The sequence below is a fragment of the Lissotriton helveticus genome, chromosome 8 (assembly GCF_964261635.1).
Source record: "Lissotriton helveticus chromosome 8, aLisHel1.1, whole genome shotgun sequence".
In the NCBI taxonomy this organism is placed as follows: Eukaryota; Metazoa; Chordata; class Amphibia; order Caudata; family Salamandridae; genus Lissotriton; species Lissotriton helveticus.
Window position 1 is genome coordinate 1,017,105,940 of NC_136069.1, and position 72,089 is coordinate 1,017,178,028.

At 45.5% G+C, this 72,089-nt stretch overlaps 1 long non-coding RNA gene across 1 annotated transcript; it reads right to left on the reverse strand.

Annotated features, from left to right (window-relative positions):
- Window positions 1-1,817: 1,817 nt before the first annotated feature.
- Window positions 1,818-34,517, reverse strand: LOC144771857 (uncharacterized). Its single transcript, XR_013599520.1, has 3 exons — window positions 34,391-34,517; window positions 23,875-24,167; window positions 1,818-1,932 (listed from the first exon to the last, which is right to left on the reverse strand). It is a non-coding gene; the product is annotated as an uncharacterized LOC144771857 (long non-coding RNA).
- Between the last annotated feature and the right edge of the window lie 37,572 nt (window positions 34,518-72,089).

Genomic DNA, 72,089 nt, shown 5'->3' on the forward strand with positions numbered 1-72,089 from the left:
TACAAGATAACAGCAAAAAGTACAATTGATGGATGAAACCCAGATCTGTGATTGCCGGTGAGTATTCTACTCTGTCCATCATTTAATTCTGTGATGTCGCTATATGCACCCTAAGTGATTAAGGGTATGCCCAGGCGTGGATTCCTTGCTCGCTGTGCCACTGGATTCAGCTAGCCTGGCTAATGAGGGGTGATATCCCAAAGCTGGTTCCAGGATGCTTGTTTCTGGTCCAGAGAGGACCTGACATGGTAGTTTGGGCTGGACTGTTCCCATGGAGAGCAGGGTTAAAACTGATTTGCATACGGCTATGTTCAAACTGGGTGACGTGGCAAGCAAAATACCAATGGATAAAACCCAGATCTGTAACTGGGGTGAGTGTTTGAAAAGTTTCAACAGTCTGTCCATCATTTTATTTTTTTGGTTTTGCTAAATGCGCCCCAAGTGCCTAAGGGTATGCCCAGATGTAGGTCCCTTGCTCTCTGCACCACTGGATTCAAGCTAGCCTGGCTGATGAGGGGTGTTACACAGAAACTGGTCCCAGGGTGCTTGCTTTGGGTCCAGGGAGGACCTGACTTAGCAGTTTGGGCTGGACTGTTCTCATGGTATACTATTTTCTGTATACTCTGTGAATAGACCGAGAGGTATACAGGTTAATAGCATGCTCCAGGGCAATGACCAGCATCAACTTGCTTTTGAACTTTCTTTCTTTCAAAGGTGGAGGGAGTTTTGCATTTGTGTTTTCTTTCTTGTGCGTCCATTGCTGTGCAGCTTGGTGAGTTGTCTGCTTATTGACAGGCAAAAGGCTAGATTTCTCTAATGTATGATCTTGTAATGAGGTTAATTATTGACTAATGTTTTCTCTATAAATCTATACTTGATTTTTAAACGGCCTAACAACGTTTACCCAGTGTTTTTTTTCTGAACCGTGCATGTGATTACTAAATCGAAACACCTGTGTTCATTATAGGTAGGTCATGGAGGGTGTTTGCTGAGATCAGATCAGATGATATTTCAAAGAAAGCAGCTCCTTGCAGTAGATTATAACGTCTCTGTCATCTCTAAATATAAATCACTCAAAGATCCCAGTATTCATTACCTGAACTTGTTTCCCATTCCATCTTTGTACGTGAAAGAGCACTGTGGGAGTCCAGGTTTTATTATTATATCCAAAAGATGCCAGGAGAAAGTTCACTTCAGTAGTCTATGTCTTGCCCACATGGTTTCTCTTTGAACAGGTGCAGTGTGTAGAGACACATGATGCTCAGTACTTGCCACACAGACGATATGCATAGGGCATTATTACACATTGCTCGTAATGATACCCGTTATTTCCCTATCCCTAGAATTACTATTACAGGGCTCTAAGTAATTGCAGGGTTAAGGATAGTACATGGATTAAAATCTTTAGGGGATAACATGGGAGCCTGTATTTCTGAACCAGTTTCCCTCGTTTTTCCTTGCTGTTCACAGGGATATGTATGTTGCTTTAAGCAGAATATTCTCTGAGAGAAACACCACAATTTGTAATCCTGATGGAGCAGATAACTCCTGTATCTGTCCCCATCAGGATTGCCTTAGGCGCTTGTGATGAAGTCCATTAGCAGATTAGGAAAACTTCCTGCGAGCCAAAGTCACTTGCCTATCCTTTTCAAAATCAAACTAATGTATGTAGCTTCCCCAGGGCAACTAGTTGTTCCAATCAGGAGGGAACCATGCAAACACAACATAATGAAGATTGCAGGAATGACTTTGAATTAGATCGTGCGTTTTTTATGTCACAAGCAAGCACACAGATAACATAACAAGAAACAGTTGGATGAAATCACCAAATTTAATTCACAGATAAGCATGTTTTGATTAAAAACAGGTGGACTCTCAACTTAGTAAATTTGCTGTCTTCAGCTTCCACTGAGTCCTGAAAAACGTGGTTGTCTGAAAGCAAAGATACAGAACAAAGTTAATGTTATCCTCCTTTCCAGGTAGCCACAAACCATCTGTGCCTCACATAGAAACACGACTAACCCAGGATGCCGTATTGGTCGTTAGATTACTTTTCAGTCTCAAATCAAAAATGGCACAAATGATCTCCTCCTTGTAATGAGGCTCTCCTCACTTTGACTACCACCACCATGGACTAACACCATCACTCACTCAAGGGGGCTGAAATGTGGGTGTGACCTTCAGTTCCAATCAGTCACTTATGCATAAGATCACTAATGTCATTTAAAGTGTTATCTTTCACCAACATGCCCTCTGTTGAGTCATGGTTCTACTGGTCCTACTTCAACACGGTAATCAACTATACACTAGCATCTAAGGGGGTTTAATAAATTGGAATGAACAAGCTCCAACTATCGGATACCACATACATCACCTCATTCCTAACTTGAGACACCTAGGCCACAACCTTTGTGTATTTTTCTCTCCACACTGACTTTTAAAGAAGGGATTTGTTTAACTGAAGGCCCTCTGCTGGTGCACACACCATTGTGATGCCCTTTGTTGTAGTGCCTCAAGATGGTTAATCCTTGTTGACTTAAGGACATCTTGTTGACATATGACCTAAATAAAGAAGGGTCAAGTCTCATCTTAAAAATTGACAAAAATACTCAATGGCCTGTGATGGAAATCAGGGGCATGTTGATGGGGCTGGATTGATTTATTGAAAAGAACATATAATTTCCAGCATTTAAGGAATTGCTAGATACAAAAATAAGGGTTGTTGATCACAGTAGAAAGGGAATGACAAAAAGGAAAAACAGTAATAAGTCTTGTTCCACTTCTACTCTGTCCTGAGCTCTTGCTAGAAAGAGGGACAATGGAGAGGGTACATTAGACGTAATGGAGCAGATAAGGGAAGGTGTAAAGACAGGCCACCATACAGAGATTATAAAGATAGTGGAACAGATGGAAAGTAGAGAAAGAAGTAGAGGAACAACTAGAAAAAATGCTCAAAATGTGATAATGTGAGAGCGAGGGAGGGAAAGAGACAGCAGCATCTATTCAAGTGTAATGGTTAAAGGACGTGGAGACCCCCCATCAATTCCCCAGCATAGAAGTAGTAGACAAGAAGAGTAGAACAGGAACAGTGACAAGCAGAAAATGTTAAGGGTAAAGTGGAAAAGCTATTTTTTATGAAACCATTGACAAAGCCAGTGGTTCTGGGTTCTAAGTGAAAGCGCTTTATATCAAATACTAAGTTTGTATCTGTATTTGTGTAGATGAATGCATAGGTAATTGCCTATGTGGTGAAAGTGTTACTGTAAGGTTGAATGATTGCATGGCTGCATGAAAGGATGGCTGTTCCAAACAGACATGAGTGCATGGTTTCATAAATGTATGGTGCCTTGCACTAGGATCAATAAATACAGATCTTTATGAGCTGTGACCATTCAGAGTGATTTCCAATCAGAACAGGACCAAAAGAGGAGTACTCATGTGATTAATTTTTTTGCAGAGTTTTATATAGCGCGAACTAGACCCGAATCGGGTATGAGAGCGCTTTACATAGCACCAGTTACGTTACATGTGGACACATTCATTTTAGGCACGGGGAGATTAAGTGATTTGCCCAGAATCACAGGAGGTTTTGGCGTCGTTATCGAGACTCGAACCCAGATCCGCAGGTCCGAGGTCGAGCGCCCTAGTCGTTAGGCCAACTCCAATTAGGCTTGCTCTGCAGCAGACTGCCTCAGCCATTGCTAGGCTTGGATGGCTAATCCGCAAATAAACCATCTCTGAATAAAAGAGCGTCAGGGACAGGCTTCCAACTAGATAGAGTGAAGGGGCAAACAGGATTGACATTGAGGGACCAGAGGACGTTGTGAAGAAAGCTGAAGGAAGGAGACAGGGGCTAACGATAGCAGAAAGTGCGTAAGTGGACCTAGGTAGGCAGCATGTGTCAATTTGACGGTGCTGACTGAATGCATGCATCAACGAATCTTCTGAAGTGCAAAATGGCATGCATCACAAATGGGGAATTCAATGATAAATGCAGTAAATGATATGTTGATGCGGTATAAACTAACATTCTGTAACATGACTCATTTTAGCAAAACTTAAAGTAATTATTAAGTTCCATCTGTAATCTATATAAAAATCTACTTTCATTTTTTCCGGCTTTGTGCTGCAATAAATGCCATACAAATAACAAAGAATGAACACATTTAGAAAGGTAACTTACATTTGCAAATAATTTACACAAGCAATTTACTCTTGCATTGTGAGTAACTTTATTTCTTTTGGCTATTTACATAATCCAAGTGCAAAGTTATTCAAGCATGTAGATTTACACTCCTCCATCCCCTGAAAACGGGGGTGGAGACAAATTTACGAACATAAGTTACTACTGCCAACAAAGAAAAAGTAGTAAGTCAAGAACCTCTCATGGCCAACAATTGATACTTCAACACTTTACTATTGAAAATAATGGAGGTAGGGACTCAAAATAGAATCCCCTTGGAAGTAATGTTACAATAAGCTACATTATTTAAAATAGTTTAAAAAATAAATACATATAGTTTAATATTAAAAAATCTAAAAGTTATACATAGTTAGTTACAAAATATTCTAATAATCTTTCTTAATTTAAAATATGATGCAAGACACTTTTTTAATCAAAATGTAAATAAATAATGTTTAATTACATCTCTATATCTCCTTTAATAATTATTATTCCCTTTATTGTATAAAAATGTATGATCATTTGTTTTACTTTAGGTGAAAATAAATGTGAATTTTTTTAAATATTGAAATCAATTAAAGGTTTAATTAAACATTTAATTAATAACACTATGGTATTTTTATGTTTTGTTTTACATCTTAAATAAGTGTATATAAATAATTTACATTAATATTTAACATAACATTTGCTTACTAATTTATTAAAAAGTGTAATAAATTTGTAATGCGTTCCCTATATTGTACCATATGGAGATCTCCACACCCAACCATGTTGTAGTAAAGTACTAAGGAAATAAAAAAAACTAATCTAACTTGAAAGAAATGAGTCAGTATATTTTTATGGTAAATATTAAGATAAACTAATTGTGTGTGTGTGTGGGTGTATATATATATATAAATATATATTTAAATGTAGAACAACATTTTTTTTAAAATGTTACAACACTATCAACTTAATTTGGAATTAATATTTGATCAATATCAATATATTACATTAAATAAAATAAAAATTCTGAACTTTATATTAAAAAATACAATTAATTAAAATTAATTTATCTATATTTTTGTAAAAGTTAATAGATATGTTTTAACAATAAATTATGCATATTTATATGTTAACTATTTTAATTTAATTAATTGAACATGATTTCCCACAAGGTTTTATTTTAAGTCAGTCCCACCATTATTTTGTGTGTGAGGGCTGTTGTAGTACCAGTGGTCTTAAATGTATGGTGCTGGCCTTACTCCAGCTCTGAGCTTGTGTAATTGACTACTATTTTGGATACTTTCTGGCTGTAGTACATATAGAAGTACAGTGTGTTAGTGTTACATTAAATTATAAATTCAAAACAGGTTGTAAAATATTTTATAATTAAATAATCAATGTTATATTTTTAAATATGTTTTCAATTAAATTATAAGGATTTATATTTTAAATAATTTAATTTAACATTATTTCCTATAAGTCCCTCCCACCATTTTTTTGTTTGGGAGGGGCTTTGCACGACCATTGGTTGGCCATGTGTGGGGCAATGTATTACTATTTTCTGCATTAACTTTAGAAGTGCAGTGTGTGAATAGCAATATGCTTACTCTTTTGTGACTGGGTGTATGTCCCTCCCTATACACTTTACTAACCCGCAAACCCTCCTTAACCCCCAAAGCCCGCCTTTCTCCTCCCTAAACCCCTCCCATTTAGTAGTAAGAAAGATCCTTTTTCAGCCACTCCACCTGGTCCTTTCCACATTTACTACCAAGGGCCTGATTCCAATGTTGGAAGGACCGGAGTCCATCCGACATCGGTTTGGAAAAGGAACCAAAAGACCTCCTGTTGTCCGTTCCAGTCCAGTAAGTAGGATGCAACCGAACCCTGTTCAGTCGCATGCCTATTCTTTACAATGGAGCCATGAATTCCCAACTAAATGTATGCTCTCATTGCAAAGAGCAGGGGTGCACTTCATACCTGCACTCCGTGGCAGGCACCTCAAGGTGCCTGCCACTGGGTGCATGAATCAATAAGGGGGTACCATAGGTGCCCCTTATGCCTCCATTCGGTGGCCTTGCACACATGGGGGCCCTGCTTTGGGACCCCAAAGACAGATTCCCAATGTTGGAAAGGCCAACACAGAATGGTAGTGGAAAGCTGTCATCGTAATCCCGCTGCCAGAAAAAGCCGGCTGAGGGGTTACTGAGGGCTTTTCAACCAGCGGACCGGCTCTCTGAGCCCGACGGAGGCCATTCGGAAAACTGATTCAGATTCCCTTCCGACCGAGCCCATCAAAATGGCTTGGTCGGAAAGGAATCCTAAGGGGCAATTCCAATGCAGTTGGAACTGCTCTGACCGATGGTTGGAGCCGTTCCCAACCACATCGGAAACAGGCCCTAAGAAGTAAACGTACACGTATGTTGATCTCCCCATCGAAAAGATAAGAGTGGTAGCTATTTATACTTGTAGGTTTGTCAATAGCATGTTGCAGTACTTTAGTAGCACTATTGTGGTTCTACTAAACGTACTACAAAATGTACTTTACGACTAGGCCCCTATATAAATAGAAATACCTACTGTCACTACCAAATGCCTTTTCTCTTGTGCCCTATATTAAGCATGTCCATGGTCTCTGGCCATGACTGCAAGTGCCTCTACCATATAAGCCTGTATAACTCACAGAAAAGTTCCACAATGGGTTGGTGTGCAGAAGCCATGGTGATGCATGGATAGTGACTCCACTGTATTGTGGACTTATACAGTAAAATGGAAAAACACTGTATGTCATGACTGTTAGTTACCATTCCAAATAATATATGCTGATCCAAAGTTTGAACATCACTTGGAAAGCAATGGCTGCTCCATCCTCTCAGTGCATTATGCACTGATTGAATGAGGTCCCACAGATAGCAAAAGCTGTCCACGCTAGCCCTAAAAAGCATATAAACCAGGACATTATATGAACTGCACAACTATAAATGAACTGTCTGACATTATGTAATATGGAAACAAATAGTTGAAAAAAGGCCCTGTGCTTTTGTTGGAATGGAAATGTCACTGCATAGGGTACTGTTGTGTTCCTGGGCCATGACTGCTTAACTGCAAGGTTCTAGTGTTCTCTTTTCTGATTTTGGCCCCAGTCTCATAGTAATATACTGTGTGAACGAAGGCATAGGTCTGTCCCTTGACAAGTGTGAGGTCCTGGACTTGTCATCAGTGGCGTTGCTAGCCCATTGGCTGCATTGAAGAGCGGGTCTGGTGCTATTGAGATTACACCATTTCGTTTACCATCCCACGGTGGCTGATTGAAGAGCAGTGGGGATTGCTTCCCCGAGATGGAAGGTAAGAGAGGGGGGCCGCCGCCTGGAGCAGACGGCCCAGCATTCCCATTGCAATGCCACTGCCTGTCCTGTACTAAGAGCGCACAAAGCTTGCCCTCATTTGTTTGATAGCAATCTACTATCCCTTTCATGGTTTTAGCATGTAGAGCAGTGGTGGCAGCAGATGGTGTTTTGTGACTTGGTAGTTGTGACCTGAGCATTTTTTCTGTTTCACAGCAGTGGAGGCCTACTGACCCACTCATGCAAAGTTCTGTTGCTATGCGCTAATCTAGTGCATAGTACTAACATCCCAGTGCTTCATGTGTCTATGTATATGTTTGGCCTGCATTGTACATTTCATTGTATGCATGAGTGTACCAGAGTAATGGAGGTCAGTGGTTTCCATTTGGAATCTCCTGGCCTATTCATCTGCACAAGATGTGTATTGCTGACATGCGTGAAGCTGGAGAGAGGAAATCTAGAAAACAAATTGGAGAAAGATGAGAAAGGACTCACTTCATACATTCAACTAAGTGTCCATTTGTTGCAATGAGCTGCTGGTTTGTCTTCCAGAACACTTCAATTTGCTAGAAGGTGAGGGTGAAGTGTGTGGCTGCACTCTCTTGTTCAGAGTATAATGGGTCCTTTATGGAAGGACAGTCTTTTGGCTCTTTTCCTGATCAGTGTTCTAGGTGGCTGTTGTAGCCACTTGCAGACGTTCACACCAATTTGTAACTCTGTTGTGACTCCTCCTACTGAGATGACCCTGCTATGGGGAACAGCATGCCACACAAAGGCTGTGTCTGGAAGACAGCCTGAAAAGGAAACATGAAAATAGAACCAACCCAGACCTGTTCTGCGAGTACAGACAGACAATCCACATCCTTTATTTGTATGAAGTGAGATCTTCTGACCAACTTGTTGTTTCAATTCTATGTTGTCTTTGACCAAGGAGTGAGGTGGTCTGCATAGTACTATATGGACTGCAGGTAATCTAGTGGAATGCACTGCTGTGACACTGAATACCTGTTAACAAAGCAGACCCTGTAACTGCAAGTTATGAAGTGTGGCTAAAGTGGACTGCATCGCCATGATGGCTAGCTGGATTTGTTCAGCCCGAATCTCTATGACCTAGTATAAGTGGTGTTGGAACTGAATATACGCCCTGAGAACTGCCTTTTGTGGCCCATGGCCCCTGACCCAAGGCAACTCACCCTGCGTCCAGACGAGAGCCTGCGAATGACTACATACACCAGTTTTCTACAAACAATACCAGTGTTTCCACATATGGCTCAAAGTATTTTCAGCCCAATATTCTTCATACAGACTATCATGAGTCTCATAAATTGTCTTTGATCATCTTGCATATATCAATTGAAGTTATCATGCTCTCAGGTTATACCATCATGTGAATTAATATGTGGTTCTAATTTGCACTATATTATCTGTTATGTGTATTTGGTCATATATTACAATTATCTATATGTGAATTGTATTTATGAATATATATATATATATATATATATATATCTTTTTTACCACAAAATAAGCAAACAAATTGATAAATAAAATAGAATATTTTTGTATATTTTTCTTTGTCAGTTTTCATGAGTTGTACTATATTCTTGTGAGTCTAGAGTCTATTTGCTTGTCTATAAAAAATCAGTACTGTGCCCGGTACAATATATTTTTGAAAATAGTACAGACACCAGTTTTGCCACAGCTTACCGGCCAGCCACACTCTAGGTGAGGACCTCCATGAATGGGACCAGAGTGCTAATGCAGATTCAGCCAACAAGTCTTCCGCCTGGAGGAGTGAAGAGGGACTAGATACATTAGTGGAGAAGTGTGGCTCACTGGTTAGAGGAGGCAGACCTGGAAGCAGAGGTCAGCCCGGGACCAGGGTTCAATTCCCGGCTCGGCGGGGTCTTGAGTCCTAAAATGTCCATGACTCGACAATTCTCGCTGCAGTGCCTACTCGATTCACGGGTTCACACTCTGCGACTCTGGGCAATAACTCGCTTAATCTCCACAACGGCCCCTCGCGGCGGGATGCCTGGCTTTCACCTTGCGGATACCCTGCCGGGGTTATCTCACAGGGGAATACCAGGACGGGTTCCCTAAGCAAGCGCTTAGAAACCGCTTGGTGATTTGCGCTATATAAATTCCTGTACATTTACATTTACATGCTCTGAGCATTGAACGCAACTAGTGGAAGAAAAGGACTCACATTGGTGAGATTTACATACTAGGACTAAGACTGTAAAACTGAATGTACAAACTCTGAATTAGAGGGGTAGCTATTCACTGTGCCTGAAAATGGCTGTACCATATCTTACACCTAGTTGGTAGAGGGAAACATCAATTACAACGCAGTCATTACATCGCAATGCTTTTACCCTACAACTGTTACAATGTAACTGCCTTTACATCGCATGCCATTACAACGCATGCCATTACAATGCATACCATTACAACGCATGCCATTACAACGCATTATAAGGTAAGTAATGGAGATTATTTTGTTTTAGGGTGGGTATCGGTTTTGGGGTTTGCTAGGAATAGTAATTTTTTCCCCTAGGCTAACCAACACTTTCCCTACTGTGGCACTCACTAGAGTGGGAATAGTCTTTTTTACCCCTACACTATCCAACACATACCCTACTCTTGCACTCACTGGAGTGGTAATAATAATTTTTACCCCTACACTATCCAACACTTACCCTACTGTTGCCCTAAAATTATTATGCATTGTAATGGAATGCGTTGTAATGGTAGTTTTTAAAAATGCGCGGTAATGGAATGCGTTGTAAAATCATGCAATGTAATGGTAGTTGTGATGTAAAAAACCCCATTGTAAAAGCATGCGTTGTAATTGTTTGCGTTGTAACGTCATATATTAGTTCGGAGACAACGGGTTGAAGGGGACCTTTAATCCTAGGTACAGTGGACCCGCCCCAGTGAAGTTTTTAACCTGTACATTGCAGTGTGTGCATTACTTGTTTCTGAGAGTATTAAAGTATTTCCTTTTTATATAAGACCTGCACTGAGTTGGACAATCAATTATTGCACTACTGGTTAATTGTAGAGTTTTGGGCAAAATATACCTCCAAAGTACCTCCCTGAGAAGCCTATGACAGCTTGCCATCCCTGCCAAAGAGAGACAAGGACAGAAGGGGTTGTGTTTGCCCTATTGTGCAGACCCAAAGTAGACTGGACCACATGACTTCAGAAGCAAATTACCCCAGCCCCTATGGCTGAGGCCCAGTAGACAGTGTTTGCCTCATGGTCCCATGAATAATGGTCTGACAGCTTTGAATTTGAGGCACTTGAGGGGTATGGAAATTAATTAAATTGGTTACCAAATTATGTTTTCTAAATGACCCCATACCTTAGTCTGTTTCCAGCAGATCTCTTGTGTACTGTAATGTCCATAATGCCATTTAGATTATTTGTGTGAATGACCATATCACATCTGTAGCTCTAGAATGGTGTGCACTAGTGCTCCTCACTATTTCTAAATCATCACAAATAGCTATGATGATTAGCACATAAACACATCAAGAAAAGGAGCACTGGTTTCATTAGAGAAGCAAGATGGCAGTGGGTTGAGACAACTTGACATTAGACTGTAGGACTGTGGAGAGTTAAGCATGTTGTGGGGGTGAATGGCTGATGGGTTTCACATACAACCAGTCAGGACCCTAATAGGTAATGCAGATGGAGGGTAATGTCTCCGGTGGTCCTCTACCAAAGTCCACCAAAGTTATGAAACAATTGTCAGCATGTAGACAGATCCTGCTTTTATGGCAAATTTCAAGGTCTTTGGAGAAATTGGAACACAATGAGTTCTAGTACAAAGTAAAGTATGAGCAATCGAAGGCGTGACAGGCAATGCTGCAATTGTGGATTCATTATTAGAGATAACATTATTTATTTCATGGTTTGTTGCTTTAGTTCAAGAATGATGATACAACTATTCACTATGACGTGCCCAATAACCAGGAATGTGAGACTCCCATGCACAAAACTATCATACTACAAGGATATTTTAGCTAAAATGTTGACCACAACAATATTGAGGAGGTAGGTATACATAGATTTGGATAGAAGTACTATTCTTAACTCCAGATTTATGTACTTTGAATATGTAGATATGTATATATATCGTCAAGACAGAACTATATGTAAAGTATGATATTTGGGTAGAATACCCAGGCATGGGCACTAGATGGGTAGAAAAGTTGGATAATTTCAATTGAAAAACTCTGCAAGAAACACATCAATAAAATTAGTGAGTGCACTACAGCAGAATCAGATGTGTCCTGATACTTGGAAAATTCATGCACCTGGTCTTTATCTAACTTGGAACTGTCTAGTAATCTTTCAGCTCCATTACCGTGATTCGGTATTATGGGGAGACAACTGTGGTGCACAGCTCTGAAGCAGGACCTATACATGGTGTAGGCAAGGGTCAGTCTAAACTAAATAAAAGTAATTAGTGTTGGGTGAAAAGAGTGCAGACTAATGAATATGCAGTGCGCGACTTGGAGATGTGGGGAGAGATGTTGGAGTGACTGGGGGGTTGTGAAGGGAGAGGGGTACAGGGCTCGGCCTCAACCGTTGATGAGGTAGGGACCTCCTTGGGTGTGGGACAGCCTGGATGCAAGTAATGATGGCTGGGCAGCTGCGTGCTGCTATCGACTACTCCTCCTCACCAGACTTCCCTTTTTCAGATGCACTGCGCATCAGATGGGTGTTAGTTGATGCAAAGCCCTGGTGAAGCATAAATGTCAAAACGCTTAAAAGTGGCTTATAACCCCCGCCCCCCACGATGGGCCTGGAAGGGCCACCCCTGACCTCTGTGTTTTGTGATGCGATCTGAAAGACAATGCCGCAGAATTGTCATGTTGCCATGTCGTATGGCTTATTCTATTGCTTGTTCATTCAAAAATGCTAATGAAGACAAAATATAAACTACATTTTAAAATAATTATTAGAGTATTCTCTAGAATTGTTTGATAATCATTTGAGATAATAATGCAGGCAATCGTGAACTAACAAAGAAGTAAATGGATTACTAAGGACCTTAAAGCTTCACTGAAATACAGTGTGGGCTTTGTGAACCTTCTTTTGCCACAAAAAGGTCCCATGACACCATGGACAGTGTTGATGTACTTTTTGACTAACACAATTGTAGACAATTTATTTTGACTACTCAGAAATCATTTTGACATACAAATGATTAAATTCTCATTTTCCCGCATTCATTAAACCAAACAGGTCTCAGAGATTGGAGCTGAGATAATACATAAGCAGATTTACAGCAAATCAGCATTTGTATTTTTGCAACACCTATCTAAATTGAAGGTGATGATTCCAAGCTACTTACAGATCTAACACTTACCCTCTGTGATTCTTTGAAACTTTTATCAGTGTAACAGGATATCACCTAGGTTGCCTGGGATTACATATACTCTATTTTCCAAACAAGGAAACAAAGACGATAGGAAACACAAGGTTAAGGAATATGAGAATGTAGATTAAAGTAAATAAAAAAATACAAAAAGATGTGGGGAAATATAAAAAAAATGAAAACAAACAAAATAAAAGAAAATTATTAAATGAGAAACCTAGATTGATTTTGAAACTACTTGGTAACTCCTGTCCTATTGGATCTGTTCTGGTGTCCATTTTTACTGCCCCTTTCGAGACAGGTGTGCCAGTGGTGCATGGGTGCTCCGAATGTGTTCTTTACAAGTGGGAGCTTTAGTTGGGGAAGAAGTTGGAAAAGGGTTGTGGTTGGTATAGGGTAAAAAGAAATCCTCTGGCTCAGTAGGTCAGATTCAAGTTAGTAGCATACAAAAGTGGCCTGATTAAGGATGATAAAGAATGACTCAAATAGTAATTCATGGCAAATCATTTGATGCCAATTATATTGAATGCTGATGGGCATTTATATAACTGATAGAAAAGAAAGGTTACTTTCTAAGTATTAGAGGAGTCTAAAGCTGACGTTCAATAATCCACATCAACCCCCGTAAATTGTACTTTTTGGTGACATTTGTGCCTTCAAACAAGAACAAAGTTTGGGGATGACAGTATTGACTAGGAATTTGCCTGAAGTAGAACTTCTCAAAGCAGAAGCAGGTGTCTTATATAGGTGAGCCACTGCTACTTTAAAAATTGGTAATTTACAGCAGTGAGTGTTTACTGTCCTGTTCTTGGTATTCATTCATGTAACTGGAGCAGCATAATTTTGTCTCCACCCTTTCATGTATAGATACATATGCATATTTTTACACATGGCCTCCTATAATCCTGTGATGTAACATTATTAATGTGATGTAATGTGCTAATAGTACAGTAAGTGCATTTACTCTGTAATCTTGACATGTACGTGTGTATGCATAATTAATGTTTTCCCTTACAGTGACAACGAATTGCATTTTTCATGTATACCTGCATTTGAGTGGTTTGAATAATGTTTATTTTCATTAATTCATGTACTCATTTGAATAATACTATGCATTTATTTTATAACTGAAAACGCATTCCTTTGACTAGTATTCTGTATCTAAATTTTAATGTACACGTACTTATAATCACACATTTAACTGTGTATTGAGGTATTTACCACATTAAGTTGACCAGAGGACTTTAGCATTTGGATTTCTCAATGTTTAACCTCCAGTGTGAACATTTGCTTTGGGTGCAATGTTTTGCTCTCCTTTGCAATGTTTTGCTCTCCTCTGCATGTGCAGTCATGTGATCGAATTAATATAGAATGTACTTCGTGTAAAAGAGATAGTGAAGTTTAGGAGGAGTATTTTTGGCAAGGATGAGAAGTGGTAACAAGCAAGGGAGGACTACTGTCCATGTGGAATTAGGACACAGAAGGAATTCAAGGATGTCTTGAATGTGTGGACTAAAAGAAAGGACTCAGAAATGTAGTTGCCAAGATTATTATGTTTGAAGGTGGAAAATAATGAGACATGTGACCTGTGATTCTAGGAGGTTCTTTGGTGGGTATACTTATTGAGCACACTCCAGCTTATTTAGAGATTCCTTTTAGACTTTGAGAACTACAGACCTCTTTGCGACACCACTGCTGTGTGCCTTCATGCTGTACCATATTCATTCCATTTTGAGACATTCTACAGAAGGTCTGCTACCCTGACACATTTCCCTGCTTTCATAATTTAAAGAGGCTTCCCCTAATCCATACATTATTATAGAGCTTAATGGATTTTCCAAGACAACCTCGTGTATAGGCAGGAGGATCATAACCTTCAATCTAACCACCAGACTGTGTTTCTTATTCTTTGTATTGTGGCTACAAAATTTCTCATTTGCTTCCTGTTGTTGAGGACACATTTTGCACCACTCTATGTAGTCCCATTGGTGAGTCTATATTTTTATACTAAGTTTCTGTGTCTGAATTATATCTGCTTGGCTTTGAATTTGTAATAAATATATACTTAATCCCATATTCCGATTACTGTGTGGCCAAATAGGTTACACTGTAATTGTTAAATTGTAATTAATCCTAACTCCTTTTATTTGTCAGGGACCTAGGAAATTACCATTGTAGGGAGTAGGGAAAGGGGGCCCAAACTTTATGCATCTGCAAAACAATCAATGGTGATAAGTAGATTTTGGGGAGATTGGAATTCGACTTTGATTTCTCAAAATTGTGCCACTGCTATACACAGTGCCCAAATTGCTGCTTTGTGATATCACATTAACATCAGATTTATTGGGGTGCTGTTTTTTGTATGCAAAGTAATACGAATTATGTTTCTTCGCTTCCTAGGCTCTAGGGTTATAGTCCACACAGGTTTGTCCAGCTACTGTTTTTCTGTTGTTTGCTCTCATTAGTAATCATGACTTTGTACTTAGTTTATAGATATGAATATTCACTGACTTCAATAAAAAAAGATTTAAAGAGCTAAATTGTAGTAAAGAAAACGTCTGCACATTTGCAGCTTGTCTTCTGGGCTTGAGTGTTACTAGGATGTCACTTCAGGTTCTTGATCTGCATTAGTCTAAGCTAAAAGGGAAATGCTACTGCCCAGAATAAATAGTGCAGGAATTATGATTAAAGAGGCATTCCGTCTTGGAGATGGGCACTTGGGGGCAGATGTACAAGCCCCTTGCGCCACTTTTGCATCACTTTTAACATGGGGAAAGTGACGAAAAATTGGCGCAAGGGGCTTGTAAATCTGCCCCTAAGGGTGGATGACATCACAAAACTCTGCTCCCTTGTGCTCATCTGCCCCTCCTCACAGAGCTCATCAAGGTCGTCCATGGGGCCATGCAAAGGACTGGAGTGGTGGTGGGGGGAGGGGCCTGGGAGCTCTGTGGCAGCCAATGGTTGATGCTGCGTGCCTTGAAGTCAAAAGAATGTAGCATGGGAGGCTCAGACAGAGGGGCTCAACAATGAATTTTGACAGCAGATGCATTAACGTGAGGACGATTATTTGAGAAGATAACATTCAAGAGCAAAACATTGAACCATAAAATGTTCCTCCTTATCAGGGCTGGACAGGCCTTTTATTCCACCAAGCAGTTCACTGGTGGGCTGGAGCCCTTGGAGGCCAGTTTTTGAAAGCCCAGGGCCACTCCTGGTGTCTCTGTCACCTTCTTAAGCTTCTTTAGTTTAACTGCAGCAGGTACAGGAAGGCTGCAGGAGTGAAAGAGGGGGAGGGGAAGGTAAAGAGAATGCAACACAATCAGAGAGGTAAAAAACGAGAGGAGAGGAGGCAAGGGAGAAAATGGATGTATGGAAACAAAAGGACTGCGCTTTGCGCAAGGAGATGAAGGGAGCGAGTCTTGTTTCAGCATCTGTGCCAGGGCTGCTTTTATATCCGAAGTCGGCCCTGCACCTTATCAAAGTTTGCTTGTGCTGTTTACACATCTGGAAACTGACCTCATGACATTGTGACATCTTTTAAAAAGCCTGTTTTTCCAAAGACGCGTGATCTTAAACCCTTATAACTTTCAGTTGCTGAAAGACCTCTCTCAAAGGTTTTCTGCCTATTCAAAATTCTCTGTTCCTTTGCTCCCACCACAGTGCCGAGCAGTTTAAGCAGTAGGGACGAGCAGTAGGGTCCCTGGTAGTAGAATCCATGTAACAAACTGCTCCCTATTTTCACATTTACAGACTTGGGTCATGCTCTTGTGCATGAGCCCAATGTCACCGCTACATGATGTCAGCACGATGTGACACGGCTATGACATTATTACCAGTTGGTAGCAGCTGATTGTAGTAATAGTGTACAGGTCATGTGTCCCTGAATCCCAATGGGACCATACATAGAGGCTATCACATGCAAATCAATGCTCTTAGTCATAACGGAATCCCATTGTTTCCAACTACATTTTATCTGTAGCATGAATGAGATTGTGTGGGAAATACGAAAGTTGATTTACCCATGTTTGGGCACCCCTCTGTATCTACGGAACTCCAATGGTTATAGGGTGCTCCATTGGTTTAGCCATAGCCAGAGCTTGCTTCCCCCCTCTTCTTGCATAGCTCCCTCCCCTCATAACTGGGGTTTTACTGCATACCTGTATCACCTGCTCTGAGCAGGTGGTAAATGTATGCACTGTCCTATGGGTGGGGTAGAGGGTGAGGGATGGGGCAGGAGAAGTAGGGAATAAAACTTTACTCCTGCTGCAGCGAAATACTTAAGTGTTTTTTTGGATCAGTTTTACCGGATGGAACAATTAGGTTGGTTCTCCCACACCTTACAGGCAGAGCGGAATTTCATAAGCTAATTCCACTCTGCTGGACTCATAATCAGGCTGTGTGTCTTGAAACAAATTGGCTATTTAATTCAATAGTTTTTCCATCTCATTAGTCATTAACTTGGACTTTTGAAATAGACTCTCATTATGAGTGTTAGGAGGTTAAGTTATTGATCTCACCCTGTTAATTCGATCACCACAAGGGATGGAATTTATCAGATGGGATATATTTAATAAATGTGATAAAATCCAATACAGCAAGGTGTTAGAATTTCATTCTGTACAATATATAGCATGCATAACTAGGCTTTCCCTCATAATGTGGAACAACTAGATTTTGGCGCTAATTGCATGAAAAATCAGCAGGTTTCTGTATTTGCCCGGCATTTTACTCCTGTTAGATTCCTAAAGGTTTGGCCTGAAGAAATGCAAAGCAAACTTTATTGTATAGTGTAATTACTGGGTTCATTAACTTTCACTTACCTTAGAATTTCAACCCCAGTGTTAGTGGATTTGTGCAGGGATCAGACAACAATGGGTCATTCACAATAAGGGCCAAGGATATGTGTTGTATATAGGCTTCAGCCTCTATAACCTTGAATATTAGGATCTACTGCTGTAGCTCCCAGTTCTCTTGATCTGTGAACTGAACAAATCGAGCCTATTCAACAGTTTAAATACCTTGTATGGATAGGTTTGAAGATCTTATGTAAGGCTTTCTCACCACCAAATTCAATAAGAAATTGAGTAAGATTTTATGCGGACAAGTAGGATACTTCTTGGAGACCAAGGATGACTGTTGTGTGCCCATTGAGTTTCAGCATCTAGATCCACAGGATCCATTCTAGTGTCTACACTAGTAATATTTTCACACAGCAGCTTAATTACTTAGGCGTGTATCGATTTATTGGTATCAGCTTACTCTGGCACCCCAAACAGGTGTACATTATCTCCACATGATTCGCTTTCTATTCAATCGATATTATATTCAAGCCATTCATTTTTCTTGTGTCAATCTTGCATCGTGTTGAAGTGCTATGAGGTAAAACCTGTAACTACTTCAGTCTGTACTCCGATGTTATCTAACCAGGCTCCAATCACTGGTGATAGTGCGCTAAATACACATAATATAACATTGAATGTTTCCTTGATGACTCCAATGTAATCCCTTGTTCCTCAAACATGTGGCGGATATACACTAGTCGTGAGTTCTTGTTTCTGCCTTGCATACCATCTGCTCCACTGTCACTTGTATCAGAGCTAAAGCATCCATAATAATCACCAGTGTTGGAGAGGTTTTACAGTCTGTTTTTTCAAATTGTCTAAAAAATGCTTATATTTCCACCAGGGGAATTATTATAAAACTCCTGTGGTGAGCTATCAGTGAGAGGCCCTAAGGGTAATAATATCTGAGTACTTGACTATACTCCTAGGTCAACAGCGGGATCCTGAGAAATTTCTCTAGAGAGTTGGTCTGGATTCACTAAATTGAGAGGGTCCATTGTGACTGAGACCTGCTCCTAAGACATTGTTTGCAACATCACTATTCCTGCAGGAAGAGCCTGCCAAGATGATAGTTCTTTCCTAGACCTGGCAAGACGTTCTTGTGACATAATAAACTCATTCTCAGCAACCGATATTGAGAACTTTGTGGCCTTTTCTGCAGAGATAATCCATATTTTTGTCAGCTCTGCTTCTGCCATAGTGGTATAAAGACAAATGATACTTCTTCCTTGGATTAGTCCCTTGGATTGATCTTCCTTTTGGACCTTTTTAAAAGCATTGTGTGCTGGTAAAATTTCTGACACTGTGAGAGCTAACAATGTTGGGTTTGCCTCTGTAGGCCACAGCTGCATTTACCTTTTCGCCATTTGTTGTGAAGGTTTCAGGGTTAGTTCCAGGTCTAATATAGACACAGGGATTAGAGCTTCATGGGTAACCTGTAAAAACATGGGGGTTTTCTTAACAAATAGCACATTATCATGGTGTTGCAGTGAAGATCAGAAAGGGTAAGATCTTGGAACTTGATTGATTGAATACCAATAAGTCATACCTTTCCAGTGTTAGCAGCATTCACAGGCACCAAAAAGTTGCAAGCGAACAGAAAACCCCCCACTGATGAGCAAAAGACTCCAAATTAATCTAACTTGGATGCAGAACTGCTTTCTACAGATGGAAGTAGAACATCTTTAAGAATGGGTTGGATACTTGATTCAGGTGGCATGTGGCACCCAACCTTGAAGCTTAGTGTCGAACTAGGTCACCACTCTTCCATGTTTTTCATCCTGGACATTTTTTGTTTTTTGTTTATTTATAATTTGAGGCACAGGTACGTAGAGAGATTTTCCTAGCTAGGTTTTTTTTGGTTGAATGCCAAAGCTGTGAACTGAACCCAGCTAGCTGGGTTCCCGGGCCAACAATGTAGCCATTGTGTTTGCCCTTGTTTGTATTAAAGCTCTTCAAACATGTTCATGATCTGAAAATGGGGGTCCATACGTAGTTCAAAAGATAATGTTAGGATTGAATTGAATTGAATTGAATTGAAAAAGGATTTGACCAGCGCAACTTTGCCCGTAGGCGTCAAGGCGCTAATGATGGTATAGGCTGTGGGGAAAAGAGGAGGAATTACAGATAGGACTCCCTAAAGAACCAGGTTTTTAGAACCTTTCGAAAAAGAAAGTGAGCTGGCTGATCTTTAATGTCTGCTGGAAGAGTATTCCAGATCTTGGGGGCAAGGGAGTGGAAGAACCTCCCGCCCCATCTGGCTCTGTAGATTCTGGGGTTCGCAAGAAGATTTTTATTGGCAGATCGGAGGGCCCTAGTGGGGATATAAGGTGTAAGTAAAGATTTAAGATCTTCTGATCCACCGGCATGCAGGGCACGGTGAGTAAGACATACAGCCTTAAACTCTATCCTGGCCTGCACAGGGAGCCAGTGAAGGTCCCTCCTGATGGAGGTTGCTGATGAGAGTCTAGGGGCATCAGCGACAAACCGGGCAGCTGCATTCTGTACCAATTGCAGGCGTTGTACCTGCCGTTTATTGATACCCAAGTACAGTGCGTTACAGTAGTCTAACCTGGAGGAGATTAGTGCTACAGTAACAGTTTTCCGGGATTCTGGAGAGAGATAGTGCACCAGCTTCCTCAGGGTCCTGAGAGCTCCACAGCAAGTGGAGATTGTCCTGCTGACCAGTTTGTCAAAAGAAAGTTTATTGTCAGAGATGACACCCAGATTTCGAGTGGACTGGGAGGGCTTAGGACAGACCCCAAGAGCGGGAGGCCACCAATCATTTGACCATATTTCTTCCTTGCCTCCAAAGATCAACACCTCAGTTTTTTCCCCATTCAGTTTGAGGAAATTCCTCACCATCCAGTTAGCTACTGCCTCCATGCAGCTTCTGAAATTCCGGGCTGTTATGTCGGCTGAGTGTGAGATGGAGACTATGATCTGGGTATCGTCGGCATAGGATACAGCTTCGAGCCCAAAAGATCTTACAAGTCTGGCGAGCGGTGTTACATAAATGTTAAAAAGTGTGGGGCTCAGGGAAGACCCCTGAGGAACCCCACACTGCACCGGCTTTGCTGGTGAGGGAAAGTTGCCCAACTTGAACCTTTGTACTCGGTCATCCAGAAAGGATTTCAATAGGCTGAGCGCGGGACCATTCACTCCTATCTCCATGAGACGCTTAACTAAGATGGAGGTAGTTAGGGTGTCAAAAGCGGCTGTAAGGTCGAGCAGGACCAGAAGGGTAGTCTGGCCACTGTCGACCTTAGCACGGATGTCATTTGTGACAAATGTGAGAGCGGTCTCGGTGCTATGCACTCTGCGGAAGCCGTGTTGAGAGGGATCAAGAAGGCTGGCATTCTCCAGAAAGGCACTCAAATGGATGTTAAGATGGGCCTCTAGCATTTTGGCAGGGGCAGGAAGCAATGAAATGGGCCTAAGGTTTTTAAAATATCGGGATCCAATGAGGCTTTTTTGAGGAGGGGCTTAACTATGGCCATTTTCCAAGGCGTGGGAAAGACACCTTCCGGAATGGAAAGATTGATAACTTCAAGGAAGGCGGGGAGGAGGACGTCTCTGCATTCTTTAAGAGCCTTTAAAGGGCAGGGATCCAGAGGAGAGCCTGACTTCAGATTATCTAGATACAGATTGAGTTGTTCTAGTGTAAGCTGAGGGAAGTTGTGAAGAGTGCCAAGTGATGATACAGAGGGAACTACTTCCACGGAAGGAGGAACGGAAGTAGTCGGAGGTTCTAGGTCCTGATTGAGAGTTTCCAGACTGGAATAGATATCAGTTATCTTTGCGTGAAAAAAAGTGGAAATCTGTTCGCAAAGCTCTTGAGATGGCAAAATGGGGTCAGGGGATTGCAGGGTTGACAGGGAGTCCACGATTTTAAACTGCTCCCTGGTGGAGCTAAGGGAGGTGGTCAGCTTAGATAAGTGTTGTTTCTTTTCCGCAAGCACCGCTGATTTATATTCTTTAAGGAGGGTCTTATGCTTTTGCTTTACTTCCGGATTTAACTAGGTTCTCCAAGCTCTTTCTTGCCTTCTGCATCCCTGCCTAAGGGACCTAAGGGTGTCAGAAAACCAGGGAGCCGAGGGACGTTTTCTGGCAGAATAGTGTGGCTTGACAGGGGCCAGTATATCAACTGCCTTCAGGATAGAGTGGTGCAGGTCAAGCCCAGCACTATGAGTGCTCCTTGCAGATGGAGGGCAATGGCTGGATAATAGGGGAGCTAATGTGTTACAATTTATCCCCTTAAAGTTTCTTTTAAATCCCCACTTACTGGTGGCTGCTAAGGCTGGGATGGAATTTGAGTATGTGAAATCAAAGGGGATGGCCATATGGTCTGACCAGGACAGAGGGAGGGGGGTCCCTGTCCGTACCCTGGGGTCGTTGGTGAAGACCCCGTCCAGGATGTGTCCGGCTATATGAGTACAGCCATCCACTCTCTGGCACAGGCCACATGAGGCTAGTAGGTCCAACAGGAGGGCAGTATCAGTGGAATTGTCCTTCTCAAGGTGAAAATTAAAATCCCCCAAAATGGTGAGGTTAGGTCTGTCTGAATAGGGCTCTAGAACCTTTATAAAATTCTGACAGAATTCTGACCTAGGACCGGGAGGCCTATAGATCAAGATTCCGGAGAAAGTGATAGAGGGGGAAGGATTCAAGGCGAAGAAGAGGGCCTGATAGGGATCAGTGGGTGCCGATAAATGTTCAGTTTTGCATCTGACTGCAGTTCTATGAAGAATCCCAATCCCACCCACCCCTTCGTCTTTCTCTGTCCATTCTGGCCAGAGAATAACCCTCCGGAATGGCGTTCAAAAGGTCTGGTCCGGAGTGATCGGTAGCCCAGGTCTCTGTAATGAATACAAAAAGAGGTTTTCTCTCTGAGTCAAAATCCCTAAAGGCAATATTATTCTTAATCAATGATCTGACATTGATCAAGAACCCATTCTCTATGGTCGTTCGAGAGGGGATGTTATTAGTAGACTTAGGTCGTTTATTGCGAGCTGCCGGAGTGTCAGTGCACTGACAGGCGGAGGCTTCCAGGGCACGCTCAGGGGTAAAAATATGATGGCAAGGCAAGGACGGGGGTTTGGCCGCGATCAGTGTCAGTAGAGGATAAAGAAAGTAACCTATCCGTTGGGAGGGGATTCGGGCAGCTTGACCAGCCGCCAGTGCTTCCTTGGCGCTGACGGGCGCAGACGGGCGCAGACGGGCGCAGACGGGCAGGACTCTGGCATGACTCCGGCGAGAGTCCGGCGCGTCCGCAGGTCGCGTCCGCTGCACGGAGGGAAGCCGTCCCCTTTTATATGCAGCTAGAGCGCCTCAGAGCGCTTAGTCACACCCAATATGGCCGCCGTGAAAGCTTCGGCTCCCCGGGACCAAACTCTCAGCGTCAATGCTCAGCTGAGAGTGGCCCAGGCAGCGGTGAGATGAGGTAAAAATATCTGGCAGGTAAAACACTAGTCAAGCTGAGTGGCAAACACAAAATGAAAAGAAGTAAAACGCTTATTAAATCAAGCGAGGTTAATAGAGGCAAAGCTTAAGACACTCGAGAATTAAAACAGATGAGGGAGGACCTCCCGGCTTCCGTCTCAAGAGGGTGAAAAAATGCACAGCTTTTGATTTCATTGATATGATATGATTATCATTGATACCTCTATGATTTTGAAAATAAATATCTTATTTTGATACATCTGTTAACTTCCCAGTTATCAGATGCATCTGAGGTGTATTGCACTCTGCAACCTATCCCATGTCCAGATCCAACCTTCCTCCGCCGAAGTGCCTACCACTCTCCACCCCCTACTCCCACTCAAAGGTCAGTCTACTCTTCCTTGTGTGCCTTGGTCTTCCTTCTCCTTTATCGAGCTGCCAAGCCCCAACCTCTCTTGATGAATTGGGCCATCCTCTACTTTACATCTGTATACATCCAAACATATACAAGCAAGCATTTATACTGCTGTGAATAATCCTGTTTACTGAAATTTGACATTAGCAAGGATTGAGTGAGTTTGACAAGGAAGCAATTCCACATTGTACAAATATTTCTCTAAAATTCTATAAAGAAACTCCTAAATTGTCTACAATATTATTTACACTGATAATCTGTCGGCTACTCACCCAATGTTTTCAGTGGCGTGGACGGTTTTCAGCTTGGTTGTGAGTTGGTTCAGGACGGGGCCGATTGGTGCCTCTGACGGGTGCATTGGTAGATGGACGTGGATGGTCTCTCTCATTATCTGGTCTCTCAGATCGGGGTGGAGGAGGCTGGCTTCTCAGTGCTCTATCCCCAGAGTCATGGTTCTCTCTCTCAGTTTGATGTACGGCACTGCCCAGACCAGCAGTATGCCTAGGGGGCAAAGTGTTGACTGGTAGACCTTGGGGAGGACCACGACGTTCACTGCTATTTGGTTCTAGATAGAGACACATACATGCAGTTAGTCAGGACTGGTTCAAGGATGGATAACTATAGGTGGTAGCCCAGGGTAATAAAAGCAGGGGATGGTGAAATTGCCCCTGAGGCAAATGTGGGCTACTGTGCAGAGAGAATGGGGCATCAAAATATGACTTTGCAGATGGAACCGATGATATCTTTGTGCTGGAACACTAAGTAAAGATTATAAACAGGATTAAGAACAAGCTCTGGGAGTCACAGCTTCCTTCAGCTATTGTTACACATGATATGCCATTTAACCTGATATGCCCTTGCCTTTCCTGTGTGATCACAGCAAATGTTCTGTATTTTCTATTACCTCAGATAACCAGCAATAGTATTGAATGAATTGATGGATATAACACACAATGGACCACTTAATTAAACCTTGACCACATCAGCTGATGCATCAGAGAACCAATACATTACCAATCTAATGGCTGAATTAGTTGGTGAGTGATTTAAAAGTGAGTGAATTAAAGAATAACTGTGCTAATCACTGCTTTAAAAAAGTGTCAGCAACTTTAACTGATAGTAAAGAAGCCTTTTATCCTCCTTCCTTCCACAAACAACTCATTCTAAACAAGTCCTCTGTACCCTCTCTCTAACACCAACCTCTGATTACAAATATGCCCGTGGTCACCCTCTTTTCCACACAATCCTATGATAATGATGCCCTCTGCCACACTCTCTTTCACACATGCCTCTGATTACAAAGATGCCCTCCACAGCCCTCTCGTCCACACAAACCTCTTATTCACTCAAACCTCTGATTAAAAAGATGTCTCATCCACCTTCCTTTCAACACAGAGCTCTGAATCTGGAGATGCCCTCTGTAACCCTCTCTTACACAAAAACCTCATTACAAAGATGCGCTCTGTCACCCTCCCTTTCACACAGAGCTCTGATTCTGTTGATGTCCTCTGCCACCCTCCCTTTCACATAGAGCTCTGATTCTGTGGATGTCATCCGCCACCCTTTCTTCCACACAGAGCTCTGATTCTGTAGATGTCGTCCGCCACCCTCTATTCCACACAGAGCTCTGATTCTGTGGATGTCCTCTGCCACCCTATCTTACACACAGAGCTCTGATTCTGTGGATGTCATCTGCCACCCTCTATTCCACACAGAGCTCTGATTCTGTGGATGTCGTCCGCCACCCTCTCTTCCACACAGAGCTTTGATTCTGTGGATGTCGTCCCCCACCCTCTCTTCCACACAGAGCTCTGATTCTGTGGATGTTGTCCGCCACCCTCTCTTCCACACAGAGCTCTGATTCTGTGGATGTCGTCTGCCACCCTCTATTCCACACAGAGCTCTGATTCTGTGGATGTCGTCTGCCATCCTCTCTTCCACACAGAGCTCAGATTCTGCGGATGTCCTCTGTCACCCTCTCTTCCACACAGAGCTCTGATTCTGTGGATTTCCTCTGCCACCCTCTCTTCCACACAGAGCTCTGATTCTGTGGATGTCCTCTGCCACCCTCTATTCCACACAGAGCTCTGATTCTGTGGATGTCGTCTGCCACCCTCTCTTACACACAGAGCTCTGATGCTGGAGATGTTCTTTACCACATTCTCTTACACCAAAACTTCATTGGAAAGATGCCCTCTGCTACCCTCTCTTGCACACAGAGCTCTGATTCTGGAGATATCCTCTGCCACCCTCTCTTCCACACAGTCCTCTGATTAGCAAATGTCCTCTGGCACCCTCTCTTGCACACAACTGCTAATTTTCTTGATGTCTTCGGCCATCCTGATATCCACGGACACAAAGAAAGAAAGACATGTTGTACATATGTCCATTGCCATTCTCCCCTTCACACACACACACAACTCTACTTGTGAAGATGCCTTAATTTACTACACTGCATGCAATTTATTGTAAATATATAATCTTCTACACTTGGCGGAGCTCGGCTCGCGACAAAGATGGCCGCTTGAGCCTAGAGGTCCACAACACCGTTCAGGCATTCTTTAACTATACTTACACCCACCGCTGCATAATCGCCGTTGGATCGACACCTCGGTACCGGAAGGTTGCCACAACTTGCAGATTGAACCCCGACCCTCCTAGACCCTTCCAGCCCGGAGATAAGGTGACAGTTAGGGGCTGGAATGCGGGGCCGCTAATCCCCGGACTGGAGTTGGACGCGGGGCGGAGCTGCGTGCCTGTGCGTGTGGAGGCGAGTGGCCTGGCCGGGCCGGACCTCTCTGTCTCCAGAATTCCTACTGGGCGGTAGCCGGTGCGGCCTGACAGGGCTGCTGATGGTGCTGCCGCTGACTTCGTAACGGCATGAGGGTCCACCACGGCACCATGAGGGTGAAAGCTGCGAGGTCCGCCCGCCGTAGACAGAGCCATGTTCCCCCCTTCCCCCCCACCCCATCGTCTGGCGGGAGTGACGCGGCCGGAGCCACGGCGAAATGCAGTGAGGCCGCCTCTAGCGGAGGTAACCGGTGGCGGGGCCGCCCGCATGAACGAGGGCAGAGGTGGACCACTCAGAGGTGCATGGCTTAAAAGCGGGGGCGGGGGCGGAGACGTGAGGCTGAGCGGCGCTGCCATTCTCTGCACATCCGAGGGGTCCCAGAGCACCTCCTGCCATGTGGGCATACATGGAGTGAGCACCCCACGGTAGAAGTGAGTGCTGTGAAGGTCAGCGCTTGAAGTGGAGATCTGTGAGGCAAAGCATTGAAGGGCATACACCCGAGTCAATTGGCAGACAGTGACACAGCTAGGCATTGTGGGTCTACCAGGGCCAAGGCAGGGGACCCAGGTGGATATTGCACTGCCCCAGCAAGCGTCATTGTTAATCCTGACTGCGTGGAGCCCGGCGCGCTGCCTCTCAATGTGCTGCCAGGAGGTACATGAGCACCGGCCACTGCTGGGGGCTATGCGGGGAAGGGTAACTGCAGTTCTATTGAGAGTTGTGCGGGCTGGAGCCCACATCGGGAGACTGGGTGACTCAGATCTGAAGTAAGCATGACTGGGGATAACAGGCCATTGGCGGCGAGGCCTGAAGGTACAAGCTAGGCTGGTCCCTGGTGGTCGTGGCGGAGGGGTACCTCGGTGGGGAGCCACATCATCCCTACAGACGCCGACACACCCAGCAGGTTCTATACTACTATGCGACTTCCCCGCGGGGCAAAGAAGACCGGGCAAAGAGCAGTACAGGGAGGTGGCCGTTAGTCAGACCTGGCCGTACAAAGCAATGCTCGGGGGTGGTGCGGTGCAGCCGGGCGGCCCCTGGAGAAGAGGTGGCGTGATAGTGAGATGAGATACAAGCAACTCTAGGCGGAGCTCCCAGTGGCAGGAATTCTGCTGGATAGAGGCCCCGAGTGTTGCTTCCCATGCAGGGTCTCATAATCTGGCCCCAGACGGCTCGCGGACAGGTTGGTATCACGCAGCAGTCCTTGCGCAGCCACCCCACATACGAGAAGACGATGGGTAGAATGGACAGGACCCAGCCTAAGTTGTCCTATGAACAAAAATGCTCTAAGTCACAAGACTCCGCCAAGGAGGAGGTGAATGGGTCCACAACCCCTAGGGAGGACGAACCGGACATCCGAAGTTTGCTATTGTCAATGGAAAAGGTATTGCAAAGTGGTATCTCTTCCCTGAGCACGAAAATCGACGCCCTCTCATGCCGGATGGACAGAATGGGGCCGCGGCTGGACAAACACACGGAGAGGCTGAATATGTCCGAACAGTGACTCATGGAAGTTAAAGAGGCACAGATGACACTGGATACAGAACACAAACAGCTGGGACACGACCTGCTAGGGACAGAGGTGTTTTCGAACATGTTCATGGTGGAGAGAGCGCATCGCTCTCTGGGACCCCGACCCAAGCCGGGAGACCCTCCACGTCTAATCATAGCAAAACTGTTAAATTACCGGGACAGGGATGCTGCTCTATGCAAGGTGAGGGACAAACAAACGCTGGCATATGAAGGATCAAATATCTCGCTCTATCCGGATTTCACCGCCCGAGTACAGGCGGCGTGACGGCAATTTGTCCCCATGAAAAAACAGTTATAGGAGTTGGTCTTCAACTATGTGCTTCTGTACCCAGCCAAATTACAAGTGAATAGACAAGGTCGCTCCCACATCTTCACAGACCCAAAGGCTCTGCAGAAGGCACTCAAAGACTGGAGCAGGGAGCAGCAGCGGAGCCCGGAGTGGTTTCTGCTGGACGAGGCGGCAGGGGGGTCACTTGATGATGAAGATTGAGTCTCAACTTGTTACAGGCAGCTGATAAGTATCATAGGGGCTGGGGGGTTGGGGGGAGAAGGTAAATATGTTAGGTTTGTATCTATTGTTATGCTGGGGCGGACATTTATTTATACTTCCATATGTATGACTTTTTCATTTCTAACCACTGTAGTCAGGCATATGGATGTTAGAGGGTAACCCAGAGATCCAATCATAGCCTCAGCATTGGGTGCAAATATTGCTTATTAGGATGTACGTTACTAGTAGGGCGACGACTCAGGGATAGGGTGCGCTGCAATGACACGTAATGCTGCGAAACGCTGTTTAGCGGTGGGTGTGACGATGGAAGTCGGTGTGTGGAGGTCAGGACAGGGGAAAGCCAGAGTTGCACTTATAGTTGTACATAGAGCGACCTCTGCCCACGCGTGACAAACACCACCACTGTCAACTAAGTTGGGGGTGGATTGGGTGGTCCCCATAGGGGATGCTACGTGAGCGAGTTAGGGGTGGTCAGCTGTGGGCGGGGGGAGGGGAGGGAAGTGTGGGGACGCGGTTTGGGTTTGGGAGGTTAAAGAGGACAGCCGAGATTTTGTATGTTATACATTACAGGTATCAGCCAAAAGACTCAGGACGATATGACACGCACGACAGACAAGATGGCAACGACTGGGGAAGCCACTGACTGGAGACCTGTAGACTTCCTCAGAGTGTTGTCATGGAATGTGAGGGGTCTTAATGATCACCGTAAACTGCGCAAAGTGCTAAACTATTTAAATAGGCATAGCATAGATGTATCCTTTCTTCAGGAGACGCACTTTTCGCTGCAAAGCCCAATGATGCATCCCAGGGGTCTAATGGGTAATGTTAACACAGCAGGTTTCACAATTCATGCTAGAGGAGTAATCACATGGGTGAATCCTAGAGCTGAATACACACTGCTACAGCTGACAGTGGACACAGGCGGCAAGTTTGTGATCTCTAGATGTAAGGGCAGGGGGCTGGACCTACTTTTGGTTAATGTATACAGCCCTGACTACGACTGCCCGGAGTTTTTTACATTAGCTAACACTCTGAGTGGATGCGGGACGACACAAATACTCTGGGGAGGTGACTTCAACCTTGTTAAGAACACGAGTTTAGATAGATCGGGGGGCCGTCACAGAGGCCGGCGACGGCAGTCAGAGCTATAGAAAGAGTCATGATGTCATGATTACCACGGACCTCATTGATGTATGGCGAGAGCTTCACCCGCTGGAGGGGGCTTTCACACATTACTCTGCTTACTATGACCTACACACACGCATCGATTACTGGCTCGCATCGTCGTCTCTCATGTCCAATATCCGTTCTTGTCAGGTCCTGCTGCGCACTTTGTCCGATCACTCCCCTCTCCTGTTGGTCTTATCCACCCCTAAAAATACAATCCCCCCGTTCACATGGCATTTTCCACCTTACTCACTGCTGGACCCCCTCTTTAAAGAACAGATAGCAGAAGCGTTAGAAACATTTTTCGCCACTAATATTGGGTCAGTGGATAGTTTCCAGACGGTATGGGAGGCTTTTAAAGTGTACATCAGGGGGGTGGCTATGTCCAAACACTCTAGGTTACTCCGTGACATTCGACAGAGACTATCGACTCTGGAGTGCAGATTGGGTGAATTGGAGACTTGTCAGTTGCCCGGGATGGACAAGGAGACCACAGCCATGATGAAGGTAACACTAGAGGAGTACCACGAGGCGCCAGACAGCGAGGTGCTGCATTTAGGAAAATGCGCTTCAGCACGTGTGTTTGGAGAGGGGGACAGACCGGGATCTGTCCTGGCTAATATGCTGAAAGCCAGACATGGCAAGACCACAATCACCATGATCCGGTCGGAGGAGGGCGATCTGCTTACGGAAGAAGCGGAAGTCGCCAATAGATTTTAACAATATTACTCGGACCTGTACACCTCACGTCTGTCAGGTATGGATGAGGAAGTACTAGACTACTTGGAGCATATTAAGTTACCCTTTCTCTCAAACACGCATAGAGAGTTCCTCTCTCTACCCATTGAAAAAGACGAGATTCTGGAAGTACTGACGGGAATGAGTGCAAATAGTGCCCCAAGGGCAGATGGTCTTACAGTGAACTTTTATAAGACCTTCATAGATTTACTGCTCCCTCAGATTGCGGTATTATTTGATGATATGTGTGCAATGGGACAGATGCCGGACTCTATGAGGGAAGCCATTTTGGTAGCCATTCCCAAACCAGGTAAATCTCCTGAGGAATGCAGATCTTACAGACCGCTTTCCCTGCTTAACGTGGACACCAAGCTGTTTGCAAAAATCTTGGCTAACTGTCTGGCCCTTTTGACCCCGGAACTAGTCGGTCCGGAACAGGCAGGGTTTTTACCTGAGAGAAACCTCACCTACAACCTTCGTATGGTCTTTGGCGCAATGCAACATGTCCGACAAGATACAAAGGCGGTAGCAGTCTTCTTGGATATGGAGAAGGCATTCAACTCTGTAGAATGGCCCTTTATGCAACAGGTGCTAACCAGAATGGGACTTGGCCTGTCTTTTTGCAAATGATCAGGGTGTTGTACAATGCCCCCTCTGCGCGCATCTGGTTGGGTAACCTGGTCACTAGTGCCACTTCCATTGCCAGGGGAACTCGGCAGGGCTGCCCCTTGTCACCCACGCTATATGCACTAATTGTGGAACCTTTGGCGTGCGCGCTCAGGGAATATCATGGCCACAGAGGTGTTAGATTTCCTACTTACGAAATAGTGGTGTCAACATATGCGGATGATACCCTGCTATATGTGAGTGACTCTGAAAACCATCTTTCCCCAGTACTGCGAGAGGTAGTACACTATGGGGCAATTTTGAGGTTGAGGGTCAATTGGTCCAAATCCATAGCCTTTCCGCTCACACCGGCCACTTTACCCTTTGAGATGGAGTCTGCTGTGGTCTGATGATTCGGTTAGGTACCTTGGCATTAGACTGCACACAAATTCAGAAATTGTTTTTCGGGAAAACTATGGGACAGCCATAGCGAAACTAGAAGATGACATCGAAACCTGGATTGGGCTGCCGCTATCGTTAATTGGTAGGGTCTCCATCATGAAGATGGTAGTGCTGCCTAGATTTCTCTTCTTGTTCGTAAATATACCGATAGTGCTTTCATGCTCCTTCTTTGTGAGACTTAATAAATCATTGGTGAGACTGGCTTGGGCGGGCAAACAGGCTTGTGTTCAATGGTGGACACTCACTTTGCCATACCATTTTGGGGGATTGGGGGCTCCCGGTTTGGAGCTGTACTACAGAGCTGCGCAGGGTGTGCAAGCACATAGTTGGATTCACGGAGCAGATAACACACCATACCTTAGGATGGAGAGGCTGTTCGCAGACCCCCTCCCCCTTCCAGCTGTCATTTTTGAGTCGGTGGATCGCAGAACTGGGATCCTGGACTCCCTGAACTCAACGTGGCATGCCTGGCACTGCCTGTTACAACAGAAAGCGCGGGCACTGTTATATTCTCCAGAAATGCCTACAGCCTGGGCGGTCTGGTTGCCCCCCTCAGTGCTAAGGGGTCGTACGGGTGCTTCAAGCGCTGGGCATTCACAAAGTGGGCGATTTGTTTTCAGCGGACGTCGCTAAAACTTGGGAAGAGGCCACGGCTGCTATAGAGGCACCCACTTTACTGCAGAGCTTCCAGAGCCACAGAGTGCACAGAGCACTGCGCTAACAGCTAGGGGACGATTTATACGAGCCTCCTGAGGTGCGAGAACTATCGTATATCATTAACACTATATCCCCCTGCAAATTGGTCTCCAACATATATATATTGGCAATGTCCCAGAGAGCTAATCAATATACTAAATCCAGGTTGGCCTGGCAACGCGACTTGGACATAATGATTGACGATGACATGTGGTTATACTGTTGCACTAATACCAGGCGCAAATCACTACATGGCAAACATAGACTGATACATTTTAAATACATTAATAGGGTGTACTATATGTCAGAGAGACTGCACAGGTATGAACTGAGAGAGGACTCAACCTGTGACAGATGACGTTCTCCGATGGCGGATTTTATACATTTTGGCGTGGGGTTGCCCTGGTGTTTTTCACTTTTGGAAAAACGTTTTCCGGGAGATAAGCACTATTGCAGAGTTGGAGATCCCCCCGGACCTGGCCGTGGCGTTGTTGGGTTACTCTAAAAAATTGCCGAAGGCAGTTTGCAGACTGGTTGACCTAGGCCTGCTGATGGCAAAAGGTAGAGTGGCAACGTGTTGGTTAAGGGGACCTAGCCAACAGTGTCGCAATGGTCACACGATGTCCTTTACTGTTGCACACAATCAGAAAACTTCAGCGAACTACTCCCGCCGCGGAGCAGACCGAAGAACTTTTGGGGACCCTATACCACATACTTGAAAGACGGGGGAGGGTGCATAGCGACAGAGACTACGATAGGGGCAGAAGAGGGAACTCATACCCCAGCACGATAGAGGATATATCTACTTTGTGGAGCAGGGTGCACATGTTGGGCAGGGAAAGGTGCCATGCTTTGCTTAATAGATGTGGTTGGAACAAAGGGCAGAAATTAGTAGGAGGAACGTAGTTGGCAGGAGGGTACTGGGACGGAATGACAACAGGTTAAGAGCCTTATTGTCGTGATAGTACGCTATTGTTTGGGTCCTGACAGTGACTGGCTGAGCTGATACCTCTTTGTTTGTTATAAAAATGTATTTCTGAGATTTACTTAAGATTACTGGAACGCAGCAGACAGGCTTTGTACCTGGATCGGAACTGCAACCCTTAAAGAACAATGCCGCCCGGCCCCCGGGATGTGGGCAAAGTAGCTGTGTGATGTGTCACATGTATATACGCTGCCGGCCCCAGGGTTGTAGGCGAACTGATGTGTTTATCAATTATTCCCGTTAAAAATATATTTAAAAAAAAATATATAATCTTCTATACTTCTCTATACGTAGACCATTGATTGCAATAGCCTTCTGCTATCCCTTCCTCCAAACACAACCCTAATTCCAAAGATGTCCTATCCCAACCTCCCCACTAGTCACATTCTCATATCAAAGATGCTCCGCCTTCCTTCATGCGCACACTCACTAGCACACAAACACCCACACACATCTGAAAAAGAAAATTTCTGACTTGCTCCTCCCAGTACACATTCCACGTATTGCAAAAGTGTCCTGTGCTATCTCCCTCCACACAAAACACTGAATTAAAAAATTGTCTCTGCCATCATTTCCTTTCACGTGCACCACTCCTCCAATATTCTATGCATCCTCCCCTCTATATAATCAAAACTGATTCTGAAAACGCCCTTTATCGCCCCACCCCACACTACTGATTGTAAAAGATTAGTTTGGCCATTTTCAAATTTCGCATTTCAAAGATGCCCTCTTCCTCACGCCTCTTAACACCCACCATTTTTTGCAAGGATGCTCGCAGCCGTCCAGCAGACACAGAAGAGATAATGAAAAGATACCTCCGCGATCCTCTCCTTGCCTCACACACATACAGTTGTTTGGGCTCCATCACCTATCTGCTTAAACCTGCCTAGCTCGCCGGTTCGCTCCCTGAGACATTGTCTACGTTTAGCCTGCTATTGTTAAATAACACCCTCTGCACCTTATTGTATCCATTTCTCACTCACTCATCCATTTGTTCATCTTTTACATCAATTCATAATTTCTGAATATTAGCCATATTTCATGTTATTCATCCATTCTATCTATCCTGCTAAAACTCATATCCATTAATCCATCCATCCTTTCACCCATCACTACAACCTTCCATCCATTTATTCAACTTGTCTATCTCTCCATTCAACCGTCCGCCCTTCCCTCCATTCATTTAACTAAACACAACATTCTTCCTCCCTTGCTTTTTTCTCTCCACCAACCCATCCACTGGGAGCTGAAGGATTCGGGACTGTGTCATGAAGGTCATGCAGATGCCTTCACGCTTACCGTTAGGGCCAAGGCCTGGACGGGCCAGGGCAACAGCCAGAAGTGCGGAGAGGAGTAGAAGTTTCATGGCAAGTGACTGCATCTCAGGCGCTGCTGCTCTCTAGGGATTCGGATGCTGGACACTTCCTGCTACAGATGGGAGAGTCAGTGGCAAGGTTTTATAGGGAAGTCGCGTGACGTGATCGGCCATTCTCTATAATACTTTAATCACAGTTTGCAAGAGGGGGCGTGGGCTTGAGACATGTATCGGGTGATTATTTTTGAACATTGCACGCCTCTGACCTCTTCTCCTGCCTGCAGCTCATTTCTTAACAAACAGGAGGTAAAGACACCGGCTCAGCTTAGAAATAGCTACTTGTTTTCTTGCGTGAGGTCACGCAACAAGGCAGAGTTCAGCGGCACAAGTATAAATTAGGAAATATGCCGGAGGTGTCAGTAAAGCTTCAGAAATGTGGTCCTTGGTAAATAGTACTTTCCAGTCACGGCATTCCTCTATAACCAGAGCGGGACACGCAGCGCTATTTGCTTTTACAGGCCGGAGTAGACAATCGGGGTTGGCGGAGTTTGTAGAAGGTAGAAGTGTGAGGCATTTGCTATCATAAGTGAGACTCCAGGCGTCGCTCGGAGTGGTGTACACAGACACCGCCCCTACGCGTGCGGGATGTCTGGGGATTTGACGTGCGTCATTGTCAAATGCCTTCAAGTTTCCATCTGATGTTTTCAGGTTAGATTTCTTCATTTATTGACACTCCTAGTCCTAAAGCGAATGTGACGAACAATCTAGCCAAGATCAGAGGAGGCTGACTCTGAGGCTAGACTCGAGTCTTTAAGTAGGAGCTTATAGTTCAATCAGACATAATTAAAGTCCAGATCAGGATGGGTGAAGCAGTCAACTGAAGTTTCAGTGATCCCCACGGTGGTCTCTACGCAAGGCAAAGTAAAATGGATTTGCAACGCCAGTCCATCCTATGATGTATATGTAAGCGAAGAGTTGAGGGTTTGATACATATTTTTATGCCTAGCCAGAAGATCCTGATCATGAAAATGATCAGCTCGGTCATCCACAGTTACCCATCCATCGAGCTCTTCTGCTGTGCTGCAGTGGTAGTTGTTATATCACCAGGGCATGAGGCACTATGGAATGTATATAAGGAAATTTTGTGACAAGATGAGGGTTCCACCAGATGTTAGGAGGGTATAGCTAGAAATGAGACAAGTCAACATTGGTGAAAAGCAGTTAGTCCTTCTTCGGATACGGAGGTTTGATTCAGAACCTGCATTGGATGCCTGTACCAATGCTCATTGTTTTACTATTTAGCCCCATTAGAAAGCATTAAAGTAGCTCCGATTTACCATACAGTTTAACCAAGACCTAGCTTGCATGAGTGTATTTCAATGGTTAATGAAGAAGAAAGACGTTTTGGTCAATCAATCAAGTTTCTTGTAAAGCGTGACTACTCACCCATTAGGGTTTCAAGGCACTAAGGGGGAGAGATGGAGATCAGCGGTTCAGTCGAAGAGACAGGTCTTAAGGCCTTTCCTGAATTGCGGCAGCGATGGTGATTGCCTGAGGTGAAGAGGCAGGGAGTCCAGATTTTTGTAGCGAGGTAGGAGAAGGATCTTCCTCCAGCCATGGTCTGTGGATCCGTAGGACAGTGGCCAGGGCCAGTTGGCCAAGGTGAAGCTGTATTGTGGGAATGTAGAAGGAGAGGCAGTGGTTGAGGTATACAGGTCTGTCTTTGTGGAGGGCTTTGTAGGCATACGTGAGGAGCTTGAAGGAAATTCTTTGGTTGGTAGGTATCCAGTGAAGGTCTCTCAGGTGGCTGGTAATGTGGTGGCAACATGGGATGCTTAGTGTGAGTCTGGAGGAGGCAGTCTGGATGTTCTGCAGTTTCTTTAGTAATTTCCGGGTAGTTCTGGTATAGTGTGCCTTGCCGTAGTCGAGTCTGCTGCTGATGGCTCGCGGTTCAAAAAATAATAAAATCCCACTTGGCTTGCGCATGTACAGTGATACTGATTTCAAAAGATTAGCTGATTGTATAGAAAATGAGGAACATCCCCAGCTGAAGTGTCTGGAAAGTATGGATATACATTTGTTAGATCTGTCAGTTTTAGAGTGATCTTCCCCCAAAACCTTTGCCCTACTCCTCCATTTTTGCCGATCTCATTTTTGTTGGGCTTAAGACTCTGTGCACTTTACTACTGCTGACCAGTGCTAAAGTGTGTGTGCTCACTCCCTAAAATATGGCTTATACTCAATTGGTACATTTAATTTAAGTATAAGTCCCGAGTAAAGTGGTTGTATCTGTACTCAGGGCCTATAAATTAAATGCTACTAGTGGATCTGCAGCACTAACTTTGCGGCCCCCTTAAGAGGCCTGTCATTGCAGCCAATGAGTGCAATTTTAAACTGACATTTCGACCTGTGAAAATAAAGCTTTGGCCAGAGCTAAACATTCCTTTTTAATACATGTAAATCAGCCCTAGTGTGGGCCCTACACACCCCAGAGGGTAGGTTAAGTGTACTTAAAACGTTGGACACATACTTTTAAGTTTTACATGTCCTGGTTGTGAAAATATCTTAAATTCGTTTTTCACTATCGCAAGGCCTGTCTCTCTCATAGGATAACATTGGGCTGCCTTATTAAATTTAATAAGTGATAACTTCCAATTGGGAGCAGGAGGCAAAAGAAGAATTGTAATTTAAAACCATCTTTTGTGATCAAGTCAGATTTTAAGTCGCAATTCTGAAAATCTCACTATTTTGTAAGTTGGCATTTTCTTGTCCCAACCATTTGGTGTCTGTAGCTGGTATCCTTGGTCACATGACTTGGTGTAGCTGGTAGTCGGTATTTGTGTATTGCTCCCAGACAGTAAGATGAGAGGGGAATAAGTGTTGGTAAGATGGTCCATCTCAGACTTGATAGGGGGAGGAGCTGTCATCGTCACACATGCACATAACAAAGGCTCTGCTTCAGCACACTCACAAAGGGTTTCACATCAGTCTATTATCCCTCCATAGAAGCTGGGGCCAGGGCAGGGAGGCAGGAAATTTAAAACATCTCTGGGAGTGGAAGCCCCTAGAACCTTCTCTTACTTCAAAGCTGACACTATGTATAAATACTTGACGCTCAGACCCAACTCTTCAGTACACCTCTGGACCTGTGGCAGAAACCGAAGGACTGCTGTGCTGCTCTTCTGCAAGAAGGATGGCTACTCTGTTGTCCTGCTGCCTGACAGAGAAATACTGTACTTGCATCTCAAACTCAGCAGAGTGACTCAAAGGGCTAGCTGGCTGCCCTCCTGGTCAGAGATTCAGGGACAGGAAAGGCTCCAACTACAGTGAACCCAGCACCTAGAATCTGTCTGCTGTGTGTCTTGCTCCCCAAAGTCATGCCACCCCAGTCCTGGACCCTTGGAAACTGGACCTGAAAGTCCTCTGATAGAGAGCCATGTCTTCTGTAGCTGGGTTATATCCTACCTCTGTTTGTTGCTATAAGCCTGATTTGGGACTTGCCTGTGTTTCACCCTAACAAGAACTGTGGTTGCTGCCTGAGTAGGGTTTCACCCCCATTTAACGAGTAACCCAATTTCTTACAATTTGTATTTGAGAATTAAATGTAATGCTCCTTATGGGAACTTAAAGAATATGTGTAAAAATAGTGCTTAGAAGCAATAGCGATATGGGTTACTTGAGATCGTGCTGGCCCAGAACAAAGTCAACAGTTCAAGCTAGCTGAAATAGAACGCAGGCCGGAGACAAGAACCAAGCAGGCCCCTATGATCAGAGTACCTTGATCCTGGTTGCAACAGCAAGATGCGGGGTGCAAAGGAGCGATGCATCGATGTCAGGCCCGCAAGCAAGGTGATGCATCGATTTTGATCACGCAGTGGCAGTGATGCGTCGGTCCATTAGGGAAATGCCCGCTCTGATTGAATTGGTTCCAAAGCAGATTCACTGGGTTAATCCATGCTAGAGGGATGATGCACCAATCTTCTCCACACAGTGGTGGCAATGTGTTGGTTTTAAAGTGGTGGTTTCAGACACAATGCAGCTAATATGAGTGTGATGCACCAGGTTCTACTACCACAACAGAGCTGATGAGCCGTTTGTGCTTCATGCATACTGAAGATGCTTCAATTACCATTATGCAAGTATCTGGGTCCACTTTCTGTGAACCAGGCACAGGAGCAAGGGTAGCAACTTTGATATCCCTGAAAATCAAGCAACAGGAGACAAGCCAACAAGCCCTTGGAGATCACTTCTGTTGCAAGGCAGCGTCCAGCTACCCCTCAGCACGGTCAGAGAGCAGCAGATAGCAGGACAGTACAGCCGAAAAGCAAGTGTCCCAGGTCAGCAATTCAGCATAATGCCAGTCCTTGACACAGCACAAAAGTTCTTCTGACAGAGTCCAGTTGTAGGTCCAGAAGTGTCTGATTTGCCTGGATCAGGGCACAAGTGCATATATCCAGTTGCGCCTTTGAAGTGGGGGTGACTTCAGAGAATTGTGTTTGCAGTACACAGAAGACTTTTCTTCCCAGCCTTGGCTCCAGACTATCAGGAGGGGGATTCAGCTCTTTGTGTGGGAACAGGACACTACCTATTTAATTGCAAATGCCAGATCATCCCTCCCTGCCTGCCCAGGAAGGACATTCAGAATGCAGATGAGTGCTCAGGCACAACTAACCTTCCTGTGTTTGTGGCTGTCTATAAAGAATGCAAAAAGTGAAGCCGTCACCCACCCCAGATGTGTTTTGACGACAGACTGCAGGCACACAGAGCAGTAAGAGCAAAGAAATGCCCACCTTCGAAAAGTGGCATTTCTAAAATGGGAAGGTTAATTGCAATCTGACTAGTAAAGAAGATATATCATTACCAATCCAATGATATAAAACATGACACAGCTACTCCTTTCCAATCAGGGATTACAGCATAAAAGTGTAATAAGGAATTGTCAATGTTAACCTATGAGAAGAGCAAGCCTCACCATATGTGGGTGTTAGTCACTACCAGGACATGCAAAACTTAAAAAAAACACTACCTTTTACGTACACATCACCCTGCCCTATGGGCTACCGAAGGCCTACCTTAGTGGTGGCTTATGTGTAATAAAAGGAAAGTTTAAGGCTTGGTGAGTACTTTTAAATGCCAAGTCGAAGTGGCAGTACATTGCAGACACAGGCCCTGCACTGGCAGGCCTGAGACAGGTTTGAAAGGCTACTTGTGTGGGTGGCATAACTAGTGCTGTAGTCCCACTAGTGGTATTTAATTTACAGGCCCTGTGCACATGCAGTGCACTGTACCGGGGCTTTACAGATAAATTAAATAGGCCAATGTTTCCTTGTTTAAATGAGAGAACATGTGCACTTTAGCACTGGTTAGCAGTGGTAAACTGCTCAGAGTCCTAAAGCCAACAGAAATAATTCAGCAAAAAGAGGATGAGGAAGGCAAAACATTTGGGTCGGCCCTTCAAAGAGGGCCTTTTTTTTCAACTCAACCCCCTCCAGCCTAAAGCCAGAGCAGACTAATCAATACCTTGATGGCCTTCCTGCTGAGGATGATAAAACATGAACGATGGCCCACTGCTGCAGGGGTACTTGCCAGTTCTATGCCTCTCTGAACCCAGTTGGATTCCTCTGTATATACTTTCAGGGGCCACTGAACTAATCCATGGGGAATCCTTCTCCTTGCCTGTGAACCCAATTTGTGCAGCGCCTAACCTTAATCTGCTCACAGATGCATCTCAGTAGGTAGACAGTACCACCATGGCCAACAAAGGGATATGACCCATTCTAGCCCTTTGATTTCACTTCTGTCCCCAGCCCAAGGAAAGCTAAGTCCACAACAACAGTAACCAAAAGAGGCCACTGGCAGCCGTCAGTGTTAGGAGCCAGGCCACAAGCCTTTCAGGGCTCTCTGTCCTCTGTGGTGTCTCAGAGTGGGGAGCAATAGCCCTAGGTTTCTTGCACCCTTTTACCACTGTCCCTCTCACCAGTCCAGGTGTGGTATTCTGAAACTGGCCGTTCAACCCAGGGCCTGTAGCCTTAGCCTGAACAGGACCATGGCAAGCCAGGACTTCTAGGGGAGTACAAAGACCCCCCCCCCCGGGAAACACACTCTGCATGTGTTTTACAGGAGTCTGCTTGACGCAGATCTCCAGCCTTCTGCCCCTGTGATGGTGCATGGAGCCCCCCCCAGGTCAGAAGTGGCCTTACTAGGGTCATTCTTGAGATGCTCTTATCTCACAGCTGGCAACCCCTGACCAACTGGTCCTCCCACTGTGGACTGCTTCCACCTCTTGCCCTTACCTCTGGGCCTCTGTACTCTCCACTGTGGAGTGGTACCCATAGAAACCAGAACTGGGCAGGTGCTTGTGGGAGCCAACCTCCTCAGCTCTCGTGACACTGGCAAGCTCCCATCAGGGGAGACAGACCAGGTTCCCCTGCTGTTTGTGATCCCTCTGGGAGCAATACAAGCTCTGGAGCTGGAAATAGGGCAAGATGGGCCTCTGCCCACCCCACCTCTCCTCCGACTCCTAGAAGTGGCAACCGAACCCCCCACTATAGTGAGACATATGACCCTCCCCCCACTATATTGAGGATCACTCCCAAATGTTTTCTCAGACACACTGGTACTCACCCACAGGACTGCCTCCTTTGCAAGGTCCCTGGGGTCAGAGAACTTACAATCCACCAATTGTTGGCATAGCCATGGAAAACAGTGACTGAACATGTGCTCTCTTGCAATCAAATTGTACAGCCCCTCGAAAGTGTTTACAATGCTACCCTTCACCAACCATCCAGTGCCTTGCATAAATACCCCACAAAATCCTCCCAGGGCTGGTGAGTCAGTTTCTGACTGCCCCTGAATCTCAACCTGCACTCCTCTGGGGTGAATCAATATTGCTTGACAAGAGCCTCCTTCATGGTGGGATACCTCAAATTCTCCCCCTTCTTTAGGGCCAGTAAAGTTTCCCTTCCATCAGCAGGAATATGACTACATATGCCAGCGCGCTAATCCTACTCAGGGATCCTGTGGACTTCTAGAGCTACCTCATATCCTTGAAACCACCTGTCAATATCATCACCCCTTGAAGTCAGGCACTAATCCCCTGGGTATGTGGGCTCTTTCTTCCACACTGGACACAGTAGAGTTGCTGCCACCATCTCTGCAAGACTCTGCCAGTTGTTTAGCCTTCAGGTCCAACTCCTTGAGACTCAGTTCACGAGCCAGCAAGATCTTTTTTTCATGGCTCTCTTAGCATCAGCTTTTCTGACCTCTGCAACCATTTGGGCCAGCTGTAGCCTGAGGTTACTCTCAACCTGTCTTTCCTTTAACTCATCAGGAGACAGGGTTTGAGAGTAGACACTGCTTCCTGCATAGGATCCATCAGGGGACTCCCTCTCTGTGGGATCCTCTCTCTCCCCTGGAGCATTTGTCCAGTCATGTTTCTGCTCCTCGCCTTCTATTTTAGGGCCACTGCCCTCTCGGGGCCCGGATGCTGAAGTCAGGGTTAACCAGGGTGCTGCATTCTCCGGAGTGGTGAAGTAGTCCTCTTCACAGTCTTCCTGTGGTGCAGATTGCATTCTGTGGACCTCCTCCCATGCTTTAAGGATAACTGATACTCAAACTTGGGACCACCCTCAGGGGTTTGCAGTTCTCTCTCTCTCTGCACAACATCCTTAGCTCAGTCATGTGGTAGTTCTCAATGGCATTGATATCCAACTTCATATATTACAGGCACCTGGTAGATACGCTACATACTGCCTTGTGGTAGGGGGGCCTTCTACCCAGCAGGGTTCTCCTCCTCTGTTGTTGATGCAACCTCCTGACTTCCTCATAGATTTGGAGGGCTATCTGTAGGTCTACTTTGGAAGCTTTCCTGCCCACATTCACCCCCTTTCCTTGCAGAACTCTTTCAGCTCACTCCCAGTGTAGTATGCTAGGTAGTTAAGATCCATGGACATCCTGACTAGGTATTACGAGTAAAACAACAAAAAGAGTCCTAAAATAATGAAGGTGAAGCAGGAGTAAAATTTATGAAAATGACCAACTAAAAGAAAAAAATAATTTAAAGCTTGGAATGGTCTTATGTATAGAGTAGTAGTGAACAATGAGGTACTATATGGTATTGCACAAACACAAGTCCTTTCTTCACCGCTGATTACCAATGTTAGAATTGGGGTTTCAGATTGGCAGAGTATTCCTCCTGTTAAAACAGGAAACACCACCCTAGTCAGGGTAAGCTAGATACACACTAAAAGATAACCTGTGTTTACCCTCTGGTAGCTTGGCAGAGAGCAGTCCAGCTTACCTAGAGAAGCAATGTGTAAAGTATTTGTGCAACACACAAAGTAACACAATAAAAATGCCAATAAAATACTCCACACAGGGTTAAAAAAATTAGAATATATATGTATGACTAAAGCAACACAACAACAACAAATATCCAATAAGTTGAACCAAAGGTATTCATTTTTAATCAATATATAAAAAATAGTGCTTAGAAACATATGGCACTTAGGGGTTACTTAAGGTTGCGCTGCACCGGGGTAAATCCAAAGTTCAGGTCAACTGAAATGGATGTCAAGCTGGCTAGAGCACTCACGCATGGCTCACTGAAAAGGTACCTTGGAGGAAGTGTCGATGTGGAAGACTCAATATGCTGGTTCTGATCCATGCAGGCATTGAAGGCTTCATCGCCAAACCCCTTTATAATGCAGGCACTGTGTCGTTGTCGAGCTGCACTGTCCATCATATTCGAGCCGCACAGTCCATTGAGACGATGTAGTCGCTCCACTCCTGCATTGGCGTTAAAGGGAAATGTATCAGTGCCGATCAGTGCAAAGTCGTCACTGTGTCGATTTTGTTGGTTCTGGACAGAAGATGTCCCCTTTCAAAGGCCCAGTACTGGATTGCCACCACTTGGCAGGGTAGGACTCACAGATGGCAGAGTACAGGTGGTGTTGCAGGGTTAGAAGGAAGTATTTGATGGCCCTAAGACTTCAGAATAGGGGGAAAGCCAGTGAGCCCTTGGAGCCACTCAGGGTTTAAGTGAGATAGGTCCAGTCCTTATCCTCAGCAGGCCAGAGATCATCAGGCATCAGATCAGCCCAACCAAGCACAAAAGCAGTTCTTCCAGAGCAGCAGTCAAGCAGAGTGGCATTTCTTGTACCCCAGCAGTCTTTACTCCTTGCAGAGTTTTTCACAGGGCCAGTAGAGTACTGTCTTGGTAGGATTAGAGCCCCAGTACTCATACCCAGTTGTGCCTTTGAAGTGGCGGTGACTTCAAAGCAGGTGGCCCTTAAAGTGAAGAGGTCCCCCTTTCTTCCCAGCCCTGCCTCTAGACTATCAGTAGGGGGTAATCAGCCTTTTGTATAGGAAACAGGACACTGCCTATTCAGATATGTGTCAGCCCCCCTTCCTACCCAGTAAGAGCTATCAGAATGCAGATGAATGCAGATGCGTTCTCTGTCACACCCACCCTTCCTGTGTTTGTGGCTGGCTAGCTAGAAGGAATGCACAAATTGTAGCTGCCACCCACCCTAGACGTGTATTGGAGACAGGCTCCAAGGCACACAGAGCTGTAAGTGCAGAGAAATGCCCACTTTCTAAATAAAGAAATATAGCAGCGTCACACTGTCTTCGTTGTGATTATAATTGAGTGAATTTACGTTTGGAAAGTGAATAATGATTGGTTTACTATTTGGACTTCAAAGAAAAAGTGTGGAAAAATAAGTTAACCTGTTTACAGCCAGGATAGGATCCTTCATGCTGCAGTTCGACTGACGAGCACATTAAATACGCGTCTTTTGGTTAATTTTATAAGGATTGATCACGGAATAAGTACGCACGCAATACAAATGGAAATTACAGAATCATACATGTTGAAACAGATTAAGGGAAGGAGTGCATTCTGCTTTCATGTACTTTCTAAAAGTGGTATTTCTAAAATAGTACTGTTAAATCCAACTTTACCAGTAAAGAAGATTTATCAATCAGTCAAAGTAAGCTTTATTCGGTTCTTTGTAAAGAAACCATAAAAGCGAGAACAGCAGCAATGACTATGGTTAAAATATGCCTAACATAAACAATAAAACATCAAGCATATATTTATTAATATGAGTACAATTAGGTAAAAAGAGGTATACATAAAAACACACCCAGCTTATAAGAAAACTATCATTATCAGACAGATTCAATATTTAATCACAGGTTTTCCTGAATCTCATGGCAGCTTTCAAAAAGCATACCACATTACAAATAGCTTCTTCAGGTAACAATTGTAAAAACAAAAGTGCGGGGCCCACTTAGAGAAAGATTATTCTTTTTACAATGGTATAATGTATGCCTTCCTTGGAACCTCGTAAAATGTATAGAACATTATAAAATGCATGGGGTCCTGCGGGGAAAGATTGCTGCTGACTTCAGTGAATGACACATGTTCTTCTCCAGAGGAAATGCTAATAAAAAATGAAAAAGACCTAATCTAAATCTGGTCAACAGAAATCCCTCATACGTACTTTTACAGTTAAAAGATATGGCTCAATAAAAAGAGTGGACTTCAGCAGTAGGTGGGCGCGCACTCGGGATTTTGAAAGGGCAGCCTCTTCTCAAGAGGAAGACCTGAGCCAACAAAAAATATCTTTATCCCATTTACGGTCAGTCCTCACAATTCCCTCTGGAGAGCTATACAGCTCACTCCGACTTAGGCTCTGAGATAGGTTCTTAATGTACTTGAGCAAGGGAATATGAACAGACATAGGGAGAAGGGACATACAGTCCTTTGAAATCTCCTTATTCAAGTTGGCTACAGGTCTTGCCCAAATATCTAACCATACAGAAAAAGGGCAGAATGCCGGCATATCTGTTATATACCACAAACCTTGTTCTTTATGAACTGAAAATGTTGGTGCGCTATGCCGGACACATAATAGACATCTTATACATTTTTTACCAGTCTTCAGTTTGGCCTGAGTAACAAACCCCCATACCTCACTCCCATAGGCTGCCTTGGAGATACTTTTTCCCTAACAGATCTGTAGCACGACCTTAATCAGTCTTCTCCCTAGTCTTGAGGCAAAAGTAAACACCAGCACATTTTCCCTTGTAAATTCTTTCTTCTTCCTACTCACAAGACGATGCCAGCACAGCGAAGAATCAAATAACAGACCCAAGGAAGAAAAAACTCTTGTTTTTGGCAGAAAAATGGTTTCCAGGGTAAACCTGCATGCCTTGGTCTTGAGTCGGCTAACCACCATCACATAGGATTTTTGAACATTAACAGATAAACCCAAGTCCTCCATGAGGTTAGTGAAAGAATTCAACAAGGAATGCACACTATCTATTCAGTTGAAAGTGCCAGCTCCTCTCTCTCTTCCTGCCCAGGAAGGGCCATCAGATTGTAGATGAGTGCTCAGAGACACCTAACTTCCCTGCAGTTGTGGAAGTCTAGGGGGAATACACAAAGTGAAGCTGTCACGCAACAAGATGTGTATTTGAGATAGGCTGCAGGCACATAGAGCAGTAAGAGCAGAAAAATTACCGTCAGGACAGTTACCAAATCGGCATGATAGAACTCTGACTGATTAGTTCTTAATGAGGCCAGTTTGGGTCGCTCAGTGGGACCCTAAATTAATATCGTGGCCTGCCCAGCACTGATTTGCTCGTAGATCGAGTAGCCTCGTTTGATTCGAGGACCAAAACCTTATTTAATTGGCTATTTGGTGTTTCTATATTGTGATCCCAGGACACACTTATATAAGAGCCCTGCCACACAAATTACAGCGGATAGAGCGGTTTTGTATCTCTGGTTTGGAGCACCTTGACTTTGAGCTTTTGGAACCCTAATATTTCCGTGCTATGGATTTATCATCAATAGACTTTTATCGAATTTCCAATTGGACGTTCTGCTATTCATTATTGTACCAATTCCGGTGCAGCCGCTAAGATTCCATCGGAATGATTATGATTAATTTGGATGTCAGAATTGCCGCTTATTTTGTATTTAAATTTGACTAAACATTTTGGATTACCTAATTGTATTTGGCTCGTGTGGATATACATATTTTGTAGACACGCGTGGGTTGTAGATTTATTGAGAACCGAGTGGTTCTGCTATACCCTCTAATGTGGCGCTTTAGATCACCTTTGTCTCCTATCAGTCAACTTAGTCCTTTCGTTATTTCTACCCAGTAACTGCTAGACTTGTTATATGGGTGAATCAGTCCTCTGTTTATTTTCGCGAGTCATCCTTACTACTAAGGGATGTAATTGGCAGCACCCATCACGTGGTTTCCTCGTAGAGAGAGACGGGACGTGCCTTTGCAATACCGCGAAAATTGATCCGTTCGGAGTGTGCGTTTTCATTGCCTAAAGAACTCCTCGGAGGAATTATTAAACATCTAATGAGAGGACATAAGGTAAAATCCTAAATGTAATGCTGAAGGAATTTTATCTGTCTGTGCATCGAATTGTTGGACTCAAACCTCGGTTTGTTTGTTCCGGCACAGGTCCCCAAAACAGCGCGCCCTTCCTGAACAACTGACATTACGTCGATCGTGTCAACAGACCAGGGTGAGTTACATACGTGTCTCACTCCCTATGGTTTTATTTGACTGTAACTAAGGCCTTGTGAATTGTGATTAATTTAGGCCTCCTTTTTCCTTTCTTAATTATGTAGAACGATTCTTCTTGCTATCAAATTAAATCATCCCTTCTAATTGAAACGCAACGGACACACCAGTCAGAGTTGAGTCGAATTCGACTTGATATCTGGTCCAATAGTAGTGGGTTGACTGTGCCTAGGGAGATGGGCTGACAGTCTCCCCTTTGTCGTTACTCTTTTCAGGTGGCCCACCCAACAGACCTGGCCTGACACACCACGACAAAAATAATTGTGGTAATGTACCCAACACCTTCCTAATTCAATGAACAAAGGAACCCTTTTATACTGTAAATATATCTAATACGCGCTTAAATTTATCTTTTAGGTGCTCCCTCCCCTCCCCCCCCTCCAAACCCCATACCCCAACGTCCTGAAGAAGACCCGCAGCAGAGGTCGTGAATTCTCCCGTATTGCGGCAGGGTCGAAACGTCGACGATTACGCCCCCTTTTTTTATAATTTAATTTTTAAAGCCGATACCAATTTTTTCCCTTCCCCTTGTGAAATAATGTACATAGAAGTGTATGGTTAGGCTTTGTTTGTGCAATCCAAATTGTTCTCATGTTGTACAGAATTACCTTAAATCCTGTGTTTTTGATTTCCTTTCCTTACCACTTGAGCACCCCTTTCTATCCTTTTCTCATTTTATGAATGTGTAAATAAAATTGCGATACAAATTTGTTTTTTTTGTGGTGTTGGTTACATTGCATTCATAGTATAATATGCAAGCAATACATCTCCGTTTGGTCTCAGATTCAATTTGCTTTGTGGAAAACTAAGATTCACATCAATTGACGTTTTTTGAATTTCTGTCTAGGACCATTTTCTTATATATAGTTCTTAATGAGGGCAGTTTGGGTCGCTCAGTGGGACCCTAAATTAATATCGTGGCCTGCCCAGCACTGATTTGCTCGTAGATCGAGTAGCCTCGTTTGATTCGAGGACCAAAACCTTATTTAATTGGCTATTTGGTGTTTCTATATTGTGATCCCAGGACACACTTATATAAGAGCCCTGCCACACAAATTACAGCGGATAGAGCGGTTTTGTATCTCTGGTTTGGAGCCCCTTGACTTTGAGCTTTTGGAACCCTATTATTTCCGTGCTATGGATTTATCATCAATAGACTTTTATCGAATTTCCAATTGGACGTTCTGCTATTCATTATTGTTTGTCCTGATTGTAACCGTCTAATTCTAATATGGTCGAAACGCCGTCGACGCCTACTTGTGGCCCTGACTAAAGAGGACACATTTTTGCTATGTGTTGTTTTTGTCTTGTTCAAACTACATATATGTAATTTTCCTCAGTCACCCTTTTATGTTTACACAGTGTAAATGTAAATGTAAAATGTAAATTGATACTTGTATAGCGCACTACTCACCCGCAAGGGTCTCAAGGCGCTTGTACGAATACCGCTGTGGAACCCATCCTGGCTTTCCCTGTGAGGTGTCCACTCCTGGGCACCCCCAAGGTGGAGGCCAGACATCCTTAGCATTGTGGGGGCCGTTGTGGAGATTAAGCAAGCTATTGCCCAGAGTTGCAGAGTGGGACTCCATGATTGGAATAGGCAGCGAGGCGAGAATTATCAGGTCCGTGGAATTTTGAGCCCAAGACCCGCCGAGGCAGGGAATTGAACCCTGGTCCCGGGCTAGACCTCTGCATCAGGGTCTGCCGCTCTAACCATTGAGCCACACTTCTCCACTATTGTCTGTGTATTGTCTGTATTGTTGTTTGTGTAACCTGTTGAGTGCCATTATTGTTTTATTGTTGTTATTACTATTGTCTTACTAACACATTATATATATATATATATATATATATATATATATATATATATATATATATATATATATATATATATATATATATTCAGTCCAATCCTGCTTCAGAGATCAGAGAAACAGGCAGCCATTCCGTGGGATATGTATCAAAGAAAAGAGAAAAGTATTTATTCCATGCAATACAGCCAGATACGTTTCAACGGACGAGTCCGCCTTGCTCACTACATCCGAAAACACTGCAGTGAATTGACATTTATATATATACATAAGAACCCTGGCAGAGTCTATAAAATATTACAACTTACAAGAAGCTCTTCGATCAGCCAGGCCCTCTAGTCTCACTGACAGCTTTCTGGATTTCAAGAATGTCTACAGCTTTGAGAAGGAACTAGATATTATAGAACCTGTCTTAGCAAAAAAACTGTATCTACAGTTCAGATATGGTACACTACCCCTCCACTCCTACACCGATAAATGGAAAACGGGTTTAGTTCGTCCCTGTCCAGGTTGTAATGATCCAAATGAATCCCTAACTCATGTGATTTTGTTCTGTCCTGCTTACTCCGTTAGCAGAAAGAAATGGATCACACAGCTATGTGTGAACCTAGGAGTCAGGAACTATATAGAGTTTTTTAGAATTTTAAAAACTGATACTAATGCACTAATAGTTACTGCTATTGCTAAATTTTTGTTTTCAATGTGGTTAATTAGAAGGAGAATGATTCGATAGTAGCAAGGTACTCTAATGTAGGTAGACAGTTTGTCTCAGCAAAATCTAGGCTTCTACCGCGTTTTAAACTTTTAATCTATGTATTTTATTGTCTTAGTATTTTAACCATTTTTCTATAAACCACATGCTAACTGATTTAATGAATATATATAAAATGAGATGTAACTGTGTATTAGTTTATTGCTACAAATGTATTTTTTTCCTTGATGTACTTTTATGGTTCATAAACAAACCGAAATAAAGTTAAAATGATGATGATATACATAATATTTGAAACTGTGTAGGGGTATCACTTATTTAATAGTTTCTAAGTATTTTGACATAATTTCTATTTACTTGTTAAAAAAAATTGATTAATCTTGTCATATTTCTTTACTCTTTCTTTTCTCTTTTTCTTTCTGGCCTTTTTCTCTTGACTTCATAATTTTTCTGTTTAATTTTTTGATATTGCATTTGTATTTTACACTACATATGAGATATTACTTGAACCTTTGTTAGTATTCTAGTCTTTATTTTACCCCAGGTTCAGGTCTTAGGGGTGCCCCTGTTGGTGGTAACCACTTTCTAAAAGTGGCATTTCTAAAATAGTAATGTTAAATCCAACTTGACTAGTAAAGATGATTTATCATTACAATTCCAATGATATAAAATATGGCACAGCCACTCCTTTCTAATCAGGGATTACGGCCTAAAAGTGTATTAAGGAATCACAATGTTAACCTACGAGAGGAGTAGGTCTCACACTAGTGAAAAACAAATTTGAGTGTTAGTCACCCGGGACATGCAAAATTTTACAGCACATGTGCTGCCTTTTACATGCATTGCACTATGCCATATGGGCGGTATCTAGGGCCTACCTTAGGGGTGACTTATGTGTAATAAAAGTGGCGGTTAGGGCTTGGAAAGTAGTTTCAAATGCCAAGTCAATGTGGCAGAAAACTGCACACACAAGCCCTGCAATGTCAGGCCCGAGACAGGTTTGAAAGGCTACTTGTATGGGTAGCACAATCAGTGCTTCAGTACCACTTGTGACATATAGTTTACAGGTCCTGTACCAGGGACTTACAGGTAAATTAAATAGGTCAATTGGATATGAGCCAATGTTATCATGTTTAAAGGAGAGACCACATATACTTTAGCACTCGTTAGAAGTGGTAAAGTGCTTAGAGTACTAAAAGAAACAAAAAGAATGGCAAAAAATAGGAGGAAGGCAGAGAGGAACATTTTCCAACATCCGCTCATCCATCCATCCTTTCATTCTTCCATCCTTTAACCCACTCATCCATCCATCTTTTTACCCACTCATGCATCCACTTGTCCATTCTTCTTTCCCTTTTCTATCAACCTATTTTTCTTTTTATCTTTAACCATTATTTTAGGTTTTTTATTTGCAAAACTCCAGATAAAAGAGGCCCGTAAAGAACCACAACCCCACTGTAGAAGCTAAAGTGGGGTGTTCACAATGCCCCTTGTAAGGCTATATTGACTTTCTGAGTGATGCAGAGAATTTTAAGGAAGGTGCATATTGTATTCTTGCAACACAGTTTTGGTCCAATAGATGCAGAAGTAGTCAAGCAGCAGCATTCCCCATCCTTCAGACTCTGTGCAAGATGTAGGTAGGTGCCCGCAGTCCATTGACACACTCCATTCTGGTTAGTACTCAAATAGTTGCCTGGAAGCATTGTGGAACTATAAGAAAAGGAAATATCCTTTCTAGTAGTCTCCATGTATAGATATCAGGTTTAGCTACTGATAAACCTGCAGGACCTGAATGAGATTAGTACTCAGTATGACTTCATGACTTTGGCATTATTTGCTACTGGAGAAGGACACACCTCTAGCCGCAGATGGTTGCAGGACTCAAATGCAGCCCTGCCCTACAAGCCAGGCCTTCAGTTATGGTAGTATAGGACTTGTGTGGATTTCTGGATATCCAGTTTTAAATTGCTGTTGAGCACATTCTAGAGAGCAATTAGTCCTTTCTGATGACTTCTCAAGTTTTAAGATAATCTGGGTATGATCATCACAGATGTATGAGTTATGTAGCAAGAATTTAATCAGTTCAGGTAATAGTCTGAGATGTGTACTGTAACATGAAATGCTACTGTCAAGCTCTGGGCCAATATAAAAAAAACTGGAAGAATCCCTACATGATTCTCAATCATTTGTTCTGAATTCTTTCATCAAAGATATGTGAATTATTTAAAAAAACTTTAGCATCTTCCTATGAATCTCTTATTAGGGGGGTAGATTTTGCATTTGGAAATAGGCTTATCATGCAGTCAAATTTGAACTCAATGCTTCTTTCTGAATACTCTTTTTATCACCTCAAGATTTATTTTTTGGGGAGAGTGGTCACCATGCCAAGCATGGGGGCGGTATCTGCCTGAGCTTCACTGCTGCCTCTGCTTCCATCTGTCAAATCCAGCGGGCCTAGATCCGGTAACAATCACTTTTTGGAGTGGTGAGACTGGCATAGAGACCTGGAATATCTGCCAGGGCCGGTCAGAAGGCTGGAAGTCGAGGAGGACGCGGAAAGGTTCGAACAGCGGCACAGCTGGATGTGCCAGGAAGACCTTTCAGTGCCTCAAACTGCAGCCGTATGGGCAGAGAGACCTGTAAGGGGGAGCCCCAGTGCGTGTTCAGCAGCAGCTGAGTCTGTGGAGTTGGCCTTGGGGGCCTTTAGTGGGTCCAGGCTCTGTTGGATGTTGTCCCATAGCTCCAGTCGGTGCAGCACTGAGAAGCCCTGTAGGCCTGAGGAGAAAACATCCATGGGCTGGGCTCCACCATGCATAAGACCAAGCCGCAGGGAAGATAACATTTCCTTTGAATCGCTGAGCATGGCCTGCTAGTAGATAAGGGCATAAGATGGGGTTTCCCCCTCCCGTATAATACTCACTAGACTCCCGGACGGTGAGCCACGAGCAGGAACCCTGCATGCATGTAAGGGGCCAAGGATTACTGATGTAGCCTTGGGGACAGTGGTGAGAACCCCCCTATCCACCATGAGGCACGAGTGGGTGTCCGCCTAGGAGATGCCATTCGGGTGGCTGTGCCTGGCCATTTCATGACCCGTGGTGAGAGTGTGTAGCAGTGGGCCTCTGATTTCTGAAGCCTGGAGGATCACCCCATGGGTGTAACATCAAGAGACTAGAACCACCTCTGTGGGTGCAGTGGGTGTTGGGCCTGAGTTCTGAACAACTCAGGCCGCTGCTGAAAGACAGAGTGTGGCACTAGCGGCAAAGTGGCACAACAGACACAGTTAAAGTATGGAAACAGTTGCTCCGGTTCAGTGCTACGAGGTTGTGATTGGCCTTCACAGGTGGCAGGAGAGCTTGCCCTGACTCCTGCCATTCACCACTAGGGCCAAGGAGTGGTTTAGGCAACAAGTAAGTACCCACAACTGTGGTGTGGGAAGGACTGTGGACCAGGGTACAGGGGGCCAAAAACTTCTCCTGAACGGTTGGTGTCCTACACAAGGGATTGACCCTCAGGGTCTCTGGCACACTGTGGGCACTCAGCTGGATGTTGGCCTCCCTGCTGAATGCCTACTTTGGATAATTGGGCCCCATAGCCCCCATCATGGGGAAAGACAACCAGCCTCGGTCCCATCCCACTTAAGATTATATTGATAAGTAGATGCAACCCACAGAAGCTGCTGGTGGAGATCCCGCACCTGAGGTCACACCAATGTCCACCAATCAATCCTTCCCTGTTCTACAGGCAACTCAAAATGGATGTCTCCCTGCTGTGTCAGGACTTGCGCAACACTACTGCCAGGGTAATGGAAGCTGAGAGACAGGCTCCATTCACTGCAAACCATGGTTACCGAACAGTGCATCACCATGAATCCTGAGTGAAAGATGCAGATGTTCGCTCATGACAGAATAATATCTGAATCATAGGGGTCATGGAGGATGTAGAAGAGTCCTTGCCCACTCAATTTGTGACTGCATGGCTGCAAACATGGGTGCTGAGGGCAGAGCTGTCTACTTGCTTTGCGGTAGAGTGGGTACACAGATCACTGGTGCAGAGGCCAACGCCGGAAGCCCTGCCCCATCTTTGCCCACATCTTCAATTTTTCTCACCAGAAACGGATCCTGAAGGCTTCTCGGCTACAGGAGAATTTGACATATGAGTCCACCCATGTCATGATCTTCCCTGACTACACGCTCAGTGTTCAGCGAGACATGTGCAATTTCCTTGCAGTTAAACAGAAACCCTGAGAGCTCCAGATTCAGTTATGCTGCTTTTTCCGGCACAATTTAAAGGGATTTATCAGAACAAAATGTTTTTCTTAGATGTGCCTAAAACAGCCTGGTTGTGGCTAGAAGAGGGGCCTCCACCCCATCGGGTGGTGCCCTCATCACCTGTGGGTTTTGACATGGCAGGGCTGGGCCAGAGATGGGGGTAACTGCCACGTCAGTCCCAGGGCATGTGAAGAAGGCGCCTCTCTGTGACAGGACTGTGGGAAGAACCGGGACCCTGCTGCTCAAGATCCATGGATCCAAGCCTGGTCCATGGTGACGTTGACTGCCCCATGGCCGCAGCTGAAACTTAGGCCCCCCAACCAGTGTAAAACCTGGACCCACAACAGGTACTTCACGTTTGAGTTGTTTAGGGAAGGGGTTCAGGCATTTGGTGGTGGTTTTGCTTTATTTGTTTTCTCCTATTTTCACCAGGCACTGACACATACTGATAGGTCCAATATTGGTCTCAGATTCCCCCTCCACATATTCACCAATACTTTAACAGACCAGATGGCAGTACTTTTTTTTTTAACAATTCTTTATTGAACTTTTTACAGTTCTATCCCACCCACCCCACCCAAAAATAAAATACACTCCCCCATACAGGCAACATTAGGTACTAAGTGCGTATATTTTCTTGATGTTATCTTAATCAAGAATATTTTAGATAAGGCGATACATAAACAATAAGAAACAATACGCAAGAAACACAAAGGAAGAGCACAAATAAATAAAAAAGAAAAACCTTTCTGATATAGTAATTAATCAGCATTACACATCCGATCTCCCTATCCACTGTGTGACAGGGTACCATATTTATAATCTTTTCTTTTCTTTTTTTAAGCCCTTATGGTTATATATGGCTATTTCCAGGCTATAAGTAGCTAAGAGTCGTGCCCACCATTGCTGGAATGTAGGTGGATATGGGTCCAACCATGCAGATGTCAAGCAAATTCTAAGTACCGCCATTGAGATAAACAGCAATCCCCGCATGTTGGCGGGTCTAGCATTCCTATCTACCCCTAGTATTATTTCAGCTGTAGTGATCTCAATATTGCTCTCAAAGATTCCTGATAAAAACGTAGAAATATCTCGTCTGATAGTACTTAGGGTTTGACATGTGGCCAACATATGTATCAGATCTGCTTCGGGCATCGCACATTGAGGACATAAAGTGCCTTTGCCGGTGCTCCATTTAGATATCCTATCTGGTGTATAGTGTAATTGGAAGAACGTCTTGTAAAATTGGGCTTGTAGTTTGGTTGACATTAATGAGAGATTTGAAATTTCTAGTGCTTTTTGCGTTAGAGTTTCTGTTATGTCTAATTTGTTTTGCCAGTTAAGAATATGTTTATCTAAGTCATCTGGAAGACTTACAACTAGATCTTTATAGATCTCACCAATTTTAACCCTGCCCGTGCGCACCACTGTTTCAATTGCTGGAGTTTTAAAGCGCACTTTTTTGAAGTGACAGTCGTATGTTAGCCTCCACAAATGATCGCTTGTCTCGTTGCCAAGAATGAGTTCCTGTGGAGTTGGAACTGACCTATCTGGATTGATCTCTTGCCTGGGGGTTAGAGCGCTCTACTGTACTTAAGAATAGTAGCCCACCAATAGATTTTAAAGTTGGGTAACGCGAGACCACCTCTTTCCCTTAGGATAATATATCTTTGAGCTCTACGCGTTCTTCCATATCCCCAGATGAAGCGAGTAAAAATATTATCTATAGCTTTAAATATTGAAGGGTCGAAATTTAAACAGATGGTGCGAAAAAAGTACAGGAATTTAGGAAAGAATAACATTTTAATGAGATTACATCTTCCTATAATTGTTAGATGTAGGTTATGCAGGCTGATTAGACTTTTTTCTGTCTTTTTTAAAAGTGGATTTAAGTTAAGGCTTACTAAATTATTTAGATTTGAGGTAATATTGACGCCGAGATATAATGCATTATCTACAACCCTATCGTCGGAGTAGTTGATTTGACTATTGATTATAATCTGGGTTTTAGTTTGGTTCAATTTATAACCTGATATCGCGCCAAGCTTTTTCGCTTCTTCTTCCATTTGTTTAATTGCCTCCTTTGGATAGGCTGTAACTATTGCAATATCGTCACCAAAAGCCAAGGTCTTCGTTTCTCCATTGGTGCTCTTCCTGGGTTGTATAAATTGGTTTGTTTCTAGCCTCGAAATAAATGGATCAATAAAAATAGCAAACAGTAGAGGGGAGCAAGGGCAGCCCTGCCTTGTACCTCTGGTCACTTTGATGGTATCTGATATGTCCCCATTAACCATTACCGCTGCTTCGGGAGTGGCGTATATCGCCCGAACTGCTTTGATAAAATGATCCCCAATCCCACTTTTTGACATGGCTGTCCATAGATACTGCCAGGAGACCCTATTGAATGTTTTTTCTGCATCTAGCAGTATCAGGGCCATAGGGTCTCCTGCTACTTCTGCCATGTCAAAAAGCGTGATCACCCTCTGAATATGGTCTGTGGTTGATCTCCCTGGGACAAATCCGTGTTGCCTAACAGATATAATTTTATGGATTAATGGTGAGAGTCTACTGGCTAATAATTTAGAATATATTTTTGAATCGTTGTTTATTAATGTAATTGGTTGATATGACCCAAGTTCTGTAGGGTCTTTATTTTTTTGGGGAAAACCAATATTTTTTGCCCGGGCCCAAGATGCTGGAGAGCGTCCACCTTGAAAGATATGAATTATTAAATTAGTTAGAATATCTTTCAGTGTGCTGCTAAATCTGGCGTAAAATTCAACGGGGATTCCATCTAGGCCTGTTGCTTTGCCCGACGGAAGACTATTTATCGAGAGTAGAATTTCTATCCAATCCGCAGTATACGAGAGAATATCTTCATCCGATTGAGATAAGCGGGCCGTGTAAGTACTTCTAAATATTTATCAATATTAACCTGACTATTACCTATCTCAGTATAAAGATCCGAATAATACCGCTTAAAAACTTCCCTGATTTCTTTGGGGTCATGAGTTATTCCATTGATTGGGTCTCTAATTGCTTTAATCGTGTTTTCTGATTTCTGCTGTCTTATGCGGATAGCTAATTGATGACCCACCCGCTCACTCAATTTGTAAGTATTTTCCTTGTTCACTGTAGCTTTACTGATTGCTTTGTTGGTAAATATTTCAGATATTAAATTCCTTCCACTAGCTACCTCTCTTACCGCCCTTTCGACATTGTTTCCACCTTTCACCGCTCTAGCTAGGTCTTCTTCCCTTCTTGCTAGGTTTTCCTATAAATTTATTAACTTTTGTTTTTCTTCTTTGTTGTTGTTTATGGAAAATCTAAGAGTTTCACCCCGTATACCTGCTTTCAGTGCATCCCAGTCCACCTCCAAAGGGGCACTACCCATAATAAACGTTAAAAATTCTGGAATCCAATTCTCCTTGTGTGTGCAGTATTTTTTGTTAAGCAATAATGCTCTTTCAAAAGTCCACATACTACGATCAGATTGTATCGTTCCCAAATTCATGCTAATAATTAAGGGATTGTGGTCAGAAAGAACCCTAGGTAGCCGGTCTATTGAGCAGCTAGATACAAGGTTGTGTGATACAAAAAACTAATCCAGTCTGGCTAGTTTTTGATGGGAATGGGAAAAAAAAGTATAGCCAGGGTTATATGGGTGCTTTATCTCGAAGCAATCTACTAACCCATGAGTATAGCAAAGTGCTTCCAGTGCTTTAAAAGTTTTAGGTTTTCTACCTTGATAATTGAAGTTATGACCAGAAGACCAGTTTGGTGGAAGGTTAAGATTAATATCGCCGCAGACAATCATGGGTACCGGCCAGTGTGCGAGTTCATTAGATAAAAACAGTAATAATTACAGATCGTCAATAATACAGCCATATACTGAACAAATCGTGAACTTTTTCCCCATAGCACATTGACCCTCAGTGATTGCCCATCTGCCACAAGAGCCTGCAGCAGATCTTGTGAAACGGACTTCACCACCACGTGCCAAAATAGCCACCCCACGTGTTTTGTTTGCCTGTGTTGTAGCAACAACTAATCTATATCCCAGATTTTTTAATAGATGTCTTTGGGACCCCTCAACATGCGTCTCCTGAAGACAAACTATATCTGCCCTAGTTGATTGAAGACCAATCGCTATTTTTTATCTTTTTTTAAGATCATTAAGCCCACATATGTTGATAGTCAGGATTTTTAGTTTAGCCATTTATAGGTGGTAAAATAATTTTTTGTATATTTTGGTACATGCTCTTTTTAATAATGCAAAGTGCCTGTTTTTCTTTCTTGCTGATACGCCAAGTCATAGATTCTGACCTGTTTTGTTGCCTGTTTGGTTGCCCCCTCCCCCTCCCCCTAAAACCCCTCTACTACCTCCCCCCTCCCCTACACCCCCCAGTGAGGCTACCTGGTTCCCTAGGAACCAGGTTGTGGGCATCATGTGATTCGTTGGCAGCTGGCATCTTCCGCATCCTAACCCCTGTGTCTATTGGGAGTGGAGGAATAGTTATTCTTTTTAAGCAATACATTTTCTTATATTCATTACGCACAAACATAACATCTGTCTATGATATCTATGTTACCCCCCCTCCCTCTCTCTTTCATTTTGAGAAAGACCAGATGGCAGTCCTAACTGACCCAGCGATACTTGCACAATTTGACTCGTGACCTGGAATGCTTACAAGAATTTGGGTCCGGACAAAATGTGGTGCAATACTGAGACGGGCTAAGCGTAACATGGTTGACGTACTGCAAGAAACCCGCCTAGTGGGCACCTAATGTCCCTTCCTTTCCGTATGGGGTTTACGCAGGGGTTCCATGTGGGCTTTATTTGGGGATTCCGGGGTACGGCCATGTTGATACATCAATGTTGCCCTCTGATAGAGGAGAGGATATGACACGGGAATCAGGGTAGCTATTTGTGTGATATCAGACCTTCTCCATGGGCAGGCCATGACTTTGGCCAGCATATATGCTCCTCCACCACTTACCAATGAGTTCTTAAACATTCCGGAGGCTTAGTGACACATGGGAGAGACTTCAAAGGGATAGTGGACTGGGGTATGGGCCTGATGGACACATGGCAAGATTTACATCCAGGGGAACGGGGCTATACATTCTACTCTGGATCCCATAAAGTATTTTCCTGACTGGACTTCTTCCTTATCTCTGCATCAGAGTCCCACAGAGTGCAAGACACTAATATCCATACTTGAAGTCTTTCAGCCCACACTCCTCTGGACTTGCGGATCCATCTAGGGCCATGGCACACCCAATTGGGCTGATGTCTAAATGTCTGGTGGCTCAGAGATACATTGATAGTAAAACGGGTACGGTAGAATCCCCAGAGACCTTCTGGGAGGGCCTAAGGTCGACTGTCTAGGGCAAAAGTATTGGTTATATCCCAGGCAGGCACAAACACTGCCAAACAGGATATGACTGACTTGGAGGCTCACATAGTTGAGCTGGCTGCAGCCTATACTGCATCAGGCTCCCCTATCCTTGAACCGGACACCTTCCACGAACAAGAAATACTTCATCAGCTCCTCATGGATGAGACCAAAGTGGCTTAGTTTTTTACACAAAGCTGCATTTATCAATGGGGTGACAAGACCAGTAACTCTTTACATTGACTTCGTAGCAACACTGCATAGTACAATCCAATTGCATACATAACCCACTGGACGGGTGTTAGGCAGAAAGGGGACAAGGCTATTGGCCAATATTTCACTACTTACTATCCCTCATTATACAACTGACCACCGACGGAGATTCTGAGTCCCTTACAGATTTGATGAGAGATTTCCACATACGCCCTGTGTCGGTACAGGACCGGGACTCGATAGACAGGGAGACCACATGCGCAGAGCTGGGGGAGGCCCTGTCACAGCTCCACTCTGGAAAAACCCCAGGCCCCAATAGCCTACCAGATGAGTTATTTAAGATATATAGAGGTTTGCTCCTCTGTAATTACTACTTTTGTCCATACAGATCCATCAGTCTTCATGTCCAAGACAGCTAAAAGGCACAATTTTCGTCAAGTGTACAATGCACTGGCCCACAGAATACAAGGAACCCACACGCTTCTGTTGATAGATTTCCACATGGAATATGTCTCTGTATGTTAAGATTATCTGTTTTGCCTGCCACAAAAGCCCAACTTTGGACCTAAATCTATCTCCTGGGTGTGCCTGCTATATACTGATCTTCAGGCAAGAGTGAGACTGGGAAGTTCACACTCTGGTCACTTCCAAGTGTACAGGGGGATGAAACAAGATAGCTCTCTGCCACCCCTCCTGCTGTTCCACAGCAACCGTGCCCCTGGCGGAGTGGGAGTGAGTTGGCGCCTTGGTGAGGGGTCTGGAGTGGATGCCTGAGATTTTGGTCAGGATAGCAATATATACCTGTGATGTCCAGTTTATTTTGGACAATCCCATTAAACTAGGCCCCCTTTTTCTGAAGATACTGGGAAGCTTTGGCCCGTACTCAGGGCTCACCATTAACAAGTCCTAATATGTGGTATATACTATGGCCTGTGACTCAGGAGCACTGGGATGGGCAACCGACTTACAGATCTTTATGGAGGGTTTCCAATACTTGGGGGTGTACATGACTGATGATCCTAATCAGGCCTGTAACCAGAGCATTCAACCCATCTGGACCGGATGACTAGGGCTATTGGACTATGATGTCACTGTTCATTTTTTTTTTTTTTTTAAATGTATTTTTATTGCAGAATCAGGAATAAACACAGCCAACAAACCAACCCAAGTACCAGCGGGTCCCATCAGACAGCAGTCCAGCAATGCAATACACAGCCGATTAGCCCACATCCCGGAGGCTGGGCGGCGCGTCAATAAAGCAGTTCGCTGGAGGCACCCTGGTACATGCCCAATGCCGGACACGGGTCAAGTACAGCACTTCGTTCCTGCTTTTATCCCAAAACAACCAACCATCTTCTCCCCACCCAATCCCCGGTCACTTCAATGTCACATCACAAAATCAACCCGACTATGTTCCTGGGTCAACCGGTTCCGGGAAGTCGCTGGCAACCCACCCCATCCCACAACTCCTACTCTAATCCCTCCCCCAACTGCTGCTAACGCGGGTATCTCCAGGCCCCTCCTGCTCTAGGGTGACAGCCATCAGGAAGTTGTAACGAACAAGTGGTCACATGGAATCCTGACTCACAACTGGTCGGTCTCATCACTGTCAGTTAAGTGGTCCCTCAATGCCTGCACCACCATCTCCCACGACCGTGCCAAATCCAAGCTCCTCTCATTACCCGTTCTAGTCGCCTGGCGCATCCGTGACACACTCTCACAGCCCGACCACTTCACCAACTCATTCCTCCACCTCCGTACAGATGGCCCCTCTTTAGACTTCCAATGCCAAGTGAGTTCTCGCTGCGCCAATATCAGTCCTAACCCAATGAATTTACTCGTCACCTTTGTCTTTTTGGTATGCGGGAACCACAGAAGCAGACACGTGGCCATGTCAAAGTCCACCTCCCGATCCGTGACAGCATTCAAGAGGTCCCCTACCTCGGCCCAGTAGTCACCCAACCTCGGGCAGCCCCACAGCATGTGGTCAAAATCCGCTCCGGGCTCCAAGCATCTCGGGCACATGGCGTCATGCACCTGGAAGTGGCGACGTAATCTCTCCGGGGTCAAATACGCCCTATGGAGCACAAAATAATGCACCTGTTGGAATCTCGCATTCCTCGTCTCTTTCCAGGCCCTGTGTAGCACCTGACCCCAAACAGCGTCCGGAAGGGGCTTACCGATGCTGGCTTCCCAACGCAACTTCAGCTCAATCAACGGAGCTAGACCCTCGTTCAGCATCCTATTGTGAAGGCAAGTCACCGCCTTGACGGTGCCCGCAGCCATCACCACATATTGGCACACCTCCGACACCTCTGGTTCAGCCAATCCGCCCCCCCAGTGCCGCCGCAGAGCCGCGACCACCGCCGCATGCAGCAAGAAGGAGCCATTCGGCAGGCCGAACTGCTCCTGCAACGTCTGGAACGGGGCCAACGTCCCATCCACATACAGGTCACCTACCATCAGCAAGCCCAGGTCCTCCCACTCCAACAATCTGGACCAATCACCCCCGTGCGGCAAAATAGTGAGCATACCTAGCAGGATCTCCGGGGCATACGGCCGGCGCTTCCCCGCCCTTTTCATATATCTATTCCAACACAATCTGAGGGTCCACTCTTCCATCGTGACTTCCCTACTGGCCAGCCTCTGTTGCATCACAATGGACGACAAGACCTGCCGCTGAACGCCCACCCCTCGGCCAACCTCGGGCCCCCTGAATTCTCTAGCCACATTCTGCATCAGGACCTGGAGCTGCGCCGCCAAATAGTATAACTCGTAATCGGGGACGGCCATCCCTCCCTCACACTTGGGTCTCAGCAGGGTGGTCAGTGCTACCCGTCTGCGACCATGGCCCCAGAGAAAACCAGTCACCATCGTCCTCAGCTCCCTGAATATGACCTGCGGGATCCACACCGGCAACGTTCTAAAATAGTAGAGCAGTCTCGGGAGTGCCACCATTTTCAACAGCGCCACTCGGCCCAATACAGACAACGGGAGGGAGGCCCAGAAGTCCATACTACCTCTCAACGCTCTAATGCAGCGTCCCACATTCCCGTCAAGGAGGTCCGCTGTAGCATGGTAGATGCGTACCCCCAGGTACAGAAAACAAGATGGTTCCCACTTCACAGACCCCACGAGCTGTGGGCAGCGCGTGGCCTTCCGCAGCGGAAACACACAAGTTTTAGTCCAGTTCACCCTGAGGCCCGACAGCTCCCCAAACCTGCTCAACATATCCACCGCGCCTTCCAGAGCCTTTCCAGCGTCCGCGAGGTACAGCAATAGATCGTCAGCGTACAACGATATATAATGCGAGTCAAGGCCCTGCATGATCCCGTCGTAAGCAACTCCCAGCCTCGCCTGTGCAGCTAGGGGTTCCATCGCCAGAGCAAAGAGCAAAGGGGATAGCGAGCAGCCCTGCCTCGTACCCCTACACACCGGGTAAACCGAGGAGACCAGTGTCCCTAACCGCACCCGTGCTTTGGCCGATGAATAGAGCACTCTTGTCCAGCCTCGGAACCCGTCCCCGATCCCGAACTTCGCCAGCACACCATCTAGAAAATCCCACTCCAAACTATCAAACGCTTTCTCAATATCAACCGCCAGCACCACCGGGCCCGGATCCGACAAGGCAGCACTATCAATAACCCCGATCAGCCGACGGATATTCATCGAGGTACTCCTGGAGGGGATGAATCCCGCCTGATCCTTATGTACCAAAGAGGTCATCAATGGCAAGAGACGGGTGGCTAGGATACGGCTCAGAATCTTATAATCCACCGTCAACATAGACAACGGACGGAAAGAGGCGACATCCAAAGCATCCCTGCCCGGTTTCAGCAGGGGCACCACCAGCGCCTCTGTCATAGACTCAGGCAGTCGCCCCAGCTCCTTTGCCTCCACATATACAGCCTGCAGCCTGGGCGCTAGTACGTCGATAAATTTGGCATAGAACTCGATCGGCAGCCCATCCACCCCCGGGGTCTTATTCCGCGCCATGTGGCTAATCGCCCCTCTAATTTCGGCCAGGGTGACAGGGCCTCCTATATCCTGGGCGTCCTCCTCAACCAATACCGGTAGAGGAATCGGATCTAAGTAGTCGCCAATGGCCGTGGCCTCCACTTCAAGGTGGCTGGTATAGAGGCCCGTGTAGTAGGATTGAAAGCGCTCCAGGACCGCGGCCTGCGAGCAAACCACCACCCCGTCTCCCCTTCGTATGCTCATCACCGAACAACCCCTAGGGGTCGGATCAGCCAACTTCGCAAGGAGCGTGCCCACCTTATCACGTTCCTCGTGCACTTTCACCGCATACAACTTATAGTCATAGCACCGCAGTCTCTCAGTCTCATTCGCCACTGCCTCCTTAGCACGCAACAGGTTGTCCTGCAGCTCAGGCTTCTCCGGACGCCGCAGTTCCACTTCTCTCAGCACCGACTCCGCTTTCGCGAGATCAGCCAGCACGGCACCCCTCACAGTCAGAAACCGGCCCATACATACCCCTCTCACCACCACTTTCATCGCATCCCATTCATTCGCTCTGGTCGCCGTCGACCCAGCATTGACCGCGAAATAGTCGTCAACGCCTTGACGGACCGTATCGCAGAACGCTGGGTCCTCCAACGTCTCTGGACGGAGTCGCCACGTGGGGACCGCCGATCTCGCCAACTGCCACTGCACCGAAATCAGCAGCGGGTTATGGTCCGAGATGGTTCTAGTCAAGTACTCAGTGTGCCGCACCACCCTCGCCAAAGACTCACAACACAGCACCGAATCCAAACGAACATGCAGATCATGCAGCGCCGAGAAATAGGAGTAATCCCGGGTGTCGGGGTGCTGCGCCCTCCATACATCCACCAAACCCCACCTGTCCTGCCATTCCCGCCTACGAGTCGCAAGTCTGCGCACCGGGGAATCCACCAAAGGCGGGTGAGACCTGTCCAACTGCACATCCGTAATAGAGTTAAAGTCCCCCGCCAGGAGGATAGGGCCTGCCAAGTAGCACGCCAGTGAGCGCGACAAGCTCTCGAAAAAGTGAGCCTGCTCAGCGTTGGGGGCATAAATGGTACACAGCACTACTTCCCTTCCATACAGCCGTCCCTCCACCACTACATAACGACCCTCCGGATCTATTTTCTGACTCGTGACCTGGAATGGCGTGCCAGCTCTGACCCAGATCAACACTCCTCTGGCAAACGCTGAGTAAGTCGTGCCAAACACCTGGCCCCGCCACCTCCTCTGCAAAGCCCCGCATTCCTGCTGTGTCAAGTGAGTCTCCTGAAGCATCGCTATCTGGACGCCCCGCCTCACCAAGTAGGCATGCACCTTGTGGCGCTTGACCATAGTGCGGAGACCCCGGACATTCCATGTGACACATTTCAGATTAGGTAACGTCCCCATAGAGCATCAAACCCAACAGTAGCACATGCCAAGAAATGTGACCCGCATCGCAGCAATTGTACAACCCCCTCAAAACATCCCCTACAACACCCACCCTCCCATTCCCCAGGACAGGGCCTAGTAACCCAGCTTCAGCCCCGTTCCAAACCTCAAACACCCCACACATCACACTAAACTGTGGTCGACACCACAGAGGACCTTAGGGGTCCGATGGGGACTATGGAGCCCCGAACCAGGACGACAGAGCAACCACCCCGCGCCCACAGCCCCTCGCTGCCATTGCAGCCCCATACCTGGCAGTCCATGAAAAATCAGGAGCGTCCAGGCCATGTCAAAGTCCATCCACCAAAGGCCTCATCCATTAAAGATACCATCGGATGTCTGTGGAGTAACCTCCGGCCCCAGCGCTCCCCCCACCTCCGAGTCCTCATCACCAGTCTTCAAACCTTCACTCTCCGACGCCGAACCCCTGGAGGCGTCCTCTTGCTGCGACCCCGTTATATTCGCTGTGGCCTCCAACGCACTCCGTCTATCGGCCAGCATTTGCGCCTCTCGCTCGGCCCGTTGGCGTCGATTCCGGGAGCGGATGCGCTGCGACTTCCGGACCCTGACCGGCTGCTCCCGATCCCTGGTTGGCCTGTGTGCCCGATCCGTCCCTGCTCGATACAGTTCCAGCCAGGACCAAGCTTCATCGGGCGCGTGAAAAAAGTGAGTCTTGCCATCAACGACAATCCGCAGCTTGGCCGGAAAAAGCAAGGAATATTGAATCCCCTCCTCTCTCAGCTCCTTTTTCACAGACAGGAAAGAAGCCCTGTTCCGCTGCACCTCTTGCGTGTAGTCCGGAAAGATGGTCACCTTACTGTTGTCCACCTGGAAGGGGCCACGATCCCTCGCCTTCTGGATCAGCAGATCCCGATCCTTATAGTGCAGCAGTCGGACCACCATCGGCCGAGGCGGTCGGCCCTCCAAGGGAGGCTTCGCGGGAACCCTATGCGCTCTTTCCAGGGAGAAGAAGGGGGAAAGGCCCTCAGGCGCCACCACAGTGCGGAACCAGTCCTCCAAATAGGCCACTGCATCATCCTTCTCAATCTTCTCCGGAAGCCCTACCACCCTCACGTTGTTCCGGCGGTTGCGGCCTTCCGCGTCCTCCACCCTACGCTCCAAGGTCGCCAGTCGACGGGCAACGTCATCAAGTTTATGTTCCGCCGTGACCACCGCCGGTTTCAGTTCCTGGAGCAGTTGTTCATTGGATTTCACCCGGTCCGAAAGTTTGGTGTGGTCCGCCCGCAACAGGCCGAGCCCCGACGCCACCTGCGCAATATCCTGGCGCAGTTCCTCTTTCGTGGCGGTTATCGCGGCCAAGATTGCGTCTAGGCGGAGGTTGAGCCTCTGTTCTTGCGGCGAGGACTCCGTCTGGGAGCCGCCAGCCAGATCTTCCTGCCTCTGGCTCCCCAGTCCAGCAGGCTCGGCGCCGCCAAGCCCCTGTGCAGCCATCTTGGATGCAAGTACTCGGCCACACGAGCAGCCCCTCCAATCAAAGGCGAGGCCCACCAGAAGCACCCAGCCGAGCACAACGCACCAAACCTCAGGATAAGCGGGTATTCGCGGTGCCAACAGCACCCCACGCACTGCTCTTCGATCAGCTCCCGGGTGGTAGTGCGCTCCACAGTGTCCCGCAGCCACTCAGGGAACACCCGCAGCCCTCCCGGGCCAGTGGGAACAGAGTCCGCGAGAGGGGCGGGCCGCGAATCCGGCGAGGCCCCGGGCTACGCCGGCCCCTCCGCTACACCACTTGCTGTAGGGCCCAACACTACACCACCAGCTCGGTGCGTCTTCACCGCCCAGCGGGCGGGGCCCCCACCTCTGGTCGGGCGGACCGCCACCTCCGAACCGCCAGGCCCCGGGACGTCCAAGCGCCGTGGGCGGCTGCCCTCCCCAGCTCTCCGCCGGCCGATAGTTCACTCCTGCGATCCGGTGGCCCTATGGTGTGGCGGCCGGTGTGAGGATGGCCTCCCAAGCCCACAGCGCCCTCGGTGGCCCAGCACAGGGGCAGGCTCCGCTCCGCTGCCGTCTCAGCAGTAGGTGGGGGAGGGGCGCCTCACACGCCTCACTCACCGGCAAAGCACCGCCGGGCCCCCCCGCTGCTCAGGGTCCGCTCCGATGAGCCCCCGCACCGCACACCGCTGCCGAAATGCTCCGCCTGAGCCTGTGGCCGCTCCAGTGCGCCGCAACACACCGCTCTCGGAGCCCTCAGGGAGGCGGCGCCGCCATCTTGGCTTCGTCCGCTCGACAGGCGCGCCGAGCTCCAGGTCCGCCCGCTGCCACCGGCCAGGGTCCCGACGGAGCCGAACGCTCCTCGAATGCTCACCAGCCCTTCGGACCACGAATTCCGCCGCCAGGCAGCGCGGGGCGACGGACAATCAGGAGAAAAGACGGGGCATGGCGCGGAGCAACTCGCTCACGCAGCCATCCCGGTCGGCGCTGTAGCCACGCCCATCCTGATGTCACTGTTCATTATCGAATGATCAGATATTTTATAAAATGGTCATACTGCCCATCTGCTATATTAACTGTAGAATTCCTACTCACCACCTCGGTCTTTCAGAGATTGGCTTCCCTGTTAAGGGCCTTTTTGAGGAGGAATTGCACCCCTACGATTACCCTTTCTATATGCTACAAATCCGCATATGATGGCGCTCTTGCTTCACCAAGTCTGTGTCCTTCCAACATCACTTACTCTCTATTAATCCTTTTTTTTATGTTGGAGAACTTTGTGATTAGAAATTACAACCACTTTTAATCTACTTTCAATATCTCTTGCATCAAGGTCTAATACTGCTATCAAACAGACCATAGCATAGTATAGAATATTGACATATTAAACTGTAACATGACATAGGTATATCACATCCTATAGCATATTATAACAAAGATTAGGATTCATAACATTTTATAACATATCAAACTATAACATGCCATGGCAGTTGTATGTCATATTACATGAAATGTGGAGCGTCATGTCACTCCAGCTGAGGACTTGAAATATTCCAAAGACCCAATCTTTTGTTCAAGTAATCCATTTTAATCATATTTAGATCAATTGTTTTTTTCACAAGTTTTCCTTTGTTTTTGTTCTATTCAAAAGTTGGAGGGATCCTAATTTTTTAATGCAAAAGAAATGTCCGTCCGTGGCTATGTTCTAGAGCATGTAGGAAAACTACTGTTCATACTGAGTGGCCACATTCACAATAACCCAATGAATTTCGTCTCTAAAGCCCTTCGTCATGGGTAACGGAAATATTAAAATGAACATCAGGTGTCTGGACAAACTCACATAAAACGTACACTGATTGTGGCTTAACTCCTTATGTGAATTCCTAACTATCAACATTTTTTCACCCATGTTATTACACAATCCCTTATTTCCTAAAATCTGTGCTAAAAATTATCCCCACCTACTCCCATGATCAGTTCTGTAACTAAAACATCAAATGTATAATTAAACAACATCAAGTACAAAGTGCTTCCTGTGTTTACTTAAACCTGACCTTATGGGTATAGATCAAATACCAATGCCCTAGGAAACCCCCAATGCTGTGCAAAGCTAATCTGTAACTTCTTAGTGCCGAGACCAGCAGTAGCACTACCTCATACACTTCATAACATCAATGCGAACATGCGCAATGCAGCCTAACCCCAATATACCTGCCTCTGGTGTGGTCTTTCAAATTAGCAATTGTTAGAAATGGAGATCTGTTGGTGGCAGAGGTATGCACCTTATCCAAGTGGTACCCTTCCTTCTAGTCAGCGTAAAGGGATTACACTTCTCAAATAACCCCTGCTCTCCCCCTTGGAAGCTTGGCATGAGCAGTCAGGCTTATCTCAGAGGCAATGTGTAAAACATTTGCACACAACACACAGTGATACAGTGAAAACACTACAAAAGAACACCACCCCAGTTTTATAAAAATAGCCAGTATTTATCTGTATTGAAGTAGACCAACACGATAAAGATCCAATATGCAGTAATCAAAATACAAATGTTGCCAAAATTGGTATAGTTCCTTGAAGTTGCTAGCTCCATCCAGGGCTATCATGGCGTCATGAACAAACAAATCCAACAGTTCAAGATGACCAAGCTATTGCAACTATGGTGTCGGGAAGACCCACAGACAGTACCATGGAAATGCAGGGCGTCGTGGAACTTGCAATGAGCTCCGAAGAAGCGGCGTCATCTGTGTTGGTTCCGTAGTTCGATGCAGGAGACATTGACCCTTGAAGTCACACGTATTGCAGATCAAACCCCCTGAGTTCAAGTCAGGTGCGCTGGCGTGGGTGGCGTCAGGGCTTCAATGCGCAGTGAGATAATGCGACGTGCAGTGCCCACAAGTCATGGTGCAGGCAGTGGCTCAGTGAGGGTGTCTGGCGTCGTCGATGAGACCAGGGCTGTGGTGTGAAGTGGGTCGATGCACTGAGCAGTGTACACAGGTCACGGTGTAGAAAGCAGCTTTGGTTGACAAGGTAGGAGTTGATGGTGAATCATCAGTGGAACGGGGCTGTAGTGTTGGACGAGACAATGCTTCGTGTACCTCATGAGCGATGTCGACAGGCCACGGTGCAGGCAGTGGAGCTTCATCATCAGTGATACCACGGTGGCAATGTGAAGCGAGGGGATATGTTATGTTATGTTACCTATGTGTCCCGGCGCGATGCCTGAGGGGGGAAGAGGGAAGCTAACAGGTACAAAAGGCAAGTCTTTATTTTCATCTTAAAAGCCACGGGGTCCTGAATGGATCGCAGGACAAGAGGAAGTGCATTCCAGGCCACTGCAGCCTTAACAGCCAAGGAGCTGCCCCCAAGCAACTGATACTTAAAACAGGGGACCAGGGCAAGGCGAAGGGTCATGGTTCAGAGAGCTTGCAAAGGAACATAAAAAGAGAACCGAATCTGCAGATAGCGAGGACCGAGCCCGTGGAGAGCATGTTGCACCAGGACCAAAGATTTGTATTTAACTCTATCCAACACGGGGAGCCAATGGAGAGAACACAGCTGATGGTGAACGCTGCTTCTAGCTGAAAAGCCCAGTAGCAATCTAGCTGCCGCATTCTGAACCATCTGAAGTATTTTCAGCAGGTAGCTTGGAACACCAGCAAAAAGAGAATTGGCATATTCCAGCCGTGATAGAATTAGAGCACATGTGGCCGTTGCCCTTGCTTCCTGCGGCAAAAGAGGAAAGAATTTTCTAAAATTTAAAGAAGGCCGAAACAACATCCTGCCAACTTCCTAATGTGCGTCATGAAGGAAAGGCTCTCATCGAACCAAACCCCCAGATTTTTAACTGGCTTCCCGGAGGAGGGAGGCAGTAAAAGATTTGACGGCCACAGCCACTCTAGAAAATTGGGGGGAAATTGACCAAATAGCAAGATCCCAGACTTCTGATCGTTACACTTAAGTTGTGCATCTGCCAGCCATTTAAAAACAGAGGTCAAGCAGTGTTGGACCAATGAAACAGAGTCTGCATCTTTGTCCCAAGTGAAGAGCAGCTGGGTATCATCCGCATAAGCCATCACCTTAGCCCCAAGTTCCTCTCTCAGGCAAAGCAGTGGCGTGACAATGTTATTGAAAAGAAGAGGGCTAAGGGAAGATCCCGGAGGGACACCAGTTGTCACAGGCTGAGGGGAGGAGGAAGATGGAGGGAGCCATATCTGCTCAGCACGCCCTTCCAAAAAAGAACTAAGCCAGCCCCAGACGGTCCCTGATACTCCAAGACCGGCCAGTCAGGCTAAAAGAAGGGCATGCTGGACTGTGTCAAACGCCCCCAAGAGGTCCAGCAGAATCAGTACGGCTCTCGCACCGGTGTCAAGATACTCCCAGATGGCCTCAGACACCTCCACTAAAACTGACTCAGTACTGTGCGATGCCCGGAACCCTGATTGAGAAGGATGCAAAAGTGTCTCTCTTTCCATGAATCCTGTAAGCTGTTTATTAACCACCTTCTCACACACCATGGCAAGAGCCGGAAGAAGAGAGATAGGCCGGTTATTCCCTGGGCTAAGTGGGTCCAAAGACGTTCTTTTAAAAAGAGGCAGTATCATAGCCTGCTTCCAGAACTGAGGTACCATATGAAGTTTGGTGCCCACAGGCCATGGTGAAAGCAGTGGCTTGGAGATGGCGGTGAGAACAGGGTTTCAGTGAGAAGTGTGGCGAAGCTCTCTGTGGTGCCTTCAGGTCATAGAGCCAGCAGCGGCATCAGTTATGGCATTAAAGGGATTTTTCATCTGTTGCAGCACAAAGCACCCACTTCTTAGTGCTGTTAGCAGATAATCTTGAAGACTTTGCTGTTCCTGAGATTTCTTGAAAGAGGGCAAGCTCTACCTCAAGCCCATGGAGAATCTTAGGAAGATAAGTTGCAGAAAGTCCAGTCCTTTCACTGCCCAAGATAGAAGCAGCCACTGCAGGCCAACACAGCACAGCACACAGCAAAGTTGTAGTTCCTCCTCACAGCTTCTCCAGCTCTTCTTCTTGGCAGGTTCCTTAGTCCAAACAAGTTATACAGTTCTGGGGTCAGGGCCCCAATATTTATACCACTTTTCTCTTTAAGTTTTAGGCAGAAAGTCTCTGAGCACAGTAAAAAAAAAACCAGGTCTGTCCTCTCTAGCCCAGCTTCAATACAAGAGGTGGAGACAGCATTGTGCAGAGCAGACATAGCCTATTGATGTGCTAGTGAAAACTCCTCCCACCACTCTAAATGCAGAAAGGTCTATTCAGCCTGGCTATGAGTCACTCAGGAAAGGCAAGCTATACTTCAACCCCCCTTGTATCTGTCTAGTGTGAATGAACATCCTCAGCTCCTGTCACGTCTAAACCAGAAGGTGAATACATAAACAGGCAGAGACATACAGGATGGTTAAGCAAGAAAATGCCCTCTTTCTAAAAGTAGAATTTTTTCCAACATACAATTTAGAAACCACCTTTACTAAAAGATGTGTTATCAAATTCTGAGTTCAGAGACCCTAACTCTGTTTCTCTATCTTGTCCCAGTGGAAAGTTGCACTTGTACGATGTTGCAAGGCAGCTCCCATGGTAACCTAAGGGACAGACAGCCTTTCAATAGTAAAAACCGAAATGCACAGTATTTCACTAACATGACATGTAAAACACATTACTACATGTCCTACCTTTCACATACACTGTAACCTGTCCATGGGGGAACCTTAGACCTACCTTAGGGGTGACTTACATGTACGACAAGAGAAGGTTAGG